Source organism: Leucoraja erinacea, unplaced genomic scaffold, assembly GCF_028641065.1.
Source record: "Leucoraja erinacea ecotype New England unplaced genomic scaffold, Leri_hhj_1 Leri_420S, whole genome shotgun sequence".
In the NCBI taxonomy this organism is placed as follows: domain Eukaryota; kingdom Metazoa; phylum Chordata; class Chondrichthyes; order Rajiformes; family Rajidae; genus Leucoraja; species Leucoraja erinaceus.
In genome coordinates, this window is record NW_026576321.1 from 1 (window position 1) to 71,460 (window position 71,460).

General features: G+C 48.2%; 2 protein-coding genes and 1 long non-coding RNA gene across 3 annotated transcripts; all 3 read right to left on the reverse strand.

The window, feature by feature from the left end:
- Window positions 1-1,019: 1,019 nt before the first annotated feature.
- Window positions 1,020-23,571, reverse strand: LOC129693771 (oocyte zinc finger protein XlCOF19-like). Its single transcript, XM_055630540.1, has 3 exons — window positions 23,467-23,571; window positions 11,037-11,129; window positions 1,020-1,804 (listed from the first exon to the last, which is right to left on the reverse strand). The coding sequence occupies exons 1-3, from the start codon at window positions 23,569-23,571 to the stop codon at window positions 1,193-1,195; spliced, it is 810 nt and encodes a 269-aa protein (XP_055486515.1). The 3' UTR covers window positions 1,020-1,192.
- Window positions 23,572-27,451: 3,880 nt separating this feature from the next.
- LOC129693769 (zinc finger protein 850-like) lies at window positions 27,452-32,808 on the reverse strand. Its single transcript, XM_055630539.1, has 3 exons — window positions 32,709-32,808; window positions 28,049-29,612; window positions 27,452-28,001 (listed from the first exon to the last, which is right to left on the reverse strand). Exons 2-3 carry the CDS (start codon window positions 29,504-29,506, stop codon window positions 27,639-27,641), a joined length of 1,821 nt encoding a protein of 606 aa, XP_055486514.1. The 5' UTR covers window positions 29,507-29,612; window positions 32,709-32,808; the 3' UTR covers window positions 27,452-27,638.
- Window positions 32,809-36,272: 3,464 nt separating this feature from the next.
- Window positions 36,273-39,089, reverse strand: LOC129693770 (uncharacterized). Its single transcript, XR_008722910.1, has 2 exons — window positions 38,880-39,089; window positions 36,273-37,835 (listed from the first exon to the last, which is right to left on the reverse strand). It is a non-coding gene; the product is annotated as an uncharacterized LOC129693770 (long non-coding RNA).
- Between the last annotated feature and the right edge of the window lie 32,371 nt (window positions 39,090-71,460).

Here is a 71,460-nt window from a genome sequence, read left to right on the forward strand (position 1 = left end):
TGAATCTCTCCATCTAAATCATTGATGTATATTATAAATAGCTGTGGTCCCAGCACCGAGCCTTGCGGTACCCCACTAGTCACTGCTGCCATTCTGAAAGGGACCCGATAATCCCTATAAGCAGACAAAAATGCTATAGAAACTCAGCGGGTGAGGCAGCATCTATGGAGCGAAGGAAATAGGCAGCGTTTCGTGCTGAACCCCTTCTTCAGACTGATAGGAGGTTGGGGGATGGGGGGTGGGCAGGAAGAAGAAAGGAAGTGGAGCCAGTAGGGCTGAGGTGGAGCTGAGAAGGGGAGGAGAAAGTAAGGACTACCTGAAGAAGGGGAGAAAGTAAGGACTACCTGAAAAGCTCTCCCTCAGCCCACTGGCTCTTCCTCTTCCTCTCAGCGGGACAAGCAGCATCTCTGGAGTGAAAGAATGGGTGACGTTTCGGGTTGAGATTGAAGAGGGTCTCGACCTGAAACATTACCCATTCCTTCCATCATTTTGTGTCAACCTAAACAGCGCCTATCTACGTGGCGGTGTGCCAGCAGGCTGGAGGAGCAGGTAAAGGCTTGGCCACAGACAGGCAGGTGGAGGGTACCGGTGTGGACTCGCCAGTGCTCCAGCAGGTGGTCAAGGCGGGTGAAGCCCTTACCACAGGACGGGCAGGGGAAGGGTACGCCGGTGCTGTCACAGACTGGACATGTGGGTGAAACCCTTGCCATACTCACTGCACACAAAGGGTCTCTCCCTGGTGTGTATCCGCTGGTGCTCCCACAGCCCCCGTGCTCTCTTGTAACGCTTCCCGCAGTGGAAGCAGCTGCTCGCCGGCGTGGGTCCGCTGGTGCTGCCGCAACCCCCGCGAGCTGTCAAACGACTCACCACAGTACGGGCAGTCATAGGGCTGGCCACTGGTGTGCACGTGCTGGTGAGACAGGGCGTGGGAGGCCATGTCAAAGCCCTCTCCACACACTGAGCTGGGGAAGGGACGGTCGCCGGTGTGCACCCGCTGGTGGTGGAGAGGGAAAGGGAGCGCAGCCCGGAGGAGCGAGTGAAGCCCTTGCTGCACTGGACACAGGTGTAGGAGCGCTCGCCGGTGTGGCTGCGCTGGTGGTTCAGCAGATGATGTGACTGGGTGAAGCCCTTGCCGCACAGGGCACAGTTGTAGAGGCGCTCGCCGGTGTGGGTGCACTGGTGCTCCAGCAGGCTATCGGAGCGGGCGAAGCCCTTGCCACAGTCGCCGCTCCCCGGTGTGGATGCGCTGGTGGGACAGCTGCCCGGTGACGTGGGTGAAGCTCTTCCCGCATTGGGCGCAGGCGTAAGGGCGCTCGCCGGTGTGGATGCGCTGGTGCTCCAGCAGATGATGTGACTGGGTGAAGCCCTTGCCGCACTGGACACAGGTGTAGGGACGCTCGCCGGTGTGGACGCGCTGGTGCTTCAGCAGGTTGCTGTAGTGGGAGAAGTCCTTGCCGCAGTCGCTGCAGGTGTGGGGCCGCTTCCCGGTGTGTACCCGCCTGTGCACCTTCAGGTCCTGCGACGACTTGAAGCCTTTTCCGCAGTCGGAGCAGGTGAAGGGCCGCTCGCTGCTGTGCACCCGCCTGTGCTCCCGCAGCCGCGCCATCCGGGCAAAGCTCTCGCCGCAGGTGGGGCATCCATAGGGCTTCTCGCCCGTGTGCACCTGCTGGTGCAGCTTCAGGTGTTGCGCCATCTTGAAGTCTTTGCCGCACTCCGGACAGTCGAAGGGGCGTTCTCCTGTGCGAACCCGCCGGTGGATCTCCAGAGAGCTCGGGTACTGCCAGGCCTTCCCACACACTTCACACTAATAACGCTTCTCCTTGTTGTGCCCCGCTATGTGGCCCTCCACTGAAGCTCAGCCCCTCAATGCTCAGTCCACACACCAAACAGACGGGGGGGGACTCGCCGGCACCTTGGTCGCCCTCAATGCCCGCTCACGTCTCCGTCTCTCCGCCCACAGCAACAGCTCCTAAACCCTGCAGAAGGGGAACACAGAGGGTCAACAAGCTGGCAAACAGGATATTACTGGCACATATTGGAAGCGTTTATGGAGGAAGAAACCATTATATAATTCAGCGCGGCACAGTGGCTGCTGCCTCACTGCCAGAGACCCGGGTTCAATCCTTACTATGTGGAGTTTGTACGTTCTCCCCTTGACCTGCGTGGGTTTTTACTCTGGGGTGCTGATATTGATATGCCATTTATTGTCACTATACATGTACAGTGAAACTGAAAGCTGCTCGTACTCAGTGCATACATACAATTTTACACAAAAAACAAGAAACAGAAAAACAAAACAGAAGGGAGATGGGGGGGGGGAATAGGTGCACAAATTCTACGGCGCTACATACATATATACATATATACAGATGGAAGTCCGTGTTGGGCGGTGTAGTCAGTGCATGTGTGGATTTGAATTTATGGTAGATATAATTCTCGGGAAGCAGCTATTCCTGAGTCTGTTTGTCCTGGATTTGATGCACCTATAACGCCTTCCAGAGGGCAGCAGGTCGAACAGTCCAAACGCAGGATGGGAGCTGTCTTTGGTGATCTTCTCCGGTTTCCTCCAACATTTCAAAGACGTACAGGGTTGTAGTGCTGGTGTACAGGGTGATTGCTGGTCGGCGCGGACTCCGTGGGCCGAAAGACCTGTTTCCGCGCTATATCTCTGAACTAAATTGAACCAAAGAAGGGTCTCGACCCAAAATGTCGCCCATTCATTCTCTCCAGATACTGCCTGTCTCACTGTATTATTCCAGCACTTTGTGTCTATCTTCTCCACAGATGCTGCCTGACCTGCTGAGTTAATCCAGCATTTTGTCATAGATTCATAGAGTGATACAGCGTTGGAAAGAGGCCCTTCGGCCCAAATTGTACACGCACTCCTAGATCCCTCGTCTTCACACATTCCCCCAGCGCCCCGCCATTCACAGTGAAGATCCTGCCCTGGTTTGACTTCCTAAACTGCAACACCCCCCCACCCCCAAACAATGTGACCTCCTCCCTGTGGCTCCCTGCCCCTTACCCCTGCCGCTTCCTGTTCCTTACCACCCTTTGCTCCCTCCCACTCCTCTCCACCCTCAACAATGTGAACCTCCACCAGGCTCACAACCCCCTTCCCTGACTCACTTGACCTCTCTCCCCCCAGTTCCCTGCCCCCCCCCCCATACACCCCCCTCGGCACCATACCCACTCCCCCTTGAATCCCTCCCCCTCCCCTCACCCTTTGCTCTGTTTCCCCCTGCTACTCACTTCACCCCTTTTCCAACCCCAGCCTCTCACCCCTCTCCTCCCTGCCCCCTCCCTCTACATTCTCTCTCTCTCCATCCCTCCTCACCCTCTCCCCTTATTCCTGCCCCTCTCAGCCTCCCACTCTGATATCTCTCCTCTCTCTACTCTCCTGACTCTCCCCACTCTATCTCTCTGTCTTTCACTGTCTCCCTGTCTCTTTCTCCCAGTCCACTGTGTGTTTCCCGGTGTGAGGCCGGAGACTGACCCGCCCCCGATCCACAGCGCCGCCCCGCCCACCCTGATCCACTGGAGCGTCTCACCGTGCCCAGCCCAGGTACTCACGGCTCATCCCCCCCTGGAGGACCGTTCCGGTGGACCACCACCTCGCGCGCGTGCGTGCCCGGCCGCCTGGAGACAGAGCACGGGTGGACAGAGATGGAAGCGAACGCGCAGCGCCAGGCCACAGCCTGGAAATGACGTCACGGCCGTACTGCCATCCACCAGCGGTGATGTGGGCGGTGACAGTGGCGCATGCGCAGCACCACAATGATGGATCCACCCACCCCGGTTCAATCCCCACTCCAGGGGCTGTTTTAACCATATAACCATATAACAATTACAGCACGGAAAAAGGCCATCTCGGCCCTACAAGTCCGGGCCGAACAACTTTTTCCCCTTAGTCCCACCTGCCTGCACTCATACCATAACCCTCCATTACCTTCTCATCCATATGCCTATCCAATTTATTTTTAAATGATACCAACGAACCTGCCTCCACCACTTCCACTGGAAGCTCATTCCACACCGCTACCACTCTCTGAGTAAAGAAGTTCCCCCTCATGTTACCCCTAAACTTCTGTCCCTTAATTCTGAAGTCATGTCCTCTTGTTTGAATCTTCCCTATTCTCAAAGGGAAAAAAAGCTGATCCACATCTGTTCTGTCTGTTCTCCCCGTCACTTTCAGCGTACTACATCCACATCCAGAATATTAGCATTTGATAGAGGGAGAGAGGGTTTCTTGGTCATCCAAAATATTCCAAATGGAATTTAAACTGGAGGTGGTGGAGGGAGGACTTAAGCCAGAAAGGGTTTTTGGAAAGTAAGAGCTACCTTAAATTTAGTTGCAACTGGTTGGGTAACTATGGTAGGGTGAATATTATTCCATGCTTTAATTGTGCGGGGAAAGAACGAATTGCTGTACACATCTGTCTTAGTAGCTGGAATCTCAAATTGGATCGAATGCCCTCGTCTGCTCGTAATTGCTTTGGGTTTGGTGTAGGTTTTGTAATCTATGTCGAGCTGACCATTTAACATTTTGTAAAAATAGGTCAAACGGTGAGTTTCACGTCTGTCTTGGAGAGGGTTCCACCCCAGTGAATTCAGTAGTTTGGCAACACTTGCTTCTCTCTCTCTCGGTGTTAGTAACAAATCGAGCTGCCTGTCTTTGGACACGTTCGATGGAAGAAATGTGTATATTTGTGTATGGATCCCATGTTGCAACTGCGTAGTCCAAATGAAGTCTAACGAGGGTGAAGTATAGCTGCTCTTTCACAGAAGTTGAACAATGATGAAAGTTGCACCTCAGAAAATTGTTGCTTTCACCTTGATGAGTCTGACCATTCCAACACAGATCATTCTGCAATTTGATGCCAAGATAGAAACATAGAAAATAGGTGCAGGAGTAGGCCATTCGGCCCTTCGAGCCTGCACCGCCATTCAATATGATCATGGCTGATCATCTAACTCAGTATCCTGTACCTGCCTTCCCTCCATACCCCCTGATCCCATTAGCCACAAGGGCCACATCTAACTCCCTCTTAAATATAGCCCATGAACTGGCCTCAACTACCCTCTGTGGCAGAGAGTTCCAGATTCACCGTAAAAAATGATTTTCTCATCTCTGTCCTAAAATACTTCCCTCTTATCCTTAAACTGTGACCCCTTGTTCTGGACTTCCCCAACATCGGGAATAATCTTGTTCAAGAAGGAACTGCAGATGCTGGAAGATCGAAGGTACACAAAATAGCTGGAGAAACTCAGCGGGTGCAGTTCTTCAGTCTGAAGAAGGGTTTCGGCCCGAAACGTCGCCTATTTCCTTCGCTCCATAGATGCTGCTGCATCCGCTGAGTTTCTCCAGCAATTTTGTGTACCTTCGGGAATAATCTTCCTGCATCTAGCCTGTCCAACCCCTTAAGAATTTTGTAAGTTTGTATAAGATCCCCCCTCAATCTTCTAAATTCAAGCGAGTACAAACATAGAAACATAGAAAATAGGTGCACGAGTAGGCCATTCGGCCCTTCGAGCCTGCACCGTCATTCAATATGATCATGGCTGATCATCCAACTCAGTATCCTGTACAAGCCGAGTGTATCCACTCTTTCTTCATATGAAAGTCCTGCTATCCCAGGAATCAGTCTGATGATCCTTCTCTGTACTCCATCTATGGCAAGAATGTCTTTCCTCAGACTAGGAGAATTAAAACTGTACTCAATACTCCAGGTGTGGTCTCACCAAGACCCTGTACAACTGCAGTTGAACCTCCCTGCTCCTATACTCAAATCCTTTTGCTATGAATGCTAACATACCATTCGCCTTCTTCACTGCCTGCTGCACCTGCATGCCTACTTTCAAAAACTGGTGTGCCATGACACCCAGGTCTCGTTGCATCTCCCCTTTTCCTAATCGGCCACCATTCAGATAATAGTCTACTTTCCTGTTCTGGCCACCAAAGTGGTAACCTCACATTTATCCACATTATACTGCATCTGCCATGCATTTGGCCACTCACCCAACCTATCGAATTCACCTTGCAGCCTCCTAGCATCCTCCTCACAGCTAACACTGCCCCCCAACTTTGTGTCATCCGCAAACTTGGAGATGTTGCATCCAGATCATTAATATATATTGTAACCATATAACCATATAACAATTACAGCACGGAAACAGGCCATCTCGACCCTTCTAGTCCGTGCCGAACACATAATCTCCCCTAGTCCCATATACCTGCGCTCAGACTATAACCCTCCATTCTCTTCCCATCCATATAACTATCCAATTTATTTTTAAATGATAAAAACGAACCTGCCTCCACCACCTTCACTGGAAGCTCATTCCACACAGCTACCACTCTCTGAGTAAAGAAGTTCCCCCTCATGTTACCCCTAAACTTCAGTCCCTTAATTCTCATGTCATGTCCCCTTGTTTGAATCTTCCCTACTCTCAGTGGGAAAAGCTTCTCCACGTCAACTCTGTCTATCCCTCTCATCATTTTAAAAACCTCTATCAAGTCCCCCCCTTAACCTTCTGCGCTCCAAAGAATAAAGCCCTAACTTGTTCAACCTTTCTCTGTAACTTAGTTGCTGAAACCCAGGCAACATTCTAGTAAATCTCCTCTGTACTCTCTCTATTTTGTTGACATCCTTCCTATAATTAGGCGACCAAAATTGTACACCATACTCCAGAATTGGCCTCACCAATGCCTTGTACAATTTTAACATTACATCCCAACTTCTATACTCAATGCTCTGATTTATAAAGGCCAGCACACCAAAAGCTTTCTTTGACACGCATGGTTTCACATTTGGAAGGGTTGAACTGCATGGCCCCGTTGTTGTGACCACTCAATCATAGTATCAAGATCCTTTTCGAGAGGGGGAGGGAGGTGGATGTGGAGGGGGGAGGAGTAAGGTGGAGGGAGGGTGGGTGAGAGAGGAGGGGGGAAAGAAGGGGGAAGGGGGATTTCCCTAGAAAGGGAGGGAGCAGACAGGAAGGGGGCAGAGAGGAAGGGGGGGGAGGGGGGGGGGCAGAGAGGGATGGAAGGGCAGAGAGGGAGGGAGAGAGGGGGGAGGGAGGGGCAGAGAGGAAGGAGGGGCAGAGAGAGGGATGGGGGGAGAGAGGGATGGGGGGGCAGAGAGAGATGGGGGACAGAGAGGATGGGCCCTCTTCCCCTCTTCATCCCTTCTCCTGCCCCTCTCCATCCCCTCCTTCACGCCCTTCTCCTCCTCCCCCCCTCCCTCCACTGCCCCTCTTCCTCCCCCTCTCTCTATGACTGAATACCAAACAACCAACCAAACAGTCTCTCTCTCTCTGCATCTCTGTCTGTCTGTCTCCCTCTCTCTGTCTGCATCACTTGTCTCTCTCTCTCTCTCTCATGCTCTTCCCCCCCCCGTGTGTGTCTCTCCCTCCCTCCCCCTCTCTCTGCATCTGTCTCTCTATGTGTCTCTCTCTCTCCCTCTGTGTGTGTCTCTCTCTCTGCATATCTCTCTCCGGGCCTCTCTCAATCTGTCTTTCTCCCTCTCACTCTCTCTGTCAGTCTCTCTGTCTCTCTCTCCTCTCTCTCTCCCTCTCTCTCTGTCCCTCTCTCTCTCTGCCTCTCTCACTGTCTTTCTTTCCCTCCCTCTCTCTTTTTTCTCTGCATCTCACTCTCTCTTTCCTTTCTCTCCGTCTCTCTCTCTCTTCTGTCTCTCCCTCTGCACCTCCCTCTCTGTATTTCTCTGTCTGTGTCTCTCCGTCTCTCGCTCTCTCCGTCTCTGTTGTGTGTCTCTCACTGCATCTCTCCCTCTCTGCCTCTCTCTCTTTTCCTCCATCTCTCTTTCTTTCTCTCCCTCTCTCTGCCTCTGTCTTTCACCCTCTGTCTGTATCTCCGTGTCTCTCTCCTGTGAATCTCGCTCTCTGCTCTGTCGCTCTCTGTTTATCTCTGTTTCTCTCTCGCTCTTGTACCTCTCTCTCGGTCTCTCTGTCGCTCTGTCTCTCTCTCTCTCTGTCTCTCACTCTTGTCCCCTTCTCTCTGTCTGTCCCTCAGTCTCTCTCTCTCTCTCCCTGTCTGTCTCTACTGTGTGTCACTCTCTCTGCATCTCTCCCGGTCTACCTGTCTGTCTCTCTCACTCTATGTTTCTCTCTCTGTATCTCTTTCAGTGTTTCACTCTCTCTGTTCCCCTCTCTGTCTCTCTCTCTCTCTCCCTCTTTCTCATTCCCTCTGTCTGTATGTCCCTCTCCCTGCCTCTCACTTTCTCTCTCTCCTTTTCGTGCTCTCTCTCTCTCATTTTCTCTCTCTGTCTCTGCATCTCTCAATCTCTCTCTCTCTGCATCTCTCAATCTCTCTCTCTCTGTCTCTATTTCTAACTCTCCCTCTCTGCATCACTCTCTCTCTTTTTCTGTCTCTCTTTGCATCTCTCCCTGTCTCTACATCTCTCTTCCTGCCTCTCAATCTCTCTCGTTGTCTCTCTGCCTGCCTCTCGCTTTCTCTCTCCGTGTCTCGCTCTCTCTGCATCTCTCTCTGTTTCTCTCTCTATCCCTTTCTGTCTCTCTCTGTTTCTCACTCTCCCTCAGTCTCTCTCTTTCCCTGTCTGTCTCTCTCCTGTGTCTCTCCCTCTCTGCATCTCCATCTCCACCAGTATGGTATGGCAACTGTTCAGTATGGTATGGCAACTGCTCTGTCTCCGACCGGAAGGCATTGCAGAGGGTGGTGAAAATTGCCCAACGCATCACCGGTTCCACGCTCCCCTCCATTGAGTCTGTCCAAAGCAAGCGCTGTCTGCGGAGGGCGCTCAGCATCGCCAAGGACTGCTCTCACCCCAACCATGGACTGTTTACCCTCCTACCATCCGGGAGGCGCTACAGGTCTCTCCGTTGCCGAACCAGCAGGTCGAGGAACAGCTTCTTTCCGGCGGCTGTCACTCTACTAAACAACGTACCTCGGTGACTGCCAATCATCCCCCCCCCCCCCCCCCCCGACACTTATTATTTTTTATTCAAATAGTTTGCTATGTCGCTCTTCAAGGGACATGCTAAATGCATTTCGTTGTCTCTGTACTGTACACTGACAATGACAATTAAAATTGAATCTGAATCTGAATCTCTCTCTCTCCCTGTCTCTCCCTCTCTGCATCTCCATCTCTCTCTCTCCCGTGTGTCTCTCTCTCTGCCTCTTTCTCTCTCCCCCCTCCCTCTCTCTCTCTCTACTGTTTCACCCCCTCTCTGCATCTCTGTCTGTCTGTCTGTTTCTCTATCTGCCTCTCTCACTGTCTCTCTCTCTCACTGTCGCTCTCCATCTTTCTCTGTCCTTCCCTCCCTCTCTCTGTCGCTCTGCCTCTTTCTCTCTCTATCCCCCGTCTGTCTCTCTCTGCATCTGTATCTCTCTCTCTCAGACTCTCTCTCTTTCTCTCATTGTCTCTATGTGTCTCTCACGCTCTCTCTCTCCCTCTGCCCACTGTCTGTCTGTCTGTCTCTCTCTCTCTGTCTCTCATCGCCTCCATGTCTCTCTCTCTCCATCTTTCTCTCACCAGGGTCCGGGGTCTCAGCGCCGGTTCGTCTCCATCTTGTTCCCGCTCCAACCGCCAACCCCGCGCGCGCACGCGCTCCAAACCGCCAACCCCGCGCGCGCACGCGCTCCAACCGCCAACCCCGCGCGCGCACGCGCTCCAACCGCCAACCCCGCGCGCGCACGCGCTCCAACCGCCAACCCTCGCGCGCTCGCGCTCACCGACCCCCCGCGCTCACCAACCCCCCCCCCCCCCGCGCCCGCCTGGAGGACCGGCCCGGAGGACCACCGGCGCTCGGCTCACCCCGCCTGGCCTGGAGGACCATCTGTGATCCGCTCGCCCACCTGGAGGACCGCTGGCTCCCATCTGGGACTGATATCCCTCTGTATCGTCCTTCACTCTCCCTCCCCTCCCCCTCCCCTCCTCTCTCCCAGCTCTGTCCCCTCCTCTCTCTATCTCAAACCCCCCTCACTCCTTCCCTCTCTCCATCCCAAACCTGTTTCCTCAGTCAATCCCCCTCATTTCCCCTCCCCCTCGCTCCCCTGATTAAAAGAGGGGGAAGAGGAAGACCTATCACTACTGATGGGTCTTCCCTGTAGGAGGGGAGCAGTTTCAGGGTCCAGGCCTGGGTTTGGCCGGGAAGGCGGTGAGGGTGGGAGAGGTCGTGGATGTTGTTGTTGCTATTCCTCGTGGTGGCTATTCCAAGTGGGACAGGGGGCACAAGGCTCACAAAAAACTTATTTAACCATATAATAACCATATAACAATACAGCACGGAAACAGGCCATCTCGACCCTTCTAGTCCGTGCCCGAAACACATAATCTCCCCTAGTCCCCCATATACCTGCGCTCAGACCATAACCCTCCATTCCCTTCCCATCCATATAACTATCCAATTTATTTTTAAATGATAAAAACGAACCTGCCTCCACCACCTTCACTGGAAGCTCATTCCACACAGCTACCACTCTCTGAGTAAAGAAGTTCCCCCTCATGTTACCCCTAAACTTCAGTCCCTTAATTCTCATGTCATGTCCCCTTGTTTGAATCTTCCCTACTCTCAGTGGGAAAAGCTTTTCCACGTCAACTCTGTCTATCCCTCTCATCATTTTAAAAACCTCTATCAAGTCCCCCCTTAACCTTCTGCGCTCCAAAGAATAAAGCCCTAACTTGTTCAACCTTTCTCTGTAACTTAGTTGCTGAAACCCAGGCAACATTCTAGTAAATCTCCTCTGTACTCTCTCTATTTTGTTGTGATTTTATTTGTTTCTTCCGCTGACAGCCACGCTGAGTCAGAGCAGTTATCCCCCTTTTAAAAACCTCCAATGATCACATGTTCGTTCCCCACTCCTAGGCAGTCTTTATACCCATCAAATGACCATAATACAGACTTACCTGCCCAATCATTCCTGTACTCCCTCTGGCTCTGGTTTCTCGCCCTTCCGTTGATCCCCTATTCCCTCTTCCCTTGTGTGCTGCAGGTCAGGCAATCTGATCCAGTCACATTGTTGGGACATTTATATCTGACGTAATTCTGCAACACACCGTCGTCTGCCCTCGTTGGCGAGGCCACTGGATCTCCTCCCTGGTTCGCCCCATCAGCCACGGTGGTGACTGCCGTTCATGCGTCCCTCTGTTCTGTAATACACAGATTAAAAGCTGGTATTAGACAACAATTCAAAGGAACAGGCCAACACCTTCGGCTGTGACATCACACGCTGTCAATCGTGTTGGAAAGAACTGCAGAAGTTGGTTTATATTGTAGGTAGACACAAAATGCTGGAGTAACTCAGCGAGATAGGCAGCATCTCTGGGGAGAAGGTTTTGTTTTTTAATGGGTGACGTTTCAGGTCAAGACCCTTCTTGAGACCGATTCAGTCCCTCAAATTCATGCTTGTCTTATCAATAGGGTGATTTCATGGTGGCCGATTGGGAAAGGGGGAGATGCAGCGAGACCTGGGTGTCATGGTACACCAATCATTGAAGGTAGGCATGCAGGTGCAGCAGGCAGTAAAGAAAGCGAATGGTATGTTAGCTTTCATTGCAAAAGGATTTGAGTATAGGAGCAGAGAGGTTCTACTGCAGTTGTACAGGGTCTTGGTGAGACCACACCTGGAGTATTGCGTACAGTTTTGGTCTCCAAATCTGAGGAAGGACATTATTGCCATAGAGGGAGTGCAGAGACAGTTCACCAGACTGATTCCTGGGATGTCAGGACTGTCTTATGAAGAAAGACTGGATAGACTTGGTTTATACTCTCTAGAATTTAGAAGATTGAGAGGGGATCTTATAGAAACTTACAAAATTCTTAAGGGGTTGGACAGGCTAGATGCAGGAAGATTGTTCCCGATGTTAGGGAAGTCCAGGACAAGGGGTCACAGCTTAAGGATAAAGGGGAAATCCTTTAAAACCGAGATGAGAAGAACTTTTTTCACACAGAGTGGTGAATCTCTGGAACTCTCTGCCACAGAGGGTAGTTGAGGCCAGTTCATTGGCTATATTTAAGAGGGAGTTAGATGTGGCCCTTGTGGCTAAGGGGATCAGGGGGTATGGAGAGAAGGCAGGTACGGGATACTGAGTTGGATGATCAGCCATGATCATATTGAATGGCGGTGCAGGCTCGAAGGGCCGAATGGCCTACTCCTGCACCTAATTTCTATGTTTCTATGTTTCACGAAAGGTCACTGGAGCATAGATCCTCACCCACGTGACAGCAAAATACAGCTGAGGTACAAGCGTCACTTCCGGTACATGTTATTGATGCTGAAAAAGCGCACTTTCACACCCGTTAGAAACCGCGAAAACGGCCCGTTTTTGAGCTGTAAATAACTGTGCCAGTCGGGGTGACCGTGAGGCACAATTATCTTACTTTACAGTCCAGAAGATAGATAAAAATGAAGGAAAATACAAGAGTGAACTGAAGGGGCAACAACAGCGGAAGTGGTCAGCGGACATTCGCCGTGGAGATATAAAGATAGAAAATATCGGGAATTATCGCGTTTGCTTGCTGCATTTCATCAAAAGTGAGGCATCATTGACGTTTTATCTTTATTCATTTGTTATATGAAAAGTTGTAAAAGTGAAAAATCCGTCAGTAAAATTGCAAAATCGCCCATGGTTCTCAGGTGGGTTTTAACATGCAAAATGAAAACACTTCTGAAGCTACATTTACCATTTAAATAATCGTAAACTATCAATGCGTTTTGAAATAAATTTTACTCAGATGCAAGCTAAGGAATGGGATAATTGTCAGCTGTTAGTTGGACAAAATCAGGACATTTAATTATTTGCCAAAATATATTTCTCAATGTTTCTTGTTTAAAGCCTGCAATCACCCAAACTACTTATTTATTTATCATCTAATAACAGACAAGCCTGTGCAGGCTTTAAACAAGAAACATTGAGAAATATATTTTGGCAAATAATTAATGTCAGGACTTTCATATGAAGAAAGACTGGATAGACTCGGCTTGTACTCGCTAGAATTTAGAAGATGGATAGAAACTTATAGAAACTTACAGAATTCTTAAGGGGTTGGACAGGCTAGATGCAGGAAGATTGTTCCTGATGTTGGGAAATTCCAGATCAAGGGGTCACAGTTTAAGGATAAGGGGGAAATCTTTTAGGACCAAGATGAGAAAAACATTTTTCACACGGAGAGTGGTGAATCTGTGAAATTCTCTGCCACAGAAGGTAGTTGAGGCCAGTTCATTGGCTATATCTAAGAGGGAGTTAGAAGTGGCCCTAATGGCTAATGGAGAGAATGCAGGTACTGGATACTGAGTTGGATGATCAGCCATGATCATATTGAATGGCGATGCAGGCTCGAAGGGCCAAATGGCCTACTCCTGCAGCTATTTTCTATGTGTCTATGTCTTTTAAATGGCACTTCTTCTGGTCCTGAACTATCCCAGCTGTGGATAGATGATCTCTCTCTACCTTTAATTAACCTCCAGCATCTAATTCAAACATATTTGGTTATCTTACTACTGTGTGGGATCGGGTCAAGCACAAACTTACCATTTTTCGTACAGTGTAATAAAGACAAAGTGCATTTACTTCATTGATAAAAATAGTAAATACTGAAAACTGTGCAAAGTGCAATGGTGGATGATCCATTATCACAACTGGGACTTAAATCAAATGCAGCTCAATCTGCTGAGTGTTTCCAGCATGGCAGCATTTTATCTTATTCCTCAGATCTTCTGGAATAGCAATGTTTCTTTAAATTTCCATGCCCCAAATAGTTACAAAAGCCATATGTTAGCCGGGTCAATAGATTTGTGTAAATGCCATACTTCCACTCACATACCCGACACTCCCAACTCGTTAGTTCGCATTTCATTATTCAAATATGTACAAAATGCCTTCCATGCTACAAATCCTCAAAGTATATTTTCCTCTTGCTACCATTCTGCTGCTTCGTCTCCTGGGATCACTCTCTCCGCTGTGACCAGAGGGTGATAAAAACGAGCAGCACTCCTTTACTCTGGCAACAGAGCAAGTTGCTCGCCAAAAATAAATGAAAACGGAGAAAACGAGTTCAATATCTGATGCCTGAATCTCATTATAAAAAATACCGTGAACATTGGGCCATTTTGTAACTGAAACAAAGTCCAACATTTACTTTACAACTGTATAGATCTGTGTCATTGTGCAACATGAATCTCCACAAACACATCCAATGACAAAACGCAGCAGCAGCAGCTGTTGCTGAACATTTCCACTTCAAACTATCACTGCGACACATTTAGTCACAACTAAAAATTCAATGTCCTCACAGACAAGAGCACAGGTAGATGGGACTGGGGGGGCGGGGGACAACATTGTTCGGCATGGACTTGAAGGGCCGAGATGGCTTTTTTCCATGCTGTAATTGGTTATATTATATGGTTAAGAGCAACTCAACTCCAATAGGGGCACATTAAAAATATTGGGAAAACACCCTACTGGGCTGTGTGAGGAATGCCATCAACCAGAAACAGTTCAGCATGCCCTAGTTGCATGTAGGAGATATGAGACAGAAAGAGGATTTATGATCATTGAAATGAGGAAAATTGGATTGACAGAACTATCAGTAAAGAACATTCTAGAGTGTGGAGGGAAAGGAAAAGGAATAAAGTTATTGTTTGATTTCTTGAGGGCCTCTGGGCTTATAAAAAGGATCTAATATTAAGACATGAGTACTGTGGAATGAAGCCAGAAGGTGGCAGCAATGCAACATTGCGGATGCCGGCTGCCGTAAAACTCCAAAGAAGAAGAAGTAGAAGAACTCCAATGGGGAAATTTAACACAAGTCTCTACCCAAGATTACACCCGTCCACTGCGGACCGGCGGATGAAATACTCACCGATGGCAAACTGGTGCCCCACTCCCCGGCCGGACAGAGGGGTCCCGGGTCCCGCAGCTCCGCTCCCCGGGCCTCGAGCCCCGGGCCCGCCGCCGCCGCCACAACCAAACAGCTCTGCTCTAAGATCTTTGGCCACAACTGGCCGGAGGAAGGAAGCGCCGCCCATCCGGTGACTTGCCAGGTACACAAAAATGCTGGAGAAACTCAGCGGGTGCAGCAGCATCTATAACCATATAACAATTACAGCACGGAAACAGGCCATATCGACCCTTCTAGTCCGTGCCGAACACATATTCTCCCCTAGTCCCATATACCTGCGCTCAGACCATAACCTTCCATTCCCTTCCCGTCCATATAACTATCCAATTTATTTTTAAATGATAAAAACGAACCTGCCTCCACCACCTTCACTGGAAGCTCATTCCACACAGCCACCACTCTCTGAGTAAAGAAGTTCCCCCTCATGTTACCCCTAAACTTCAGTCCCTTAATTCTCAAGTCATGTCCCCTTGTTTGAATCTTCCCTACTCTCAGTGGGAAAAGCTTTTCCACGTCAACTTTGCCTATCCCTCTCATCATTTAAAAAACCTCTATCAAGTCCCCCCTTAACCTTCTACGCTCCAAAGAATAAAGCCCTAACTTGTTCAACCTTTCTATGTAATTTAGTTGCTGAAACCCAGGCAACATTCTAGTAAATCTCCTCTGTACTCTCTCTATTTTGTTGACATCCTTCCTATAATTAGGCGACCAAAATTGTACACCATACTCCAGAATTGGCCTCACCAATGCCTTGTACAATTTTAACATTACATCCCAACTTCTATACTCAACGCTCAGATTTATAAAGGCCAGCACACCAAAAGCTTTCTTTACCACCCTATCTACATGAGATTCCACTTTCAGGGAACTGTGCATAGTTATTCCCAGATCCCTCTGTTCACCTACATTCTTCAATTCCCTACCATTTACCATGTACGTCCTATTTTGATTTGTCCTGCCAAGATGTAGCACCTCACACTTATCAGCATTAAACTCCATCTGCCATCTTTCAGCCCACTCTTCCAACTGGCATAAATCTCTCTGTAGACTTTGAAACTCTACTTCATTACCCGCAACCCCACCTATCTTAGTATCATCTGCATACTTACTAATCCAATTTACCACACCATCATCCAGATCATTGATGTACATGACAAACAACAGTGGACCCAACACAGATCCCTGTGGCACCCCACTCGTCACTGGCCTCCAACCTGACAAACAACCATCCACCATTACTCTCTGGCATCTCCCATTCAGCCACTGTTGAATCCATCTTGCTACTCCACCATTAATACCCAACCATTGAACCTTCTTAACCAACCTTCCATGAAGAACCTTGTCAAAGGCCTTACTGAAGTCCAAATACACAACATCCACTGCTTTACCCTCATCAATTTCCCGAGTAACATCTTCAAAAAATTCAAGAAGATTTTCCCTTGAAAACCATGGCTCTTTACAATTTTTACGATTTCCTTTCAACCGAACAGGGACATAAAGATTCTTAAAATTTCACCTTTAAATGTACTCCATTTCTCTTCCACATCTTTCCCATAAAACAAACTGTCCCAATTTACTCCTTTTAAATCCTTTCGCATCTCCTCAAAGTTAGCCTTTCTCCAATCAAAAATCTCAACCCTAGGTCCAGTTCTGTCCCTCTCCATAATTATATTGAAACTAATGGTATTGTGATCACTGGACACGAGTTGTTCCCCAACGCATACCTCTGCCACCTGACCCATCTCATTTCCTAACAGGAGGTCCAGCACCGCCCCTTCTCTAGTAGGTACTTCTATGTATTGCTACATAATCCTCAGGAGACTCCCGCCTGGACTAAGATAAACCAAACATAGCTGAGTCCACCAACAACATGACACATGGGACTCACCCAGACCTATTCCATACTGTCAAAGTTGTCCATGCCCAATGTAGAATTTTACCTTGAAGGCCAGAACTGTCCTTTTGCACACACTTTGAAAGCTTGTAGAACTGTGGATACTGGTCCCAAAGTCCTTACCCACTGACGCCTCAGCCAGAACTGTCTGAATACTATGTTGGATTCTGTCCACTAGCCAATCTATAAAGACCACATCTGGAGAACTGAGTGTAGAGATTCACATTGGACTCTGTGTAGTAACCAATTCCAGGGATGAAATGGCTGATGGAAGAAGAAGAGCCAAAACACAAATTTCCAAGAAAGAGACGATTTTATTGAAATACGATTCGGAGGAAGACCCAACTTGAATGCAATGAGGAACGTACTCCTTGTGCGGGTATAATGAATGAATCTGAATGAATCTCTTTATTGTCATTGCACATGGTACAACAAAATTTAAAAGTCAATCCCACGGTGCGATTCACAAGAGCAATTTTAAATATATAAGAAAAGGTAAAAATATATACATATAAAAAAAAATTACAGATAAATAACAATAGCAGCTGAGGTAGAATCATTCAGTTGAATGTGAGTGTTATTTCTTATTTTGCATTGTTAAGTTCACGTACGGCTATGGGGTAGAAGCTGTCTCTGAGTCTGTTTGTGCGAGTTTTGAAAGACCTGTACCGTCTGCCAGAGGGCAGCAGGTGGAACAGGTTGTGTCCAGGGTGGGAAGGGTCCTTCAGGATGTTGGCTGCCCTGCCAAGGCAGCGAGAGCTGAAGATGTCCTTCATTGAGGGCAGTGGGCAGCCAGTGATTTTTTGTGCGGTGTTGATGATCCTTTGAAGGCCTCTCCTGTCCGCTGCAGAGCAGCTGGCATACCATGTGGTTATACAGTATGCCAGCACACTCTCGATGGAGCAGCGGTAGAAGGACACCAGCAGCTTCTCCTCCAGGTTGTTTTTCCTGAGGATCCTCAGAAAGTAGAGTCGCTGCTGGGCCTTCTTGACTGCTGTGGTGGTGTTTGTAGTCCAGGAGAGATCCTCCGTAATTTGTGTGCCCAGGAATCTGAAGTCTGAGACCCTTTCCACACAGTCCCCATTTATGAATAGGGGTTTGGGGGCTGCACTGTTCTTACGGAAGTCTATGATAATTTCCTTTGTTTTTGTGGTGTTTAGGATGAGGTTGTTGTCTGAATACCACGCTGCCAGTCTTTGGACTTCCTCCCTGTAGGCTGTCTCATCTCCTCCTGAGATACGTCCAACCACAGTCGTGTCGTCCGCAAACTTGACGATGGTGTTGGTGGAGTGGGCGGGGGCACAATCGTGGGTGTAGAGGGTATAGAGGAGGGGGCTCAACACACAGCCCTGTGGGGAGCCGGTGCTGAGTGTGATGGGGGTGGAGAGGTGATGGCCCAGTCTGACGGTCTGCGGGCGGTTAGACAGAAAGTCCTTGATCCAGAGGCAGATTTGTTGGGAGAGTCCTAAATCCATGAGTTTGGTGACCAGTCTTGCTGGGGATGATGGTATTGAAGGCGGAGCTCAAGTCAATGAAAGCATCCTCACATAGCTCCCCTGGTGTTCGAGGTGGGTCAGTGCAGTGTGAAGAGCAGTGGCGATGGCATCCTCAGTGGACCTATTTGCTCTGTAGGCAAACTGGTGTGGATCGAAGGTGGGCGGGAGGCTGGCTTTGATGTGCTGCTGGACCAGCCTCTCGAAACACTTCATGATGACTGGTGTGAGAGCGACCGGTCGGTAGTCGTTAAGGCCGCTGATAACAGGCTTTTTTGGTAGTGGGATGATTGTGGCAGACTTCAGGCACGGTGGGATGATGGATTTGGACAGGGACAGGTTGAAGATTTTCGTGAAGACCTCGGAGAGCTGGTCTGCACATTCCTTCAGAACCCTTCCTGTCACGCCATCCGGGCTGGCAGCCTTCCTCGGGTTCACCGCCCTGAGCACACGCCTCACTTCATGCTCCTGCAAAGTGAGGGTGTAGTTGTTGTTGTTAGGGGCTGGTAGGAGAATGGTGACAAACTCTTCTGGTTCTGCCTCGAAGCGAGCAAAGAAGCAGTTCAGCTCCTCTGCCAGTGAGGCGTCGCCGTCGGTCGTCGTGCTGTTGCTGGGCTTGTAGTTGATGATGTGCTGGATGCCCTGCCACACCCGCCGTGGATCATTGTTGTTAAAGTGGTCCTCTATCTTCCACTTGTGGGCCACTTTGGCATCCCTGATGCCTTTCTTCAGGTTGGCTCTAGCAGCGCTGTACAGGGCTCTGTCGCCAGACCTGAAGGCTGTGTTGCGGTCCTTGAGGAGAGTTTGGACCTCTTTTGTCATCCACGGCTTCTGGTTGGGGTACACCCGGTTGAGTTTGTCGACGGTGACGTTGTCAACACAGTTCTGGATGTAAAAGAGTACCGTGGATGTGTACTCCTCCAAGTCCTGATTTGCAAAAATGTCCCAGTTTGTCCTTTCAAAGCAGTCATGTAGCTGTGAGGAAGCTCCTTCAGGCCAAGTTTTAACCGTCCTGGTGGTGGGTTGAGTTTTTCTCCTGAGGGGGGTGTATGCTGGTGCTAAGTGAATGGATAGGTGATCCGACTGGCCTAAGTGTGGTAGTGGTGTGGCTCTAAACCCCTTCTTGATGTTTGAGTAGGCCTTGTCTAATGTATTTTCTCCCCTGGTTGCACATTTGATGTGTTGTTCAAACTTGGGGAGAACTGATTTTAAGTCTGCGTGATTGAAATCACCAGCTATGATATGGGCTGCTTTGGGGTAGGTGTTCTCTTGTTTGCTGATAGCGCTATGGAGGTAGCCTAGGGCTATGCTAGCATTAGCATCTGGTAGGATATACACAACTGTAACTATGACCATGGTAAACTCACGTGGAAGGTAGAAAGGCCTGCATCTAACTATCAGGTACTCCAAATCAGCAGAACAGTGTCTGTCTATGATTGTGGTATTTGTGCACCAGTTGTTGTGAACGTAGATGCATAACCTCCCTCCTTTGCTCTTACCGGAGTCTTTGTTTCTATCCCAGCGAAATGCTGTGCGGCCTGCTAGCTCAATGGCTCCGTCCGGTACAAGCGCGTGTAGCCACGTCTCTGTTATTAGCAGAATGCAACTGTCCGCTATGAATTTGTTTGCGGCAACCTGTAGTCTTAGTTCGTCCATTTTGTTGGTGATGGATCTGGCGTTGGTGAGAATGATGCTGGGTAGCGGTGGTTTATGTGGTTGTTGCCTTAGCCTAGCGAGTAGTCCGGACCAGCGACCACGCTTTTGCTTCCTGTGCCTCCTCCGTCTCCGGCGTTTGCTGGGGCCGACAACAATCCACGGAGAGGCGGTGTCCTAGCTATCTCCTCCGGTATGTTGCGAGAATGCAGAAAAACACTCTTAACTGCCTGTTTACACTGTAATCCGATAATCAGAAGATCCTGTCGGCTGAAGGTGAGATTCGCACGACAAAACGTAACATTGTCAAACAGACATACAAACAAAAACACACAAAAAAAGCACCGAAAGGGAGAGCTTCGAGCCGCTGCGACTGTGCGCGCCGCCATTTTGTACATCTTGTGATGTCATGATCATCATTTCAGAATCGTGCAGAAATTCTCCTTTGCTTCTTGCTCTGCCAGAGAACTATGGGGCAAGGGACAATGAATATATTCAAGCCAGTGATGCCAAGCATTTCATCAACAAAAGAAGCAAGGGAGTGAGTTAGAAAGTGATGTTGGGATCAAATCTGCATCATTCTTGACCTTAATGAAGTTAGCCTCCTGCACCTGGGTTATACAGTGAAAAGCAAGACACCTAGCAGCAGTGGTGATCAAGGGGATTAGGATAACAAGTCCATCAGGAAAGAGATACTGTAACATCAAAGCCTGAACAACCAGACTGCTAAATAGCTTCCTTCCACAGGCTGTGAGGCTGCTAAACAGTCACTCCACCTGATTCTGGTGCTTTGCACTGACAATTTAATAACTGGTACTGAGTAATAACGCTGGCGCTGGCTCTGGCCACTTAAATCAGCTGCCCTGGACATTTTATGACTGTTTTTACTTGTATTTTAATGTTGCTTTTTTTACCTGCACTTTTTTAAACAATTCGTACTGTTTTATCAGGAACTGGATTGTTTTTTTATTGTTTTTATTTTTTGCGTGAAATATTTAAGTTTTATGTGCGATGCTCCGGTATTCCCTGGGAAACGTCTTCTCATTTTGCACTGTATTACTGTTGCAAGATAATAAAGGATGATGATGATGATGATAGCTCTCTGAAAGTGGCAACACAAGTACAGTGGGAAAGACGACGTGTGGTCTGCTTGTATCATTGGATGGAACAAGGGTTAGGGAGTCATCTGGCAACCCGGCCTGTATGATTTTGGTTAGCCGGTATTTGGAGCATTGTGTGCTGTTCTGGCTGCCTGTTACAGGAAGGATGTGGAGGATTTGGAGAGGTTGAAGAAGCAGTTTACCAGAATGTTGCTTGGATTAGGGTGTATCGTCACTCCTGGAAAACAGTGCCCAGCAGGCAGTGTGCTGAAAACAGTGGGGATGGAGAGTGAGGAGGGGGGGGTAGAGTGGGCGGAAAGGGGAGGGCAGAGAGTGGAAGGGAGGAGAGGGGGGGGGGGGGGGGGGGGGGGGGGGAGGGGAAAGGAGGTGGGGGGATGGGGGAGAAGATAAGGGGAGAGAAGAGGGGGAGGTGGAGGGGAGTTGGGGCAGGGGGGGGAAGCGTGGAGGGGGTGCAGAGGGGGGGAAGGGGGAAGAGAGGGGCCAGAGTGGGGGAGGGTGGAGACAGGGGGAGATGGAGGAACTGAGGTGGATGTGGAGATGGGGGAGGGGAGTGACAAGAGGTAGAGGGGGAAGGGAGAGGGCAGAGGTTGGAGGGGGGAGACAGCGCAGAGGGTGGAGGGGGAGTGTAGGGATACAGGGGGGGGGGGTGAATAGAGAGGAGGGGGGGGAAGAAGGGGGAATGAGGGAGAGGGGGGATTCTCTAGAGAGGGTGGAGGCAGAGAGGGAGGGAGGGGCAGAGAGGAAGTTTGGGACAGATAGGGGGCAAGGGGGCAGAGAGGCAAGGGCATGGAACATGGAAAACCAGAGCAGGGACAGCGAGTCCGGAGGCAAAAAAATAACTGTGAGTCGGGGGGGTTTGCGAGGAAAAACTCAGGAAATTATGAACTGTGTGGGGGGGGGGGGGGGGGTTACATGGAAAAAACTCAAGAAATAATAAATCAAATTTACAGATGATGGGATTTTTGAAATGATGATGTAAATCGTTACCGGAACATGTAAAAAATTCGCCGTCACCACGTTGGGTTTTCGAGGAGATGTGAATCAAAGAAAAAGTTCAAGTTTGAAAATGAGATTTCGCACAAGCAAACATCCAGACGTTTATAAGTTAATAGACCAGGGGGACCCATTGGGTCCCGTCTCATCAATGTGCGGTTTGCGGGGGGGCTCTGCGGCATCACACACACACTAACCACCCTACACACACACGGGAGGGGGGTAGAGGGGAGGGAGGGGGGGGGAGTGGGGAGTGGCTAGAGGTGAGTGGAGTGGGGGTGGAGGAGAAGGAGCAGAGAGGAGGAGAGGAGAAGGAGAGAGAGGAGGTGGGGGAGAGGAGAGGAGGGGGGGAGAGTGAGGAGGGGGGGGGGAGAGAGAGGAGGGGGGGAGAGAGGGGGGGAGAGAGGGGGAGGAGAGAGAGAGGGGGGGGAGAGGAGAGAGGGGAGAGAGGGGGGGGGGAGAGAGGGGGGGGGGGAGGAGGAGGGGGGGGGAGAGAGAGGGGGAGGGGGAGGGGGGGAGGGGGGGAGGGGGGGGGGAGGGGGGGGGGGGGAGGGAGGAGGCGGGGAGAGGGGCGGGGGGGGGAGAGAGGGAGGGGTGAGAGAGGGGGGGGGAGGGGGGGGGGGGGGGGGGGGGGGAGAGAGAGGGGGGGGGGAGAGAGAGAGAGAGAGAGAGAGAGAGAGGGGGGGGGAGAGAGAGAGAGGGGGGGAGAGAGAGAGAGGGGGGGGAGAGAGAGAGAGGAGAGAGAGAGGAGGGAGAGAGAGAGAGAGAGGGGGGAGAGAGAGAGAGGGGAGAGGAGAGAGAGAGAGAGAGAGAGAGAGAGGGGAGGGAGAGAGAGAGAGAGAGAGAGAGAGAGAGAGAGAGAGAGAGAGAGATAGAGAGAGAGAGAGGAGGAGGAGAGAGAGAGAGATGAGGGTGAGAGAGAGGAGGATGAGAGAGAGAGGAGGGTGAGAGAGAGGAGGGGAGAGGGTTAAGGAGGGGAGATGGTTAAGGAGGGGAGATGGTTAAGAAGGGGAGAGAGAGGGGGGAAGAGGGTTAAGGAGGGGAGAGAGAAGGGGGGGAAAGAACGCTGAAAACTTTAATATTTTGAAGCTGTTGTTTTAAGGTTAATAACTGGAGAAATATTGGTTGAAATGCGACGGGAAATATGTCTCCGGTCGGGGGAGAAAATGTCAGCAGCGTGTGTGGCCAACACAAGCCTGGCTCACACAGACATGTAGAATGTTGAGAACAAAGAATAATAGTGATAGATTAGAGGAAACCTTGTTAGAATTTATTGTCACACGTACCAATTAATGTGCAGTGATATTTGAGTTACCATACAGCCGTACTAAATAAAAAGCCACAAGACACACAGCCACATAAAATAACATTTAACAGAAACATCCACAGCGGAAACCACATTCAATTTCAAGCATCTTCCTCATTTGTTCACCTCTGGTCGCGGCTGTTGAACCCTCCGCAGTCGCCGCTGTCCGATGGCGTAGTGTCTCAATGACGGAAACTCCGGCGTCAGGTGGATTGGAACACTCGGTAGCATGGAGCTCCCGAGTCGGCCTCTTCTTACCGGAGACCGCGGGCTCCGCAATGTTAAAGTCCGCGCCGCACCCGCGGCTTGAAGCCCCGGGCTTGTCTTCAGGAAAGGCCGCAACACTCCAAGTTGTTGGGCAGCAGAGAGGAGCGGAGATACGACACGGAGAAAAATCGCTTCTCCGTCAAGTGACTGAAAATAAAATTCCCCCAATTCCCTCCCCCACCCACCCATCAAACAAACCAAAACACACTAAAAATTACCTTTAAAACATACTTAAAATAATAAAAACAGTAGATGGGACAGACAGACTGTTGGCGAGGCAGCCAGTGCTGGTGGAGCCACCCGGTTGACACTGATTATTTGGGGCCCACCTGCATTTGTTTTGCTTAAAAAAAGACATTTATTTAATTAACGAGTAAAAGTCCTTGTTTACCGCAGCTGGAGTCTTGCCAACGTCCAAAGGTGGGGAGCGAGATCTCACCATTCGGAGTTGAGGGGGAACGGCCGGAGACGGGAAGCGGTGACTCCGGATTAATCCTGACGCCTTTCACCAGCGAGAAGACAGAGGAATGATGAAGAGATGGCCCACGATGGGGGATGTCTCCTTAATTTGGAGAATTCAATGTTCATGTCGTTGGGCTGTAAGATATGAGGTGCTGTCCCTCCAGTTTGCCTCACACTGGCAATGGAGGAGGCGCAGGACAGAAAGATCAGTGTGGGAGTGGGAAGGGGAGTTAAAATGGTCGGCAACCGGGAGATCCAGCAGGCCTTGGCGGACTGAGCGCAAGTGTAGGGTGAAATGCACGCCTAGTCTAGATACAAGGAACAGCAGATGCTGGTTTACAAAAAGAGACACATTCTCCTGGAGTAACTTGCACCTCTGTAGAGCATGGACAGGCAACATTCTAGGTCAGGACCCTTCTTCAGACTGCTTGGTGTGGGGGTGTGGAAAGGAGAGGTGGGAGTGGTCGCCTTAGATTGCCTTCCCTCCACAGATGCAGCCTGACCCACTGAGTTCCTCCACTGCTGTACAGGGAATGGACAGACGATGTTTTGAGTCAGGACCTTTCTTCAGACTGATTGGAGAGGGTGGGGGGGAGGAAGAAGGAAAAAGGGATGGGGGCTGGACAGAACCTGGCAAATGATAGGTGGACACAAAACTCAGCGGGACAGGTAGCATCTCTAGATAGAAGGAATGGGTGATGTGTCAGGTTGAGACCCTTCCTCAGAAGTGATAGGTAGATATAGGTGAGGAAGACACAAGAAACTTCCTCACCTATAGAAACATAGAAATATAGAAATTGCAGGAGTAGGCCATTCGGCCCTTCGAGCCTGCACCGCCATTCAATATGATCATGGCTGATCATCCAACTCAGTATCCCGTACCTGCCTTCTCTCCATACCCCCTGATCCCCTTAGCCACAAGGGCCACATCTAACTCCCTCTTAAATATAGCCAATGAACTGGCCTCAACTACCCTCTGTGGCAGAGAGTTCCAGAGATTCACCACTCTCTGTGTGTGAAAAAGTTCTTCTCATCTCAGTTTTAAAGGATTTCCCCTTTATCCTTAAGCTGTGACCCCTTGTCCTGGACTTCCCCAACATCGGGAACAATCTTCCTGCATCTAGCCTGTCCAACCCCTTAAGAATTTTGTAAGTTTCTATAAGATCCCCTCTCAATCTTCTAAATTCTAGAGAATATAAACCAAGTCTATCCAGTCTTTCTTCATAAGACAGTCCTGACATCCCAGGAATCAGTCTGGTGAACCGTCTCTGCACTCCCTCTATGGCAATAATGTCCTTCCTCAGATTTGGAGACCAAAACTGTACGCAATACTCCAGGTGTGGTCTCACCAAGACCCTGTACAACTGCAGTAGAACCTCTCTGCTCCTATACTTAAATCCTTTTGCAATGAAAGCTAACATACCATTCGCTGCAATGACAAAAGCTAACTGTATTGTACATGTAATCCCCCATAGACTCTCAAGTTGTTTTCATCTCTAGCCCAGAGTGGGGTCTAGACATAGCTCACAATTCAATTCAAAAGGATTTCATAGTGAACCCAGTGTGATGGAAGGCAAAGTCTTTGGAACATTTAAGGATGACAAGAGTCCCACGGCCATTTTAGGCCGCGCGGGGCGATTTACGGCCCCGCTCCCGGTCTGAAAGTACAAGGTTGGAACCCCCACGGGCATTGGTGAGTCCCACGGCCATGAAGCCGCGCCAGGTGATGTACGGTCCCGGTCCGGGTTGTTCCAACCCCGCGACAAGGGCTGGAGAAGTCGCGTTGCGGGAGCTCCGGGAAGCGGTCTCTCCCCCCGGACCCGCGAGCTCCCGATGACCCAGTTCACCGGACCTGCGGCTGCGTTGCTGGAGCCTCCGAGCCCCAGGAGTCGCGTTGCAGCAGCGAGTCACCACCGCTCCCCACGCTCCGAGGCCGGCCAGCCCCACGATGGTGAGTAGTCCGCAGCTCCGCAGTCTCCCGAGCCCCCGGGTCGTTCAGGTTGGAGGCCGCTCCACGGTGCTAGGCCCCAACGACAACGGAGACCCGATAGGGAAAAGGTCGGGTCTCCCGGACAGGGAAGAGATTTAAACAGTTTCCCCCTCCCCCCCGCCCCCCCACATGTACACATTTAAAAACACTATTAAAAAACACCAAACACTACATTTAGCTAGACAAAAAATAAAAAAAAGACAGACAGGCTGTAGGGGCCGCTGCAACGGGTGAGTCGCGCCGCCAAAACCATTCGCTGCAATGAAAGCTAACTGTAGCTACCTGTAATCCTGCATAGAACACAATTTAGTTAGATGCACTGAATCTCTAGCCCAGAGTGGGGGAATCGAGGACCAGAGCTCATGGGTTCAAGGTGAAGGGGAAAGGATTTAATAGGAATCTGAGGGGTAACTTTTCAACAGGTGGGTGTATGGAACAAGCTGCCGGAGGAGGTAATTGAGGCAGGGACTAGCCCAACGTTTAAGAAACAGTTATAGACAGGTACATGGATAGGACAACTTTGGAGGGATTTGGACCAAATGCAGGCAGGTGGGACTTGTGTAGCCGGGATATTTTGGTCGGTGTGGGCAAGTGGGGCCGAAGTTCCTGTTTCCACACTGTATCACCGTGACTCGAACACAAAGTGCTGCAGTAACTCAGCGGGTCAGGCAGCATCTGTGGAGAACATGGATAGGGTGATGTTTCAGGTCAGGACCCTTCTTCAGACTGACACTATGTTAACAGATGAGGGCGTGATCAGCAGATGAGAAGAGTAAGTGACAGAGGCGAGAGAAAATGAAATAAAAGGATGTGAGATAAGGAGAGAGGAATGTATATGTGCAGCTTTAAGGGACATTGGTCAGGTAGCATTTGGAGTATTGCATACAGTTGTGGTGACTCCACTACAGGACTGATGTGGAGGCTTTGGGGAGGGTGCAGAGAATGGTTTAAAAACAAGGAACTGCAGATGCTGGTTTACAAAAAATGACACAAAATGCTGGAGAAACTCATCGGGACAGGCAGCATCTCTGGAGAGGACTGGGTGACAATTCGGGTCGAGACTGAGGAGGTTCCCGACAAGAAATGTTACCCATGCCTTCCAGCATTTTGTGTTTACCTAAACAGCGCCTATCCACATTGCGGTGTGCCAGCAAGCTGGAGGAGCGTGCAAAGGCCTTGCCACGGAGTGGGCAGGTGAAGGGGCGCTGGCCGGTGTGGACTCGCCGGTGCTCCAGCAGGTGGTCAAGGTGGGTTAAGCCCTTACCACAGGACGGGCAGGGGAAGGGACGCTCACCGCTGTGGGTACGCCGGTGCTGCCACAGACTGGACATGCGGGTGAAACACTTGCCACACTCAGCTCACACAAAGGGTCTCTCTCTGGTGTGTATCAGATTCAGATTCAGATTCAAGTTTAATTGTCATTGTCAGTGTACAGTACAGAGACAACGAAATGCATTTACAACGATGCAGCCCCCATGCTCTCTTGTCACAGTGGGAGCAGCTGCACGCCGGTGTGGGTCCGCCGGTGCTGCCGCAACCCCCGCGAGCTGTCAAACGCCTCACCACAGTACGGGCAGTCTTAGGGCTGGTCGCCGGCGTGCATCCGCTGGTGGGCCAGCAGCTTGGAGGAGCGGGTGAAGCCCTTGCCGCACTGGGCACAGGTGTAGGGGCGCTCGCCTGTGTGGATGAGCTGGTGCCTTAGCAGGCTGCTGGAGTGGGTGAAGCTCTTGCCACACTGGGTGCAGGTATATGGGCGCTCGCCGGTGTGGGTGCGCTCATGCACCACCAGGCTGCTGGAGTGGGTGAAGCTCTTGCCACACTGGGCGCAGGTGTAGGGACGCTCGCCGGTGTGGGTGCGCTCGTGCTCCAGCAGCTTGGTGGTGTTGGTGAAGCCCTTGCCGCACTGGGAACAGGTGTAGGGGCGCTCGCCGGTGTGGGTGCGCTGGTGTCCAGCAGGCTGCTGGGTGAAGCCCTTGCCGCACTGGGCACGCCGGTGTGGGTGCGCTGGTGCTCCAGCAGGCTGTCGGATCTGGTGAAGCCCTTGCCGCACTGGGCACAGGTGTAGGGGCGCTCGCCGGTGTGGGTGCGCTGGTGCTCCAGCAGGCTGTCGGATCTGGTGAAGCCCTTGCCGCACTGGAGACAGGTGTAGGGGCGCTCGCCGGTGTGGGTGTGCTGGTGCCTCAGCAGCTTGGTGGTGTTGGTGAAGCCCTTGCCGCACTGGGTGCAGGTGTAGAGATGCTCGCCGGTGTGGGTGCGCTGGTGCTCCAGGAGGTTGCTGGATCTGGTGAAGCCCTTGCCGCACTGGACACAGGTATAGGGGCGCTCGCCTGTGTGGGTGCGTTGGTGCCTCAGTAGGCTGCTGGAGAGGGTGAAGCTCTTGTGACACTGGGCACAGGTGTAGGGGCGCTCGCCGGTGTGGGTGCGCTGGTGCTCAAGCAGCTTGGTGTTGTTGTTGAAGCCCTTGCCACACTGTGCGCAGGTATAGGGGCGCTCGCCGGTGTGGGTGCGCTGGTGCTTCAGCAGGCTGCTGGAGAGGGTGAAGCCCTTGCCACACTGGGCGCAGGTATATGGGCGCTTATCAGTGTGGGTACCTTGATGCACCAGCAGGCTGCCAGAGTGGGTGAAGCTCTTGCCACACTGGGTGCAGGTATATGGGCGCTCGCCGGTGTGGGTGCGCTTATGCACCAGCAGGCTGCTGGAGTGGGTGAAGCTCTTGCCACACTGGGCGCAGGTGTAGGGACGCTCGCCGGTGTGGGTGCGCTGGTGCTCCAGCAGGTTGTGGGAGTAGGTGAAGCCCTTGCCGCACTGGGAACAGGTGTAGGGACGCTCGCCTGAGTGGGTGCGCTGGTGCTCCAGCAGCTTGGTGGTGTTGGTGAAGCCCTTTCCGCACTGGGTGCAGGTGTAGGGATGCTCACCGGTGTGGGTGCGCTGGTGCTCCAGCAGGCTGTCGGATCTGGTGAAGCCCTTGCCGCACTGGACACAGGTGTAGGGGCGCTCACCGGTGTGGGTGCGCTGGTGCTCCAGCAGGCTGTCGGATCTGGTGAAGCCCTTGCCGCACTGGACACAGGTGTAGGGGCGCTCGCCAGTGTGGGTGTGCTGGTGCCTCAGCAGCTTGGTGGTGTTGGTGAAACCCTTGCCGCACTGGGCGCAGGTGTAGGGGTGCTCGCCGGTGTGGGTGCACTGGTGCGCCAGCAGGATGCTGGATTGGGTGAAGCTCTTGTTACAATCAATGCAGGTGTACGGACTCTCGCCTGAGTGCACGCGGTTGTGCCGCAGCAGGCTGCTGTAGCGGGTGAAGTTCTTGCCGCACTCCGAGCAGTTGAAGGGGCGTTCTCCCGTGTGTACCCGCCGGTGGGCCTCCAGCATGCTCGGGCTCTGCCATGCCTTGCCACAGACGTCGCACTCATAACGCTTCTCCTTGTTGTGCCCCATCATGTGGTCCTCCATCGAAGCTCAGCCCGCCCACTGAGCAGGGGGGGCTCACCGGCACACTGGCCGCGCTCAATGGCCGCTCATGTCCCCGTCTCTCCCTCCACAGCAACGGCTCCTAAACCTTGCAGGAGGGGAACACAGAGGGTCAGCATGGTGACAAACAGGACATTACTAAAACATATTGGGTGCATTTATGGCGGAGGAAACCGTTATATATAGAAACATAGAAATTAGGTGCAGGAGTATGCCATTCAGCCCTTCGAGCCTGCACCGCCATTCAACATGATCATGGCTGATCATCCAACTCAGTATCCCGTACCTGCCTTCTCTCCATACCCCCTGATCCCCTTAGCCACAAGGGCCACATCTAACTCCCTCTTAAATATAGCCAATGAACTGGCCTCAACTACCCTCTGTGGCAGAGAGTTCCAGAGATTCACCACTCTCTGTGTGAAAAAAGTTCTTCTCATCAATATTTTAAAGGATTTCCCCCTTATCCTTAAGCTGTGACCCCTTGTCCTGGACTTCCCCAACATCGGGAACAATCTACCTGCATCTAGCCTGTCCAACCCCTTAAGAATTTTGTAAGTTTCTATAAGATCCCCCCTCAATCTCCTAAATTCTAGAGAGTATAAACCAAGGCTATCCAGTCTTTCTTCATAAGACAGTCCTGACATCCCAGGAACCAGTCTGGTGAACCGTCTCTGCACTCCCTCTATGGCAATAATGTCCTTCCTCAGATTTGGAGACCAAAACTGTACGCAATACTCCAGGTGTGGTCTCACCAAGACCCTGTACAACTGCAGTAGAACCTCCCTGCTCCTATACTCAAATCATTTTGCAATGAAAGCTAACATAGCATTCGCTTTCTTTACTGCCTGCTGCACCTGCATGCCTACCTTCAATGACTGGTGTACCATGACACCCAGGTCTCGCTGCATCTCCCCCTTTCCCAATCGGCCACCATTTAGATAATAGTCTGCTTTCCCGTTTTTGACACCAAAATGGATAACCTCACATTTATCCACATTATACTGCATCTGCCAAACATTTGCACACTCACCCAGCCTATCCAAGTCACCTTGCAGTCTCCTAGCATCCTCCTCACAGCTAACACTGCCCCCCAGCTTAGTGTCATCCGCAAACTTGGAGATATTGCCTTCAATTCCCTCATCCAGATCATTAATATATATTTTAAATAGCTGGGGTCCCAGCACTGAGCCTTGCAGTACCCCACTAGTCACTGCCTGCCATTTGTGAAAAGGACCCGTTTACTCCTAGTCTTTGCTTCCTGTTTGCCAGCCAGTTCTCTATCCACATCAATACTGAACCCCCAATGCCGTGTGCTTTAAGTTTGTATACTAATCTCTTATGTGGGACCTTGTCGAAAGCCTTCTGGAAGTCCAGATACACCACATCCACTGGTTCTCCCCTATCCACGCTACTAGTTACATCCTCGAAAAATTCTATAAGATTCGTCAGACATGATTTACCTTTCATAAATCCATGCTGACTTTGTCCAATGATTTCACCACTTTCCAAATGTGCTGCTATCCCATCTTTAATAACTGACTCTGGCAGTTTCCCCACTACCGATGTTAGACTAACTGGTCTGTAATTCCCCATTTTCTCTCTCCCTCCCTTCTTAAAAAGTGGGGTTACGTTTGCTACCCGCCAATCTTCAGGAACTACTCCAGAATCTAAAGAGTTTTGAAAGATTATTACTAATGCATCCACTATTTCTGGAGCTACTTCCTTAAGTACTCTGGGATGCAGCCTATCTGGCCCTGGGGATTTATCGGCCTTTAATCCATTCAATTTACCCAACACCACTTCCCGGCTAACCTGGATTTCATTCAATTCCTCCAACTCCTTTGACCCGCGGTCCCCTGCTATTTCCGGCAAATTATTTATGTCTTCCTTAGTGAAGACGGAACCAAAGTAGTTATTCAATTGCTCCGCCATATCCTTGTTCCCCATGATCAACTCACCTGTTTCTGACTGCAAGGGACCTACATTTGTTTTAACTAATCTCTTTCTTTTCACATATCTATAAAAACTTTTGCAGTCAGTTTTTATGTTCCCTGCCAAGTATAATTCTGCTCAGCACAATGGCGCAGTTGCTGCCTCACCGCCAGAGACCCAGGCTCGATCCTGACTACCGGTGCTGTCTGTGCGAAGTTTGTACGTTATCCCCTTGACCTGCGTGGGTTTTTACTCCTTGGGCTCCGGTTTCATCCAATATTTCAAAGACGTTCAGATTTGTAGATTAATCGGCCTCTGCAAAATTGCTAAATTGTCCCTAATGCGTGTAGGATAGTGCTAGTGTACGGGGTGATCGGTGGTCGGCACGGACTCCAAGCGCCGAAAGACCTGTTGTTTCCAAGCTGCATCTCTAAACTAAACCAAAGAAGGGTGTCGACCCAAACCGTCACCCATCCCTTCTCTCCACAGATGCTGCCTGACCCACTGAGTTACTCCAGCACTTTGTGTCTATCTTCTCCACAGATCTGCCTACAAGTCCATGCCGAACTGAGTTACTCCAGCACTCGTTAACCCTCCATAGATATGCCTACATTTGTAAATGGAAAGAGAGCCCTTCGCTACCAACTCGTAGTTCCCCGCACTCCTAGACTTCTGTCCCTCGGTCGTGTCCTCATCTTCCCATTCTCAAAGGGAAAAAGCTTGTCCACATCAACTCTGTCTATCCCTCTCATATACTCAGTTATTCCATTCACTTTGTGACAGATGCCTGACCCTGAGTTACTCCAGCACTTTGTCATAGAGTCATGGAATGATACAGTATTGGAAAGAGGCCCTTCGGCCCAACTCGTACCCGCACTCCTAGATCCCTCGGCTCCACACATTCCCCCAGCGTCCCGCCATTCAGTGAAGATCCTGCCCTGATTTGACTTCCTAAACTGCAACACCTGCTCCTTACCCCACTTTGCTCCCTCCCCACCAGGCTCCCTACCCCCTTCCTTGACTCACTTGAACCCTTCCCCCAGTTCCCTGCCCCCAATTCATCCCCCTCGGCACCAAACCCACTCCCCCTTGAATCCCTCCCCCCTCTCTTTGCTCCCTGCTTCCCCCCGCTACTCACTTCACCCCTTTTCCAACCTGCAGACTCTCATCCCTCTCAGATATCTCTCTCTCTCTCCACCCTCCTCTTTCTCCCCCTTTCATTCATTCTTTCTTTCTCTCCCCTTGTTCTCACCGTCCAGTGCGGGCCGGTTCCATCTTGGCCCAGATGTCATTTCCGCCCCGCCCCGCTGCTCCGTCTCTGTCTGCGGGGCAACGGCCGGAGCAGTGCGTCATTTCCGGATGGGGGCGGGGTCCAGTGACGGTGACTGGGCAAAGAGGAGCCTAGAGTTCGCTCAAGTATCTTTGGTGGCAACCGTTGCTAGGGCGAGATGGGCGGCTCCGATTGGCGGAGGGCGCTGCCGCTCAGGGGGGCGGGGCGAATGCGTGACCTATAGGACGCGGTCACCTGCGGCGGAGACGCGTCTCTGATTGGTCGGACGTAAGGAGGGGGTGGGACTTGGTCCTCTGTGACGTTGGGCCGGGAGAAGCGGAACCTGCTCCAATTGGCCGCTGGCGCTGCCCGTCCTGGCAGCGGGAGGCCGCGGTGCAGCGTCTCTGGCTGCAGCTCCCCCTGTCGGTTGAAGGTCGCGTTGCAAGGATACAAGGATGGAGATAAAGGGAAAGAGTTAAAGTTAAGAAAGACACTAGAATTAACCGGGCAGAAGGTGCAGGAACGGATAATTGAGCAAGGAAAAGTGAAATAGGAATTTGTGGAATGCCTCCGAGATGGAATCTTAGAGCAGCTTGTATTGGAAACTACCAGGGAGAAGGCAAGTCTGGATTTTTAGTGTCGTGCAATGAACCTGATTTGATAAGGAAACATAGAAACATAGAAATTAGGTGCAGGAGTAGGCCATTCGGCCCTTCGAGCCTGCACCGCCATTCAATATGATCATGGCTGATCATCCAACTCAGTATCCCGTACCTGCCTTCTCTCCATACCCCCTGATCCCCTTAGCCACAAGGGCCACATCTAACTCCCTCTTAAATATAGCCAATGAACTGGCCTCAACTGCCCTCTGTGGCAGAGAGTTCCAGAGATTCACCACTCTCTGTGTGAAACTCGAGGTAAAGGAGCCATTCGGAGGTAGTGACCATAATATGATCAGTTTTATTTGAGACGGAGAAGGTAAAATCAGAAGCGTCAGTATTAGCCATGAGGGAGGAGCTGGCCAGAGTTGACTGGAAAGATACCCCAGCAGGGATGACAGTGAACAACAATGGCAGGTATTTCTGGGAATAATACAGAAGGTGCAGGATCCGTTCATTCCAAAGAGGTAGAAAGATTCTAAGAAGAGTAAGAGGTGACCGTGGCTGACAAGGGAAGTCAAGGACAGTATAAAAATAAAAGAGAAGTATAACATAGCAAAGATGAGTGGGAAGCCAGAGGATTGGGGAACATTTAAAGAGCAACAGAAAATAACTAAAAAGGCAACACGGGAGAACAGATGAGGTACAAAGGTAAGCTAGACAAGAATATAAAGGAGGATAGTAAACGCTTCTTTAGGTATGTGAAGAGGAACAATTTAGTTAAGACAAATGTGGGTCCCTTGATGACAGAAACATGTGAATTTGTTATGGGGAACAAGGAAATGGCAGATGAGTTGAAAAAAGTACTTTGGATCTGTCTTTACCAAGGAAAACACAACCTCCCAGATGTACTAGCGGTCAGAGGATCTGGGGTGACAGAAGAACTAAAGGAAATTCACATGAACGCCCAGTGCAGCAAGGGCTTCACCCAGTCCTGCAACCTGCTGAAGCACCAGCGTACCCACACCGATGAACGCCCCCACACCTGCACCCAGTGTGGCAAGTGCTTCACCCTCTCCGCAGCCTGCTGGTGCACCAGCACACCCACACCGGCGAGCGGCCCTACATCTGCGCCCAGGGCTTCACACAGTCCTGCAACCTGCTGTCCCATCAAATGGGTGCATGCCAGCGACCAAAGATCGTAGAGGGACAAGATAGACCACTCCTTCGAAATTCAATGGGCTGACGTGTAGTACGCAACGGAACGTCACGGCCGCCATTTGTTACAGCGACACTCGACTTCCGGTATTCCACCCGCTGTGATTCAAAGCAAAGATTATAGAGCTCCGCTATAATCTTTGATCCAAAGCAAAGATCCTCAAGTATCTTGTAGCGGGAACAGACCCCTCCTTTGTGTAGTTTCCCTTGCATTGTATTGCTTTAACACACACTGCAAAAAATTAAATTTAACGTATATATATTTAATATATTTATATGAATGTGTGTCTGTGTGTGAGAGGCAAGTTAGAGATAATAGTTTATTCTCATGTATCAGAAGCAACTTTGATTTAAATCATCACTATTAATTTATTTGTCTTGTAAGATGATATACATAAACCATAAAGGCAATTATATATATAATTATATAGTAATAATAAATATATGCATATATATATTTATACACACATATATACACACACATACACAAATGCACATACATATTGATACATTTATATGCATACATATATACACATATATAAACATATATATATATACACATACGTATATACACACATATACATGCATATATACACATACATGCATATATACACATACATATATATTTATATATATTATCATTTTCCAACGATCAATAGATTTACGATCAGCTCCTGTGGATTGGAAGATAGCTAATGCTATCCCACTTTTCAAGAAAGGAGCGTGAGAGAAAACGGAAAATTACAGACCAGTTAGCCCGACTTTGGTGGTGTGAAAGATGCTGGAGTCAATTATTAAAGATGCAATAATGGGGCATTTGGATAGCAGTAAAAGGATCTGTCCAAGTCAACATGGATTTATGAAAGGAAAATCATGTTTGACTAATCTTCTGGATTTTTTTGCCACAAGGCTTGGTGTTGGGGCTGCAACTGTTTACCATATATATTAATGATTTTGAAAAGGGAATTAGGAGCAAAACTAATGCATACATACCTACATATGTACCCATGCGCTGCTGTGACCCGAGCCCCGGAGATTCGGAGGCTCCAACCGCAGGCCTGGCAGACAGTAATATTGGAGCCTGCGGGTCCCTGCTGGGAGACCGCTTTACGGGGCTTCCGCAACGGCAAATTATTCCGCCCGAGTAGCGGGGGTCGAGGATGACCTGGAGCGGGGCCTTACATCATCGCCCGGCGTGGCTTAAATGGCTGCGGCACTTTTCTAGCGCACGCCGGGGGCTCCAACAACCTCTATGAGGTTCAAGTGACAAATAAATTGTATTGTGTATTGTGTATATTTAAATTAATCTGGCAAGTTGGTCAAATAACATGGGCACCTTCTTGCTTTTTTTGCGACATGGATTTTTTAAATGTGAATGTCTCATATCAACACATTTGTGGGTCAACAGTATTTTGTATCAACCCCCACAATTTCAAATAATTCTCAATTGAACTTCTTAAACAGGAAAGCAATTTTTATTTACATCATTTTGTGTGGCTGTCAAGGTAGCTGTGTAGACTGTAATTATGAGACTGCCGGGCAGTATCACTGTGAATGGTGGTGGCTGTGTGTTTTAATGCAAGTGTGAAAAGGAGAGTAAATTTAAAGAGACAATGTGAGAACCATCAGGGTTTCATCCAGGAACCAATTTAAAGGCAAGTTTCCATCAATTACAGTATTTTAATTGAAAATCTTACTCTTAATATTCTTCCTAATTAGGCTTTTTGTGTTCCCTCTTGAACCTTGTGTCTCCCAGAGCCTCTGGGGAGGTTCTGGAGATACAATAACCCAATTTTGAGGCAAATAACCATCTTTAAAACTGCCTTTAATTCTACATTCTCCGAGGATGCTGGATGCCGCGACAATCTCTTGCAACAAGTACAGAAAGGCAGTCAGCTGCAAAAAGATCAAAGAGAGGAAAGAGTTTGGAAGGGAAAGGCTTTTCAGAATCATAATCAGATTTTATTTTCCAAGTATGTTTTGCAATATACGAGGAATTTCATTGGCCAGGTCAGTCATACAATTAAAAGCAACAGCACTCAAAAACACATTTTAATACGGACATTCACCAAAGTGACTCCTACACATTCCTCACTGTGATGGAAGGCGAAATAAAGTTCAAGTCCCTTCCTTTTGCTCTTCCTCGGTCGGGGGCCTCAAGCCCCCCGTTCAAACTCCGTTCAATGGTGAACTCCTCTTGGTCTCCAGGCCTATAGTGCTGCACAAATCACTGCACCACATGCATCTATTTATTCATTTTTCACATGGTTCATATGCAGCTGGATATTAACTTGCTGACATGGAAAGAGATGCAGTGAGCATTCAATAGTTCAGACTTCTGTGCGAATTAAGGGACTGCTTGATGGGCTGAGGGTAATCGAGATTGGCTGATTGTCATTCTTTTGCAAGAACTGATGGAAGTTCTTATGGAAAAGCTGATGAATTGACTACGGGATGAGCTGGTGGGCTCGAGGATTGCTGGATGAGTGTTTTAGAAATATAGAAAATAGGTGCAGGAGGAGGCCATTTGGCACTTCGACCCAACACCGCCATTCATTGTGATCATGGCTGATCAGCCCCAATCGATAACCCATGCCTGCCTTCTCCCCATACCCCTTGATTCCACTAGCCCCTAGAGATCTATCTAACTCTCTCTTAAATCCACCCAGTGATTTGGCCTCCACTGCCCTCTGTGGCAGGGAATTCCACAAATTCACAACTCTCTGGGTGAAAAAGTTTTTTCTCACCTCAGTCTTAAATGGCCTCCCCTTTGTTCTAAGACTGTGGCCCCTGGTTCTGGACTCGCCCAACATTGGGAACATTTTTCCTGTATCTAGCTTGTTCAGTCCTTTTATTCATTTAGATGTTTCTATAAGATCCCCTTGCATCTAACAAGAGTGTTTTATTGTCATGTAGAACAATTTTCCTGCATCTAGCTTGTCCCAGATAGAACAATTAAATTCTTACTTTCAGCAGCACAACAGAATCTGTAAACATAGTACACTGTAAACAATATGATAAGATCCCCCCTCATCCTTCTAAACTCCAGTGAATACAAGCCTAGTCTTTTAAATCTTTCCTCATGACAGTTCTGTTAGGTTATTTGATGGTTAGGACAGGTTTAGAGGGGTATGGGCCAAATGCAGGCATGTATCGCCATTTGCATTAGTTTTGTGCAGTTAACAAATCACAATTTCACACAATGTACATAAGACGGCAGTTATTTGACAAATACTCTGCAGTTCGGTGCAGGAGATCTTGTCGATGAGTATTCTGGACCCACTGTTGACATCTGAAATTACAGGAGATATCATTTAGAATTAACTAATAAGAAGAAAGATGATCATAACTACATGCCTGAACAATGGATGATATATCACTTAAATGCAATTGTTTTCAGTTGTGTGGAGATCTGTATGTTGAAGATGTATTTTGCCTCTAATATGTCAATTTACCTTAAATGTAGAAGAGCTTATTAAAATCTTCTTACAAAGACCATTAAGTATTTTCTTTCTATCCTCTTTTGGACCCAAGGCATAGCAGAGCTGCCAACTCTCACGAAGAGGTAAGGGAGGGAGAAAGGGAAGGGAGGGAGATCGAGAGAAGAGAGGGAGAGAGAGATCGAAAGAGAGGGGAGAGACAGAAGAGAGGGAGAAGGGGGGAGGGAGATGGGGGAGAGGGGGGGAGAGGGAGAAGAGGGAGAAGGGGAAAAGGGGGGGGAGAGGGAGAAGGGGGGAGAGAGGGAGAAGGGGGGAGAGGGAGAAGGGGGACAGGGAGATGGGGGGAGAGGGAGAAGGGGGAGAGGGAGTGGAACGATAGCACATTATAACGCGCAGCCGTCCCATTCCGACCAAAGATTATAGAGCAGAGCTGCTCTCGTATCTTTGATTGCGGCCGCCGCCGCCTAACCCCCCGACCCACCATTGCACCCAAAGATGATAGAGCAGAGTTGTATAATATTTGAATGGGCGGGCTTGTGATCACGGCGGGCTTGTGATCTTTGCTTGTGATGTCTCGACAATTCGAGGGATATAATAGGTAACAGCCGCCGCATTCTCGGACACGAATCTGAGCTCGAAAAATCCCGTGGCCACTGGGCCTAATGTGTCCGCGGGCCATATTTTGGAAATAAATCCCTTACAAGAACAAAACCTAAAATGTACAGAAGTGTTAAAACTGTCTTTATTATTATGGTAAGTAAAGATCTATTAAACATAAGTCTAATAACTTTCTAATGTACCGACAAACCCATTTCCCAATGGCTGTTGATGGGAGAACAGAAAATAACATTTTCACGACAGAATATCGACTGAAAATAATAAAAATATTTTCTCACCTTTCTTTTTTATTGGGGAACCTAAAGAATGACAGGTCGGGTCGTTTAGATTTACGATTAGAATACTTGATAGCAGAGCAGTGAGATGAGATTTAGCTGAGGACGCCATTACAGCCCAATAAATGCTTAACAATATGGCGTCGACGGTCACACACGTCATACTACGCGTTTTTCGAGGAGTGGTCTATCTTGTCCCTCTACGATCTTTGCCAGCGACCGTCCCATCCCCAGCCCGTTGTGTGGAGGGCGCTTTGCCATGGTCTCCCACCCTGTCTCACCAGTGCGGGCACACCAGCGACCAGCCCTACGATTGCCTGTACTGTGGTGAGGCGTTTGACAGCTCGCAGGGGTTGCGGCAGCACCGGCGGGCCCACGCCGGCGACTGGCTGCTCCCACTGCGGCAAACGGGGGCTGCGGGAGCACCAGCGTAGGAGAAGGTGAGGATGGACTCTACGATGGCAGAATAAAACTGGACTTTCATTGCCTGTGGCAGCTACACAAAAATGCTGGAGAAACTTAGCGGGTGCAGCAGCATCTATGGAGCGAAGGAAATAGGCAACGTTTTGGCCCGAAACCCTTCTTCAGAATGATGGGGGGGGGGGGGGGGGGGAGAAGAAAGGAAGAAGGAGGAGGAGTCCGAGGGCTGAGGGATGGGAGGAAACAGCAAGGGCTAACAAAATTGGGAGAATTGCCTGATGCAGATTGTGTTTTCACCGCTGCCGCAGTAAGTACATCCTCTGTTGGACCTTTTTGACTGTGGAGTCGATGGTGGCCTCCCATTGATCTATCCGACAATGATATATTCTACATTTCCTTGATCTCATTCCCTTTGTCCTATTTCACTCATACTTCTTTATCTCTGAACATCCCATCAGATTGAAGAAGGGTCTCGACCCGAAACATCACATATACCTTCCCTCCACCAACGCTGCCCGACCCGCGGAGTGACTCCAGCACTGTGTGGCCTTCTTCCCATGATGCATGCTGCCCCCCACGTGACTGATGGGGCGGGACCAGCTGTCCCCCTCGGATTGGCGATGTCGTCAGGGCGCCTGTCATATGCGACGTGCGTGCGTGGTTCTGACATCACAGCAGATGTGCGGGCGGGCAGCTCGATGCCGTTCCGGATGCTCGGCGTGCCCCGACCCGCCCCTCACCCCAACTCGCTTCCCCCCTCATCCCCAACCTCCCCCCGACCTCCTCATCCCAACCTCCCTCAACCCCCTCACTCTCCCGTCACACCCTCCTCCCCCCTGACCCCTATACCCCGTTCCCCCCCTTCAAGCACTAGTAATGATCACACATTAATAATGTACTGTTTGGCAGCTTGTTGACCCTCTGTGCTCCCCCTGCTGTTCCTGTGGGCGGATAGACGGACACGTGAGTGGCCATTGAGGCGGCAAGGGTGCCGGTGAACCCCCCCCCCCCCACAAACTGCTCGTTGTGCGGGCTAAGCTTGGAGGCGCTGAGCTTCGATGGAGGACCGCATGACGGGGCACAATAAGCAGAAGCGTTATGAGTGCGACGTGCCTGCACACGGGGAATGGCCTCACCCTCCAGCAGCGACTGCGGCAAGCGCTTTACCCACTCCACCAGCACACCCACAGCGGCGAGCGGCCCTACACCTGTGCCCAGTGCGGCAAGGGCTTCACATGCTCCACCAAGCTACTGTCCCACCAGCGGGTGCACGCCGGCGACCGACCCTTCCCCTGCCCGGTTTGTGGAGAGCGCTTTGCTAGGCCTCCCACGCCCTGTCTCACCAGCCTGTGCACACAAGTGGCCAGCCCTACGACTGCCCGTACTGTGGTGAGGCGTTTGACAGCTCGCGGGGGTTGCGACAGCACCGGCAGCCCAACGGCCCAGAGCCCCTTCACCTGCCCGCTCTGTGGCAAGACCTTTGCCCGCTCCTCCAGCCTGCTGGCACACCACCACGTGGATAGATAGGCGCTGTTTATAGCAATGTTACAAAATTTTGAGATTTAAAAAATCAAGTCTGCAATTTATCCCATCAGATAAAGCATAACAATAAGTTTAATTTGACACCAAATTCACTTTCATATCTCAAGTATTAAAAAAGATATGGCCATTTTCATACTCGGAAATTAGCATCTTGTTCCCTATTGATTTTCAATGGACATTACAAAAAAGCTGTGATCTTGGATAATCAAAGGCCCATTTCTTAAGGAAAGATTAACATTTTTAAATAGCCTAAGTGTCCAAAGATTATTCACAAATAATTCACAATATAACATGATTTTTATATCTAATTTACATTAATTTATAGGCCAAATGGAAGGAATTTAGTGTTCAATTGCTGTAAATAAATGCCCATTTAAATCGGCTTTCTAGTGGGTTCATGTGGAACGCGCTGGTTTAGAACGTTGACAGCGCGCTAGATTAGTGCCCTCAAATGCCGAGAAAAATACTGCGGGATATAAAAAGCCCAAAATGAACGACTCGCTATAGATAACTTGATATATAGGGTTATATATATGCCCCATTTAATGTAAAAATAAGGTACATACCTTTAATTGTTTGCTTTATAAAACCCTGGGGCTGCGAGATGTTGCGGAATCAGAGAGTAAATTTAAACTATTATAACTATATTATCGAGGCCTATAAAACTAATAATACCTTTTGCGACCGGGTCTTGCAGCGATTTTTCGTTAATGATTTACTAGGCTGAACATCTGCGATTAGTAGTAGCCTAGTAAAAATCGCGTTTTAAACCCGCCCCCTCCAAACAGCGCCAAAATCGCGGGCCTGGCTGTGGGCAGATTCCCAATGGCGATTCAGGTAGGTTTGTAACATACCTACATTGAGGCGGCAAGGGTGCCGGTGAACCCCCCCCCCCCCAAACTGCTCGTTGTGCGGGCTAAGCTTGGAGGCGCTGAGCTTCGATGGAGGACCGCATGACGGGGCACAATAAGCAGAAGCGTTATGAGCGCGACGTGCCTGCACACGGGGAATGGCCTCACCCACCAGCAGCGACTGCGGCAAGCGCTTTACCCACTCCACCAGCACACCCACAGCGGCGAGCGGCCTTACACCTGTGCCCAGTGCGGCAAGGGCTTCACATGCTCCACCAAGCTACTGTCCCACCAGCGGGTGCACGCCGGCGACCGACCCTTCCCCTGCCCGGTTTGTGGAGAGCGCTTTGCTAGGCCTCCCACGCCCTGTCTCACCAGCCTGTGCACACAAGTGGCCAGCCCTACGACTGCCCGTACTGTGGTGAGGCGTTTGACAGCTCGCGGGGGTTGCGACAGCACCGGCGGCCCAACGGCCCAGAGCCCCTTCACCTGCCCGCTCTGTGGCAAGACCTTTGCCCGCTCCTCCAGCCTGCTGGCACACCGCCACGTGGATAGATAGGCGCTGTTTAGGCAGACACAAAGTGCTGGAAGGAATGGGTAATGTTTCTTGTCGAGACCCTCCTCAGTCTCGACCCGAAATGTCACCTAGTCCTTCTCTCCATAGAAGCCTGTCCCACTGAGTTACTCCAGCATTTTGTGTCCTTTTTTGTAAACCAGCATCTGCAGTTCCTTGTTTTTAAACCATTCTAGTTAACTATCTCTGCACCTTACCCAAAGCCTCCACATCAGTCCTGTAATGGAGTGACCACAACTGTATGCAATACTCCAAATGCTACCTGACCAATGTCCCTTAAAGCTGCACATTTACATTCCTCTCTCCTTATCTCACATCCTTTTATCTCTTATTTTCCCTCGCCTCTGTCACTTACTCCACTCATCTGCCGATCACCCCCTCATCTGTTAACATAGTGTCAGTCTGAAGAAGGGTCCTGACCCGAAATGTCACCTATCGATGTTCTCCACAGATGCTGCCTGACCTGCTGAGTTACTCCAGCACTGTGTGAAATGTTACCTATCCATGTTCTCCACAGATGCTGCCTGACCCGCTATGTTACTGCAGCACTTTGTGCTGGAATCACAGAGCGATACAGTGTGTGAAATGTATTCATAAATATTCATGTACATGTTAATGAGTGCGTGTTCAATATAAGCAGGGAATGTTGGGTAATAAAACTCTCTCTCGTGTTCCAGGCAACCTGCGTGTAAGTTGTTATACATTCTGTCGTCCGGAATATAACAAAATTGGCGACGAGGATGGGATAGAGTTTGTGAACTCATCCTTTAAATACAGTTCAGGACTGTTTTGCAACATGCAATGTTAATTAACATTTAAAACAGTAAAAACGCAGTTGTGTCACAGTTGTTTGCGAGCTGGACACGATAGGCCGCAGATCCTTATATGCAGGGGACTGTAGTTTAAAACAGCAGCTGTACAAATCGTCGAGAATTTGTCAGGCTATCTCTACATTGTGTCTACGTGGCAAGATGCCGTACTTGGGGCTGTATAAGATTTTTTTTGTCGAGTTCCTCAAGCGGAATAGCTGAGTTTTAGGTGAATTTTTACACCAGAACAGACAGGAAATCGGGGTTTTTGAACAGACTTTAAAAAAAAAGAGAACGACACGATGGCACCGTCCACGGACTACATCGCAAACCTTTGGCACTTTTTTTAAAAATCAAAATCTTTTTATTTAGTTTTCAAGACATAACAAGGTGCAAAGTTGTCCATTTGTTACAGACAGAATGTGCAAAAAGAATAAATAAAAAACAACTTATGCCAACATATAACCAAAAAAACAATAAAAGAAAAATAAGATACCAAAAATAATCCCTCCCGTCACTGCCAGTGAGCATTTGCAAATATCAGCCTGTAACAGCAATAATCCCCGATAAATGAATGGGTAGACTGTTAATGTTAAACTGTACTTAATGATCAAGCATTTAAAAAGTCTGGAATGCATTTAAAAAAGGTCCCCACGTTTTCTGAAACCTTCCATTTGAATGTTGAAGTGAGTACCTAATTTTCTCGAGCTTTAGGCAGGACATAATATCTGTCAGCCATTGTGTATGAGTGGGTGGGGTAGGTTCCGTCTACCTGAGCAGGAATGTTCGCCGAGCCAGAAGAGAAGCAAAAGATATAGTGCGGCGTTTATCTGCAGTTTAATCTAACCTCCTCACCAGTGACCCCCCAAAAGAGCGATTAGAGGCTTTGGTTCCAATTTGATGTTTAACACCTGGGATAATGTATGAAACACCTCTAGCCAGAACTTATTAAGGCTGGGGCATGACCAATACATATGGATAAGAGACGCTTCAGAAATTTTACATTTAACACAGAATGGACTAACCTCAGGGTAAAAAGTAGATAATTTGGCTTTTGAGATATGAGCCCTATGTACCACTTTGAATTGAATCAGATAGTGACGAGCACATAGAGAGGTGGAATTAACCAGTTTAAGAATGGAACTCCATGTATGTTCTGAAAGAGAGGAGCCCAAGTCTTCCTCCAATGCTGCCTTGAGCTTGTCCATGCGCCTTAGGTCCAACATCCTGCCATATAAAGCTGAGACAAGTCTATTCTGAGATGGGTTTAAAGAATGAACTGTATCAACAAGGGTTGTGTCTGTTGGTATAAAAGAGCTGGGCAATTTATGGGACACATATGTCTTGTTTGCAAGTATCGGAAAAAATCTGACTTTGGAAGATTGAATTTGTTGCTTAATTGTTCAAATGATGCTATAGTGTTACCCATAAGCACGTCCTTGAAGCACACAATACCCTTCCTATGCCATTCTTTAAAGACAGGGTCCTGGGTTGATAGTTTAAAAAGGTGGTTTGATGCAATAGGGCTCAGTTGAGAAAAGTTATGCAACCCAAAACATTTCCTGAATTGAACCCATATCCTCAAAGAGAGTTTAACCACTGGGTTTTTTACAGATTTAATTGAGGGGAGTGGAAGTGATGAACCAAGTAGTGCAGCTATGGACATATTATCATCTGTGTGTAATTCCATGGCTACCCAGCCAGGGCAATCAGGCTGGCTGTGAAAGAAAGACCAACATGCAGGTTAGCAGCCCAATAATAAAAACAAAGGTTTGGGAGAGCCAGGCCACCAGCAGCCTTGGGTTTTTGAAGGTGGGTTTTATTAAGACGAGACCGCTTAGCTCTCCATATATAGGAGGAAAGAACTGAGTCAAGATGGTCAAAGAAGGGCCTGGGGATAAAAACTGGTAGAGCCTGAAAAAGGTACAAAAATTTTGGTCATTTTGATTGAATTTATCCGGCCGACAAGTGACATTGACAAGGGTGTTAGCGTCTGTTTAATCTGGTTTAACAGAATGATAAAATTCTCTTTGAAAAGATCCTTGTATTTCCTTGTAACTGAAATGCCCAAATATGAGAGCTTGTTTTTTTTCAATTTTGAATGGCAAGTTGGTAAGATCCGAGGGTTGTACTTCATAGTTAAGGGGGAACAGTTCGCTTTTTCCAAGATTTATCTTATAACCTGAAAATTGACCAAAATTATTGAGCAGTGACATAGCAGAATGCAAGAGAGGTGCCTGGGTTTGAGACAATAAGCAAAAGGTCGCCGGCATACAGTGAGACCTTATGCTGTGTACTGCCCCTCCAAATACCGGCTATGTCCTCACAGCTGCAAAAGGACATGGCAAGTGGTTCAATGGCCAAGTCAAAAAGCATGGGGCTCAGAGGACACCCCTGGCGGGTTCCACGATGCAAGTCGAATGACTTGGACAACTGGGAATTAGTTCAAACTGAGGCTGTGGGATGAGAGTATAGTAACCTGATCCATGAAATAAAGTTTGTTCCAAAACAAAATTTGTCGAGAACAGCCCATAAATAGACCCACTCAACGCGGTCGAATGCTTTTGCTGCATCAATAGATACAACACACTCAGGGACATCCTCAGAAGCAGAGTAGACAATATCTAATAATCGACGTATGTTAAAGAAGGAATGTCTGGTGTTGGGTCCTTTGTTGTTTGTCATGCACATCAATGATCTGGATGAACGTGTAGTAAATTGGATTAGCAAGTATGCAGATGATACAAAGATAGGGGGTGTTGTGGATAATGAAGAGGATTTCCAAAGTCTACAGAGTGATTTAGGCCATTTGGAAGAATGGGCTGAAAGATGGCAGATGGAGTTTAATGCTGATAAATGTGAGGTGCTACACCTTGGCAGGACAAATCAAAATAGGACGTACATGGTAAATGGTAGGGAATTGAAGAATACAGTTGAACAGAGGGATCTGGGAATAACCGTGCATAGTTCCTTGAAGGTGGAATCGCATATAGATAGGGTGGTAAAGAAAGCTTTTGGTATGCTAGCCTTTATAAATCAGAGCATTGAGTATAGAAGCTGGGATGTAATGTTAAAATTGTACAAGGCATTGGTGAGACCAAATCTGGAGTATGGTGTACAATTTTGGTCGCCCAATTATAGGAAGGATGTCAACAAAATAGAGAGAGTACAGAGGAGATTTACTAGAATGGTGCCTGGGTTTCAACAACTAAGTTACAGAGAAAGGTTGAATAAGTTAGGTCTTTATTCTCTGGAGCGCAGAAGGTTAAGGGGGAACTTGATAGAGGTCTTTAAAATGATGAGAGGGATAGACAGAGTTGATGTGGACAAGCTTTTCCCTTTGAGAATAGGGAAGATTCAAACAAGAGGACATGACTTCAGAATTAAGGGACAGAAGTTTAGGGGTAACATGAGGGGGAACTTCTTTACTCAGAGAGTGGTAGCGGTGTGGAATGAGCTTCCAGTGGAAGTGGTGGAGGCAGGGTCGTTGGTATCATTTAAAAATAAATTGGACAGGCATATGGATGAGAAGGGAATGGAGGGTTATGGTATGAGTGCAGGCAGGTGGGACTAAGGGAAAAAAGTTGTTCGGCACGGACTTGTAGGGCCGAGATGGCCTGTTTCCGTGCTGTAATTGTTATATGGTTATATGGTCTGTTCTTAACAAAGCCAGTTTGGTCCTCAGATATAACAGTAGGGAGGGCATTCTCTAGTCTACGTGCTAGAACCTTAGCTAAAATTTTAGCATCCGTGTTTAGAAGGGAGACGGGTCTGAAGGAGGCGCATTCAGTTGGGTCTTTACCTTTTTTGGCGATAAGAGTAATACAGGCTTCGGCAAAAGATGGAGGAAGAGAGCCTTGTCTGTAGGGTTCAGATAGAATGGAACACAACTGTGGGGAAAGGAGTAGGGAGAATGTTATTTAAAACTCTGCCGGAAAGCCGTCAGGGCCTGGACGTTTGCCTGATTACATTGAGGAAACAGCTGAAGCTATTTCTGCCTGTGATATGGTTTCATCCAATCTTTCCCTAAAATCTAATGAGAGTTTGGGAATATTTAGACTGCTCAGAAAGTCATGCATTACCTTATGATCCGGTTGAGATTCTGAGGTATAAAGCTGGGAATAAAAGTCTCTGAAAGCGTCATTAATTTGCAAGTGATCCAAAGTGAACTGGCTATTAATCGTGCGAATTTTAGAAATATTCTGTCTCGCTTTAGCACCTTTAAGTTGATTTGCAAGTAATTTGTCCGTTTTATCTCCATATGTATAAAACATGGCTTTATTTTTTTTAAAGTATGTGTTCAATTGAATGAGTAGTGAGTAGGTCAAATTTGGTTTTGAGTTCCAATCGTCTTTTACAAAGAGTTGGATTTTGAGTTTGCGCATATTGCTTGACAATTTCTCCAATTTGATGAGCAAGATTGGATCCATTATTGGATTTTCGCTTCATTTGAGCAGTGTATGATATGATCTGCCCCCTAAGGTAAGCCTTAAGGGCATCCCATACGATCAGGCTAGAGATTTCAGTAGGAAAAAAAAAGTTATCTCCCTTTCCATAAACTCTATAAACTTATCATCCGAGAGTATTGAATTGAATCGCCACTGCCTACTCTCACAAACCATCTCAACTCCACCTTGTCTACCTCCCTTAACACTATGGCCCCCCTCAAAACAAGAACCGTAACTTTCAACACATCTTCACCCTGGTATACACCTGCACTTCGTAAACTGAAACAGACTGGTCGCCGACTTGAACGACTCACAAAGAAATCATCTCTCACAGTCCATCTTGAAGCTTACAAACTCCACCTCGCTGATTACAAAGATGCCCCCATTGCTGCAAAATCTGCCTACCTCTCCTCCATATTCACTGATCCCTGCCTAAACTACAGAACACTGTTCTCCACAGTGGGCAACCTCCTCAAGCCTCGAGCCAACACCCTCCCTACCTCTGCAACTCCGGATCTCTGCAACTCATTCCTCCACTTTTTCGCTGATAAAATCAGCACCATCTATCAATCTTTATCCCCTGTACCCGACTCCCCAGCATCTACTCCACCACCTACCAAGGCCCCTCCTTTCAACATCTCCACTGACCTCCTTACCCCTCCTCCACACTGCTTCCTTTCCCAGTTTGACCTGGTCACCGCTACTGAAATCTCCAAATTCATCAGCTCTTCCAAACCCACTACCTGCTCCCTCGACCCTCTACCCACTCCCCTGCTGAAGTCTTCCCCACCACCTCACTAATCTCTTCAACTCCTCATTGTCCCAAGGAATTGTCCCCTCTGCTTTCAAAACTGCTGCTGTCACACCAATCTTAAAGAAACCTGGTGTTGATCCCTCCTCTCTCATTAACTACCGCCCAATCTCAAACCTCCCCTTTCTTTCAAAACCCCTGGAGCGTATCGTTGCGTCGCAACTTCATTCCCACCTCCTTGCGTATAACCTACTTGAACCCCTCCAATCTGGCTTTCGCCCCCTCCATAGCATAGAAACCGCTCTCCTCAAAATCCTCAACGATCTCCACACCTCTGCTGACACTGGTTCCCTCAACATCCTCATCCTCCTCGACCTGAGCGCAGCCTTCGATACAGTGAACCATAACATCCTGCTCACCAGACTCAAAGACCTCGGCATTGAAGGCTCTGCACTCAGCTGGCTCCGTTCCTACCTTTCCAACAGATCCCACTTCATCTCTCTCCACAACCACACCTCTGCTACAGCCACAGTCACTCAAGGCGTTCCCCAAGGCTCCGTACTCGGCCCCCTCCTCTTCATCATCTACATCCTCCCCCTTGGTCAGATACTCCGCCACTTCAACCTGGACTTCCACTGTTACGCTGATGACACCCAGATCTACCTCGGCACCAAATCCCCCCACAACCCCCCACTCCCATATCAACTCCTGTTTGTCAGCTATAAAAACCTGGATGCAACATAACTTCCTCAAACTCAACAGCGATAAGACAGAATTCCTCCTCATAGGCTCCAAATCCACATTCAGCAAAATCAATAACCCCACTCTCACCATCGACGGCACCACTGTCTCCCCATCTCCCCAGGCCCGCAACCTTGGCGTGATCTTTGATTCCACCCTCTCCCTTGAGCCTCACATCCGCCATGTCATTAAAACCTCCTTCTTTCATCCCTGCAACATCGCCAAACTCAGACCCTCTTTCACAACTCCCGCTGCTGAAAGACTCATCCATGCCTTCATCTCCTCCCGACTGGACTATTGCAACTCATTTCTCCTTGGCATCAGCCTACATCAACCGACTCCAACTGGTCCAGAACGCAGCCGCCCGACTCATCACCCACACCAAATCCTGGCATCACATCACTCCAGTCCTCAAACAACTTCACTGGCTTCCCATCTCCCACCGGATCACCTACAAAATCCTGATCCCCACCTACAAAGCCCTCCACCATCTGGCCCCCCCCATATCTCACTGACCTCCTCTCCCCCTACCAACCCTCACGGTCCCTCAGATCCACATCAGCCGGTCTCCTCTCCATCCACAAGTCCAACCTCCACAGTTTTGGGGACAGAGCTTTCTCCAGGGCAGCTCCCAGGCTCTGGAACTCCCTCCCCCAACTGATCCGCAATTCCGTGTCCCTCACCATCTTCCAGTCCCGCCTCAAGACCCATCTCTTCACCTCTGCCGATCCTTAGCCCCACGTCCCCCTCCCTTTTCATCTGTGCATTAATTGCCTCATATTGCGTTTTGAATTGTATTCTGTCTTTACTTTGTGTACTAGTCATGTCTCTACTATTTATTTCATTCCCCTTACATGTTTTTCCTCTACCTGCTAAATTTTTGTAAGGTGTCCTTGAGACTCTTGAAAGGCGCCCATAAATAAAATTTATTATTATTATTATTATTACTCTTTTGAGGGAGATCTGGAAGGGACAAGGCCAGAGCAATAGGGGCATGGTCAGAAATAACAATACTCTCATAGTCACAGGAATGAACCAGGGGTACAAGTTGGTTGTCAAGAAAGAAATAGTCAATTCTAGAATACGTATGATGGACATGTGAGAAAAATTAGTATTCCTTATCTTGTGGATGTAAAGAGCGCCACACTTCGCAGACACCGTACTGGGAAAGAAAGGCTTGGATGAAACGAGCTGATTTACTTATTGTACTGGGATTATTAGAGGATCGGTCTAAAAGAGGATCTAAACAACAATTGAAATCCCCACCGAGTATAAGAGAGTATGTGTTCAGGTGTGGAAGTAATGAAAATAGCCGCTCAAAAAAACTTACATCGTCTACATTGACAAATACTACCAGTGTATTATATAAATTTCCAGTTACAATTACATACCGACCAAACTTGTCAGAGATCACATTATGTAGCTGGAAAGAAATATTCTGGCTGATAAGGATTGAAACTCCTCTGGCTTTAGCCTGAAAGGAAGAGTGGAACCCCTGCCCCACCCTGACACGAGACAGCTATTGTCTGAGCAACGGATATGAGTTTCTTGCACGAAGGCTATTTCTGTTTTCAGTTATTTAAGATGCGAAAAAACCTTTCTTCTTTTGAGAGGATGGTTTAAACCTTTGACATTCCAGCTTTTCATTTGAGCCTCTATGAGGTTCAATTGACAAATAAATTGTATTGTGTAGTACAAGCTTTATGTGTCTATCCATGTATAATAAAGAAAAACATTAAGTTGTAATGTAAATACAATTAACCAAATGGCCGGCTGAATACGAAGCAACGGGTCAGTGCAGGTTGAAAATGACTAGTGTATAATGGTGTGTTTATATAAATTGCTAAAATGTTACTGGCAGTGACATAACCCCCCTCCCCCCCAAGAAAGCTGCTATAAAAAGAAGCAGCAAGCTCTTCAAAGCAAACATTTTACAAATCGAATCTTCCGGTCTAATGTCAAACTATTTCTCCAGTATAGTATATTAGAAAATTCATTTAAGCACCTCTCTGATAACATTCTGGCTTATCTAAATAGCCCCCCAAAAAAACTTTGGAATGACTGAACAGTGTAAACCCTGAACTGTGTCAACAGTAAACTAAATGGTTAAATGTAACCGAAAACTCACATGGGTTAACATGTCCTTGAAAATATGATTGTAGCTTGAAAGTTACTTACTGGCTCATAAAAGCTTTTAAAGAGCCGAAGTTAAAACACAACAACATACAGATATAGGGCCAGGCCACATGTGGTAACAGCACACAAAAATCCAGCTTGAAATCATTTCTAATTTACAGTGCACATATAGTGATATTTGGCTGTAGCCATTTTGTATAAGCATCTTAGTAAATAAGCAGCACACCCAGATGAATAAGCATGTTCAGCCATGTAAACAACCCACAGACGTTACCTGACATGCTGCATTTCGTGCCAGTAGGTAGAACAATAGAAACATAGAAAATAGGTGCAGGAGTAGGCCATTCGGCCCTTCGAAACTGCACCGCTATTCGATATGATCATGGCTGATTATCCAACTCAGTATCCCATCCCTGCCTTTTCTCCATACCCCCTGATCCCTTTAGCCACAAGGGCCACATCTAACTCCCTCTTAAATATAGCCAATGTACTGGCCTCAACTACCTTCTGTGGCAGAGAATTCCACAGATTCACCACTCTCTGTGTAAAAAATGATTTTCTCATCTCGGTCCTCTTCTCCTTAAACTGTGACCCCTAGTTCTGGACTTCCCCTATGCAGTGTTACCTCTCATCCAGTGGGTTCAAAGTCCCTAAACAGAGTCTTTATGGGGGTTTAGATGACCTAGGATGGCTGTCGATGTATTTCTGCGCCTCCTCGGCTGAGTTTATCCAATTTCTGGCTCCACCGAACAACGTGAGATGGAGTCGAGCTGGATATAGCAGAGCAGGCTTTAGTCCCAGTTTGTAAAGTTCTGCCATGGCGTCTCTGTACTCTGCCCGCTGGCTCTGAACTTCAGGGCTGTAATCCTCCACAATCCGAATTGGTTTGCCGCGAAATTCGAGATTCCCTCTCCGCCTTGCCTCTCTGATGAGGAGATCCTTCGTCTGGTACCGATGCAGGCAGAGAATGACTGGTCGCGGTCTCTGGCCGGGGGCAGGTTTAGCTTTTAGAAAGCGATGGGCTCTGTCGACCTCTGGAGGGGATGTCAACGTCTCGCTCCCGAATACCTCTCGCAGCAAACTTGAAAACAAACTCAGTGGGCCGTCCGCTTTCAGTGGATTCCGGTAGACCGAGGATGCGTATGTTTTGTCGCCGACATCGGCCCTCCAAGTCGGCCACTTTAGCCTTTAGCTTAGTATTGTCACCACTCAGAGTGGAACAAATGTTCTCAAGGTCAACGACTCGCTGATTAAGATCCTCTGCAGAAAGTTCCAGGGATGAGACGTTGATCATGATCCTCCACTGTAAGCTTTATTTGGTCTAGCTTTGAGTCGGGCCGACCGAACGAAGTTCTAAACTCGGTGGCGAGTGCCTCACGGTGTTGCTCAAGCAGTGTGGTAATAGCCCCCAAGCTAACGTCAACATCCTTCTTTTTGTTCGACCTTGTACCCTTCGAAGCCCATTAGAGAGACGGCAACACTTACTCTAAAGAAATGTCAGACAAGTGAAGAAAAGCTGACTTTGTTCTGGTGTAAAAGTTAGAGGGCGGAATGTTTTGAAAATGATAAGATTACCGGAGCACTCGCTTAGTACCTCTACTCCATCTGCCTCTCAAACTGCTTGGCACTTTTGACAAGAACAGAGAGCCGTTCAGCTCCTATATGGAGAAAGCAAACATGTTTTTCACGGCAAACAACATAATGGAGATTAGTGATGAAGGAGAGATAGTGACTGAAACAAATAAAGATGTTTGCGAACGCATGAAAGCGATTCTGCACATGGAGATTGGTCTTGAAGTGTACGGCACACTCGTGAATCTCCTTGCATTCCCATAAAGGCAAAAGATGCGCCATTCAATGACATTATGAAGAAGTTGAAGGAGCACTATGCAACAGATTTGTTTGTGGTCTAGTGGATGAACAAATTCAGTCCAAACTCATGAACACCCCAGATCTTACATTGGAGAAAGCATGCAAGATTGCTACCACAATGGAGAAGGCGTCAAAGAATGTTTGTGTTTCGTTCACCACGGACTGCAGTGGCCGTTTACAGTCACAAGCCAGTGCCTATGGCCACACCACGAGGCTCTAAACCAAAAAGTATGGCAGGGAGCCGAGTTCAGCCAGTTGTTATTGTTGCAACAGTAATCACTGATTCCAATTTTGTCAGTAAAAAACGGCCAAGTGCTATAACTGCCAGAAGAAAGGGCATATCGCCTCAGCATGTCGGGCCAAGCTTAAAACAGGAAACCAACAACCTGCGGGAAACAAGCGACAACACCAGAAAGAAGATCACAACTTAGAGATGAACCCAGATGGAAATGAACTTAGGTTGTACACCATTTATGCAACCAACATCGAGCCTACAATCAGCCAACGCAAGGACTTTCGAAATAAACTATTGATTAATGAACAGTTAATCGATATGTGCATTGACATGGTAGCAGATTGTTCGGTCATGAGCAGACACCTGTACAAAACAAAGTTCCCACAACTACCATTGTTTGAGAGTAAGGTCAAGCTGAGAACCTACTCGGGCGAAGTTTGGGAGACATATAGACAAATGAACTGGAAAGTTCAGCAGAATGGTCTGTAACACTGTCCATCATAGTGGCCAGCTGCAGAAATAAACCAACCCTCCTTGGAAAGGATTGGCTGAGTAGAATAGAATTAGACTGGAAGAACATTTTCAGCGTCGATTAATCCAAATCACTCCTAGAAAACGTCATAAGCAAACATTTTTAGACAATAGACAATAGGTGCAGGAGTAGGCCATTTGGCCCTTCGAGGCAGCACCGCCATTCAATGTGATCATAGTTGATCATCCCCAATCAGTGCCCCGTTCCTGCCTTCTCCCCATAGCCCCTGACTCCGCTATTTTTAAGAGCCCTATCTAGCTCTCTCTTGAAAGCATCCATAGAACCTGCCTCCACCGCCCTCTGAGGCAGAGAATTCCACAGACTCACCACTCTGTGAGAATAAATGTTTCCTCGTCTCCGTTCTAAATGGCTTACTCGGGAATTAACCTTATAAACCTACGCTGCACTCCCTCAATAGCAAGAACAATAGCAAGGCCCTTCCTCATATTAGGGGACCAAAACTACACACAATACTCCAGGTGTGGTCTCACTAGGGCTCTGTACAACTGCAGAAGGACCTCTTTGCTCCTATATTCGATTCCTCTTGTTATAAAGATCAACATGCCATTCGCTTTCTTCACTGCCTGCTGTACCTGTATGCTTACTTTCATAGATGGATGTACAAGGACCACCCAGATCCCGTTGTACTTCCCCTTTTCCCAATTTGACGCCATTTAGATAGTAATCTGCCTTCCTGTTTTTGCTACCAAAGTGGACATTCTCACATTCATCCACATTAAACTTCATCTGCCATGCATCTGCCCACTCCCCCAACCTGTCCAAGTCACCCTGCATTCTCAAAGCATCCTCCTCACACTTCACACTGCCACCCAGCTTTGTGTCATCTGCAAATTTGCTAATGTTATTTCAATAATAACAATAATAATAAATTTTATTTATGAGCGCCTTTCAAGAGTCTCAAGGACACCGTACAAAAATTTAGCAGGTAGAGGAAAAACATGTAAGGGGAATTAAATAAATAGTAGAGACATGACTAGTACACAAAGTAAAGACAGAATTCAATACAAAACACAATAATAAGGCAATTAATGCACAGATGAAAAGGGAGGGGGACGTGGGGCTAAGGATAGGCAGAGGTGAAGAGATGGGTCTTGAGGCGGGACTGGAAGATGGTGAGAGACACGGAATTGCGGATCAGTTGGGGGAGGGAGTTCCAGGGCCTGGGAGCTGCCCTGGAGAAGGCTCTGTCCCCAAAACTGCGGAGGTTGGACTTGTGGATGGAGGGGAGACCGGCTGATGTGGATCTGAGGGACCGTGAGGGTTGGTAGGGGGAGAGGAGGTCAGTGAGATATGGGGGGGCCAGATGGTGGAGGGCTTTGTAGGTGAGGATCAGGATTTTGTAGGTGATCCGGTGGGAGATGGGAAGCCAGTGAAGTTGTTTGAGGACTAGGCTGATGTGATGCCAGGATTTGGTGTGGGTGATGAGTCGGGCGGCTGCGTTCTGGACCAGTTGGAGTCGGTTGTTGTAGGTGGAGCTGATGCCAAGGAGAAGTGAGTTGCAATAGTCCAGTCGAGAGGAGATGAAGGCATGGATGAGTCTTTCAGCAGCGGGCGGTGTGAGAGAGGGTCTGAGTTTGGCGATGTTGCGGAGATGAAAGAAGGAGGTTTTAATGACATGGCGGATGTGAGGCTCAAGGGAGAGGGTGGAATCAAAGAACACGCCAAGGTTGTGGGCCTGGGGAGATGGGGAGACAGTGGTGCCGTCGATGGTGAGAGTGGGGTTATTGATTTTGCTGTGTGTGGCTTTGGAGCCTATGAGGAGGAATTCTGACTTATCGCTGTTGAGTTTGAGGAAATGATGTTGCATCCAGGTTTTTATAGGTGACAAACAGGAGTTGATATGGGAGAGGGGGGTGGGGGTTTGTGGGGGGATTTGGTGCCAAGGTAGATCTGGGTGTCATCAGCGTAACAGTGGAAGTCCAGGTTGAAGTGGCGGAGTATCTGACCAAGGGGGAGGATGTAGATGATGAAGAGGAGGGGGCCGAGTACGGAGCCTTGGGGAACGCCTTGAGTGACTGTGGCTGTAGCAGAGGTGTGGTTGTGGAGAGAGATGAAGTGGGATCTGTTGGAAAGGTAGGAACGGAGCCAGCTGAGTGCAGAGCCTTCAATGCCGAGGTCTTTGAGTCTGGTGAGCAGGATGTTATGGTTCACTGTATCGAAGGCTGCGCTCAGGTCGAGGAGGATGAGGATGTTGAGGGAACCAGTGTCAGCAGAGGTGAGGAGGTCGTTGAGGACTTTGAGGAGAGCAGTTTCTGTGCTATGGAGGGGGCGAAAGCCAGATTGGAGGGGTTCAAGTAGGTTATACGCAAGGAGGTGGGAATGAAGTTGCGACGCAATGATACGCTCCAGGATTTTTGAAAGAAAGGGGAGGTTTGAGATTGGGCGATAGTTAATGAGAGAGGAGGGATCAAGACCAGGTTTCATTAAGATTGGTGTAACAGCAGCAGTTTTGAAAGCGGAGGGGACAATTCCTTGGGACAATGAGGAGTTGAAGAGATTAGTGAGGTAGGGGTAGGGAACGGGAAGGCAGGACTTCAGCAGGGGAGTGGGGAGCGGGTCGAGGGAGCAGGTAGTGGGTTTGGAAGAGCAGATGAGTTTGGAGATTTCAATAGAGGTGACCAGGTCAAACTGGGAGAGGAAGCAATGTGGAGGAGGGGTAAGGAGGTCAGTGGAGATGTTGAAAGGAGAGGCCTTGGTAGGTGGTGGAGTAGATGCTGGGGAGTCGGATACAGGGGATAAAGATTGATAGATGGTGCTGATTTTATCAGCGAAATAGTGGAGGAATGAGTTGCAGAGATCCGGAGTAGAGGTAGGGAGAGTGTTAGCTCAAGGCTTGAGGAGGTTGCCCACTGTGGAGAAGATGGTTCTGTGGTTTAGGTAGGGATCGGTGAATATGGAGGAGGGGTAGGCAGATTTTGCAGCAATGAGGGCATCTTTGTAGTCAGTGAGGTGGAGTTTGTAAGCTTCAAGGTGGACTGTGAGAGATGATTTCTTTGTGAGTCGTTCAAGTCGACGACCAGTCTGTTTCAGTTTACGAAGTGCAGGTGTGTACCAGGGTGAAGATGAGTTGAACGTTACGGTTCTTGTTTTGAGGGGGGCCATAGTGTTAAGGGAGGTAGACAAGGTGGAGTTGAGATGGTTTGTGAGATCATCAGGTGAGATGGGGGTTGAGTCCAGGGAGAGAGTGGTGGAGAGGAGGTCAGAGAGATGGTGGGGATCAATGGATTTTAGACTACGGAAGGTGATTTCTCGGAGGAAGTGGGGGCGAGGTGTCGGAGAAGGGATGGTGAACCGTATAAACTTATGATCAGAGAGGGGGAAGAGGCAAGGATGGAGATCGAGTACCAGTTGATTTGTGGAGCAGACCAGGTCAAGGATGTGACCTTTGTCATGGGTCGGCACGGACTTGTAGGGCCGAGATGGCCTGTTTCCGTGCTGTAATTGTTATATGGTTATATGGGTGGGAAAACTTTGAATCCCTTCATCCAAATCATTGATGTAGATAGAAACATAGAAACATAGAAATTAGGTGCAGGAGTAGGCCATTCGGCCCTTCGAGCCTGCACCGCCATTCAATATGATCATGGCTGATCATCTAACTCAGTATCCCGTACCTGCCTTCTCTCCATACTCCCTGATCCCCTTAGCCACAAGGGCCACATCTAACTCCCTCTTAAATATAGCCAATGAACTGGCCTCAACTACCCTCTGTGGCAAGAGAGTTCCAGAGATTCACCACTCTCTGTGTGAAAAAAGTTCTTCTCATCTCGGTTTTAAAGGATTTCCCCCTTATCCTTAAGCTGTGACCCCTTGTCCTGGACTTCCCTAACATCGGGAACAATCTTCCTGCATCTAGCCTGTCCAACCCCTTAAGAATTTTGTAAGTTTCTATAAGATCCCCTCTCAATCTCCTAAATTCTAGAGAGTATAAACCAAGTCTATCCAGTCTTTCTTCATAAAACAGTCCTGACATCCCAGGAATCAGTCTGGTGAACCGTCTCTGCACTCCCTCTATGGCAATAATGTCCTTCCTCAGATTTGGAGACCAAAACTGTACGCAATACTCCAGGTGTGGTCTCACCAAGACCCTGTACAACTGCAGTAGAACCTCCCTGCTACTATACTCAAATCCTTTTGCAATGAAAGCTAACATACCATTCGCTTTCTTTACTGCCTGCTGCACCTGCATGCCTACCTTCAATGACTGGTGTACCATGACACCCAGTCTCGCTGCATCTCCCCCTTTTCCCAATCGGCCACCATTTAGATAATAGTCTGCTTTCCCGTTTTTGCCACCAAAATGGATAACCTCACATTTATCCACAATATACTGCATCTGCCAAACATTTGCACACTCACCCAGCCTATCCAAGTCACCTTGCAGTCTCCTAGCATCCTCCTCACAGCTAACACTGCCCCCCAGCTTAGTGTCATCCGCAAACTTGGAGATATTGCCTTCAATTCCCTCATCCAGATCATTAATATATATTGTAAATAGCTGGGGTCCCAGCACTGAGCCTTGCGGTACCCCACTAGTCACTGCCTGCCATTGTGAAAAGGACCCGTTTACTCCTACTCTTTGCTTCCTGTTTGCAGCCAGTTCTCTATCCACATCAATACTGAACCCCCAATGCCTTGTGCTTTAAGTTTGTATACTAATCTCTTATGTGGGACCTTGTCGAAAGCCTTCTGGAAGTCCAGATACACCACATCCACTGGTTCTCCCCTATCCACGCTACTAGTTACATCCTCGAAAAATTCAATAAGATTCGTCAGACATGATTTACCTTTCGTAAATCCATGCTGACTTTGTCCAATGATTTCACCACTTTCCAAATGTGCTGCTATCCCATCTTTAATAACTGACTCTAGCAGTTTCCCCACTACCGATGTTAGACCAACTGGTCTGTAATTCCCCATTTTCTCTCTCCCTCCCTTCTTAAAAAGTGGGGTTACGTTTGCTACCCGCCAATCTTCAGGAACTACTCCAGAATCTAAAGAGTTTTGAAAGATTATTACTAATGCATCCACTATTTCTGGAGCTACTTCCTTAAGTACTCTGGGATGCAGCCTATCTGGCCCTGGGGATTTATCGGCCTTTAATCCATTCAATTTACCCAACACCACTTCCCGGCTAACCTGGATTTCATTCAATTCCTCCAACTCCTTTGACCCGCGGTCCCCTGCTATTTCCGGCAAATTATTTATGTCTTCCTTAGTGAAGACGGAACCAAAGTAGTTATTCAATTGGTCTGCCATATCCTTGTTCCCCATGATCAACTCACCTGTTTCTGATTGCAAGGGACCTACATTTATTTTAACTAATCTCTTTCTTTTCACATATCTATAAAAACTTTTGCAGTCAGTTTTTATGTTCCCTGCCAGTTTTCTTTCATAATCTATTTTCCCTTTCCTAATTAAGCCCTTTGTTCTCCTCTGCTGGTCTTTGAATTTCTCCCAGTATGCTGCTTTTTTCTGGCTAATTTGTACGCATCATCCTTCGCTTTGATACTATCCCTGATTTCCCTTGTTATCCATGGATGTACTACCTTCCCTGATTTATTCTTTGTAAATTGTATATTGTAAATAGCTGTGGTCCCAGCACGGAGCCTTGCGGTACTCCACTAGTCACTGCCTGCCATTCTGAAAGGAACCCATTAATCCCTACTCTTTGTTTCCTGTCTGCCAACCACTTCTCTATCCTTGTCAGCACTCCACCCCCAATACCAGGTGCCCTAATTTTGCCCACTAATCTCCTATGTGGGACATTATCAAATGCTTTCTGAAAGTCCAGGTACACACTACATACATTGGCTCTCCCTTGTCCAGTTTCCTAGTTACATCTTCAAAAAATTCCAGAAGATTAGTCAAGCATGGTTTCCCCTACATAAATCCATGCTGACTCGGACCGATCCTGTTACTGCTATCCAAATGTGCGGCTATCTCATCTTTTATAATTGACTTCCCCACCACCGATGTCAGACTAACTGGTCTCTAATGCCCCGTTTTCTCTCTCCCGCCTTTCTAAAAAAGTGCTACCCACCAATCCATAAGAACTGATCCTGAGTCTATAGAACATTGGAAAATTATCACCAATGCATCCACGATTTCTAGAGCCACTTCCTTAAGTACCCTGGGATGCAGACCATCAGGACCTGGGGAATTAGCAGCCTTCAGTCCCATCGGTCTATCCAACACCATTTCCTGCCTAATGTGGATTTCCTTCAGTTCCTCTGTCACCCCAGATCCTCTGGTCACTACTATATCAGGAAGATCGTTTGTGTCCTCCTTAGTGAAGACAGATCCAAAGTGCCTGTTCAACTCATCTGCCATTTCCTGTTCCCCATGTTCACCCTTTTCGGTCTTCAAGGGTCCAACTTTGGTCTTGACTAATTTTCTCCTCCTCACATACCTAAAAAAGCTTTTACTATCCTGCTTTATATTCGTGCCTCATCTTTTCTCCCCATATTGTCCTTTTGGTTATCTTCTGTTGTTCTTTAAACATTACCCAATCCTCTTTCTTCCCGCTCATCTTTGCTACGTTGTACTTCTTCGCTTTAATTTTTATACTGTCCCTGACGTCCCTTGTCAGCCATGGTCGTCCCTTTCTTCCATAGAAATCTTTCTTCCTTCGAGGAATGAACTGATCCTGCACCTTCTGTAATATTCCTAGAAACACCTGCCATGTTTGTTCCACTGTCATCCCTGCTAGTGTATCTTTCCAGTCAACTTTGGCCAGCTTCTCCCTCCTGGCCCCATAGTCCCCTTTATTCAACTATAACTCTTGACACCTCTGATCTACTCTTCTCCCTCACCAATAGTAGATTAAACCTGACCATGTTATGGTCACTGCCTCCTCATGTCTCATTAACCTCGAGGTCCTTTATCAAATCCGGTTCATTACATAACATTAAATCCAGAATTGCCTTCTCCCTGGTAGGCTCCAATACAAGCTGTTCAAAGAATCCATCACAAAGGCACTCTACAAACTCCTTTTCTTGGGGTCCAGTACCAACCTGATTTTTCAAGTCTACCTGCACGTTGAAGTCTCCCATAACAACCACAGCATTACTTTTGCTACATGCAAATTTTAACTCCTGATTCAACTTGCACCCTATGTCCATTCTACTGTTTGGGGCCCTGTAGATTAGTCCCATTAGGGTCTTTTTACCCTTACAATTCCTTAGTTCTATCCATACTGACTCCTGTTTCAATGTCACCCCTTGCAAGGGACTGAATTTCATTGCTCACCAACAGGGTAACCCACCCTCTGCCCACTTGTCTGTCTTTTCGATAGGAGGGTTATTATGAAAGGGAAATCATGCTTGACTAATCTTCTGGAATTTTTTTGAGGATGTGACAAGTAAAATGGATGAAGGGGTGCCAGTGGATGTAGTGTATCTAGAGCTTCAGAAAGCCTTTGATAAGGTCCCGCACGGGAGACTGATGACTAATATTAGACGACATGGTATTGGGGGTAGGGTGTTGACATGGATAGAAAATTGGTTGGCAGACCGGAAGCGAAGAGTAGGAGTGAACGGGTCCTTTTCAGAATGGCAGGCAGTGACGAGTGGAGTGCCGCAAGGCTCGGTGTTGGGGCCGCAACTGTTTACCATATATATTAATGATTTGCAAGAGGGAATTAGGAGCAACACTAGCAAGTTTGCAGATGATACAAAGCTGGGTGGCAGTGTGAACTGTGAAGAGGATGTTAGGAGGTTGCAGGATGACCTGGACAGGTTGAGTGAGTGGGCAGATGCAGTATAATATAGATAAATGTGAGGTTATCCACTTTGGCGGCAAAATCAAGGGGGCAGATTATTATCTCAATGGGGTTAGGTTAGATAAGGGGGAGGTACATCGAGACCTGGGTGTCCTTGTACACCGGTCACTGAAGGTTGGCGTGCAGGTACAGCAGGCAGTGAAGAAAGCTAATGGAATGTTGGCCTTCATAACAAGAGGATTTCAGTATAGGAGTAAAGAGGTTCTTCTGCAGTTGGATAGGGCTCTGGTGAGATCACATCTGGAGTATTATGTACAGTTTTGGTCTCCTAATTTGAGGAACACAATTTGTGATTGAAGCAGTGCAGCGTAGGTTCACGAGATTGATCCCTGGGATGGTGTGACTGTTATACAAGGAAAGATTGAAAAGACTTGGCTTGTATTCACTGGAGTTTAGAAGGATGAGGGGGTTTCTTATAGCACCGTGGTTTTAAGCCTACTACGCTAGAGATAATTGATGCTATACTTTACTGCATTAGTATTGCAGTCTAGTTTACTACTAAGCCAGAAATGAGTAATAACATGCAGAGGGGAGTGGGGGGAGAGCGATTGTTTAGTAACAGTAGAGCTAATATGACAATGTTTCAATCCCTGTAGTAAGTCGGCACTCTTGCTATTTGCAGTGGGATTGGAGTGGTGAAAGGTAGGGTAGGTACGTAATCGGGGTCATCAGGTGGGCACCCTCCTTCTTTGACATTTCATTGATAAACCCACAACATCTCCAGAGGGCTCAAGGGTGATACCTGGCGTCCCAGTTATACCTCCCGCAATTCCATACCCTCCTGTCTTCATTTTGTAACCCAATTGTTATCTCTCCTTTTGATCCAAATCCAATTGCTGCTCGTTTTTGCAGAATATGATAATGACTTGAGCAACCCCTCACCTCCATTTACTTCAATAGCCTGGTCAGAGATGTAGCAACAAATCCCCTGCATCCCACTTCGACTGGGAAAATCTTGGTCTTTCAGCCATTCTGGGCAGCTTCAGCTGCCTGTTAAGAGTACTTGGTCTTTTTCATCTCATAAGGTTTCAGAGTACCTTCACAAACACATTCATTTGAAAACACAATCATCAAAAAAAAACATTCAAAAACCAGAAAAGCAAAAAAAATTTCAAAATACCTGCAATCCCCTTCAACACCATCTTCGACTGGGAAAATCTTGGTCTTTCAGCCATCTGGGCAGCTTCAGCTGCCTGTTCAGAGTACTTGGTCTTTTTCATCTCATAAGCTTCTTCAACACCATCTTCCCATGGAACTGTTTATTCCACAATGTATGCCAACTTGGCTGTTGTGGACCACAGGGCCATGTCTGGCCGGAGTGTAATAATGTGAATCGCAACCAGCACAAGAATCAACCGAGACCGAGAGACTCCTTCGCAGTCGCTGTTAGAGTTATTTATAAAATGGCCCAGACGCTGCACTATCTATCTGAGGGTTCTGCAAGAGCGGAAGCCACTTAGGGTATCACGAGGTAGGCATAGATATTAACACACTTTGTAAATCCGGCAAATCCCACCCAGGAAACATTACAAAAATTGGCCTCTAATGCTGAAACCTGGGCAAAGTAAACATGACAAAGTTTGATTGAACATTACCTGAACAATCTAGATGAGGAGTAGCTGGAGCGTGACCCAACTGATCGTGTACAGGAGGCGATCGCCAAAGCATTAATCTGGAAGAAGAAAAATTTGGGTGATAAATTTAAAATCAGAACAGATGATCTTTGAGAAGGAGTTTTGAACCTGACTTCAGAGATTGGCTGGAACAGCGAGGAAGCCCCAGCCCCACAGATGGGCCCCGCCTCAACATAGAAACATAGAAATTAGGTGCAGGAGTAGGCCATTCGGCCCTTCGAGCCTGCACCGCCATTCAATATGATCATGGCTGATCATCCAACTCAGTATCCCGTACCTGCCTTCTCTCCATACCCCCTGATCCCCTTAGCCACAAGGGCCACATCTAACTCCCTCTTAAATATAGCCAATGAACTGGCCTCAACTACCCTCTGTGGCAGAGAGTTCCAGAGATTCACCACTCTCTGTGTGAAAAAAGTTTGTCCCATCTCGGTTTTAAAGGATTTCCCCTTTATCCTTAAGCTGTGACCCCTTGTTATGGACTTCCCCAACATCGGGAACAATCTTCCTGCATCTAGCCTGTCCAACCCCTTAAGAATTTTGTAAGTTTCTATAAGATCCCCCCCTCAATCGTCCAATGTAGCTGTGTACATCCCACAGAGAGAGAGAGATAGACAGAGAGAGAGAGAGAGAGAGAGGGACAGAGAGAGAGATAGAGGCGGAGAGAGAGGGACAGAGAGACGGAGAGAAGAGAAGAGATAGAGACAGAGACGGATAGAGAGAGACTGTGTCCCGACTCCCCGCTCCCCACAGCCGCGACATGACTCCTCCACCCGAGATTGATGATCGTGTTGCGGCGGCGGGACCCGGCGCAGGCCCGACCCCAGGCCCGGCTCCCCGAGCTCCGCCAACCCCAGGCGGATTCCTCCCCCCCGGCACCGAATCCCCAGCCAGCGCGCCCGCCCTGAGATCCACCGCGCCGGTCCCGGCCCGGGTCACTCACTCACGGCTCATCCCACCCGCTGCCCGTTGCCCCGGAGACAGAGAGAGAGACCGCGCAAACGCGGGGGGAGAGGGGCATCAGCCCGGAAATGACGTCACTGCCCCGGCCCGTTGCCCTGCAGGCTGCGGGGCGGCCTCAGCCCGGAAATGACTTCACGGCCCCGGCCGCCCGTTGCCCCGGAGACAGAGAGAGACCGCGCAATAAACCGCGGGGTGGGGGGAGAGGGGCATCAGCCCGGAAATGACTTCGCAGCACCGCTATCTGCCACAAGCGGTGACGACAGGAGCGGGGCGGAAGGCGCAGGAATGGACAGGAGAGCAAGGCCAAGTGGAATAGGTGGAGTGTCTGTCTGTCTTCCTGATGGATTCTTGGAGCATCTTGTCCGGGAACATTACCATCTGGTTCGGGAATTGCTCTGCCCAGGACAAGAAGGCTCTGCAGAGAGTAGTGCGTTCGGCCGAACGCACTATGGGAACTTCACTCACCCCCCTGCAGGAACTATACAACAGGAGGTGCAACTCCAGAGCAAACAAAATCATGAGAGACCTCTTCCACCCCTGCAATGGACTGTTCCAGCCGCTACGGTCAGGCAAATACCTCCGTTGCCATGCAGTGAGAACGGAGAGGTTGAGAAGGAGTTTCTTCCCAGAGGCAATTCGGACTGTAAACGCCTTTCTCACCAGGGACTAACTCTACAGAAAATTTTTCCTTCTATTATTTATTATGTAAAATAATATGTGTGTTATGATTGTGTTTATAATTTGTTTGGTTGTTTTGTTGTTCCGCGAGCATTGCCACTTTCATTTCACTGCACATCTCGTATGTGTATGTGACAAATAAACTTGACTTGACTTGACTTGACTTGTATTGGAGCCGACCAGGGAGAAGGCAAGTCTGGTTGTTCAGTGTCGTGCAATGAACCTGATTTGATAAAGGAGCTTTTAGGAGGCAGTGACCATAATACCATCCGTTTTATTTGAGGCGGAGAAGGGAAGATGAGAAGCGTCTGTATTATCCGTGAGGGAGGAGCTGGCCAGAGTTGACTGGAAAGATACCCCAGACAAGGGCAGTCAAGGACAGTATAAAAATAAAAGAGAAGACGTATAACATAGCAAAGATGAGAGGGAAACCAGGGGATTGGGGAACTTTTAAAGAGCAATAGAAATTAATGAAAAAGGCAATACGGGGAGAAAAGGTGAGGTACAAAGGTAAGCTTGCCAAGAATATAAAGGCCGATAGTGAACGCTTCTTTAGAGTAAGAGGAAAAAATTAGTAAAGCCAAATGTGGGTCCCTTGATGACAGAAAAAGGTGAATTTATTATGTGGAACAAGGAAATGGCAGATGAGTTGAATAAGTACTTTGGATCCATCTTCACTAAGGATGACACAAACAGTCTTCCTGATATAATAGTGGCCAGAGGATCTGGGGTGATGGAGGAACTGTCTGCAACCCACAGTGCTTAAGAAAGCTGCTCTAGAAATCGTGGATGCATTGGTGATCATTTTCCAATGTTCTATAAATTCAGGGTCAGTTCCTGTGGAGTGGAGGGTAGCTAATGTCATCCCACTTTTTAAGAAATGCGGGAGAGGCAAAACATGGAATTATAGACCAGTTAGCCTGACTTTGGTGGTGGGAAAGGAAGGAAGGAAGGAATGAATCAATGAATAGGTTTATTGGCCACGTATTAACTTAAGTATTCACATACAAGGATTTGCCTTGGTGCTCCGCCCACAAGTGACAACATGACACACAGTGAGAGTTAGGAATGACACATTAAGATGCTGGAGTCAATTATAAAAGATGAAATAGCAGCACATTTGGATAGCAGTAACAGGATGGATTTACAAAGGGGAAATCATGCTTGACTAATCTTTTGAAATTTTTTGAAGATGTAACTGGGGAAATGGAGTGGATGAAGTATACCTGGACTTTCAGAAAGCCTTTGATAAGGTCCCACAAAGGAGATTAGTGGTCAAAATTAGAGCAGCAACCTGTATTATCTGAATGGTGTCGGGTTAGGAAAATGGGAAGTACAACGAGACCTGGGTGTTCTTGTACATCAGTTACAGAAAGTAAGCATGCAAGTACAGCAGGCAGTGAAGAAAGCAAATGGCATATTGGCCTTCATAGCGAGAGTAGTTGAGTTTAGGAGCAAGGAAGTCCTACTGCCGTTGTACAGGGCCGCGTGAGACCACACCTGGAGTATTGTGTGCAGTTTTGGTCTCCTAATTTGAGGAAGGACATTCTTGCTATTGAGTCAAGAATGTTTTATTGTCATATGTCCCGAACGGGACAATGAAATTCTTATGCTGCAGCACAACAGAATATGTGAATATGTGAACATTGTATATAACAAGAAAAACAAGTTCAATAAATAACAAATATGGTGCAAATAACAAATAATAATATTGTCTTTTGCACTTTTGCAGTTCGGAGCTCATAGCTTATTTGTTGTGTTTAATAGCCTGATGGCTGTGGGGAAGCAGCTGTTCCTAAACCGCAGTGTGAGCAGCCGCTCGCCGGTGTGGGCCAGCATGTTGGAGGAGCAACCCCCCCCCCCCCCCCCCCCCCCCCCACCGGCAAGTGCACATAGGCGAGAAGCCCCATGGCTGCTCCACATGCGGCAAGAGCTTTACCCAGTTGTCAGGGCTGCGGGTGCACTGCTATGAGCAGCCCTTCACCTGTTCCGACTGCGGCAAAGGCTTCAAGTCGTCCAAGGACCTGAAGGTGCACAGGTGCCTGCACACCGGGGAGCGGCCCCCTGCAGCCTGCAGCATGGGCTTCACCCGCGCAGCCTGCTGGATCATGGGCACCCACACCGGCTCCCCCACACCTGTGGTGCGGCACCATCTGCTCCAGCAGCCTGCTTAAGCACCAGCGCACCCACACCGGCGAGCGTCCCTACACCTGCGCCCAGTGTGGCAACGAGCTTCACCAGGTCCATCAGCCTGCTGGAGCACCAGCGCACCCACACCGGGGAGCGCCCCTAAACCTGCGCCCAGTGCGGCAAGGGCTTCACCTGCTCCAGCAACCTGCACAAGCATCAGCGCACCCACACTGGCGAGCGCCCCTACACCTGAGCCCAGTGGGGCAAGGGCTTCACCCGCTCTGGCAGCCTAGTGGAGCACCAGCGCACCCACACCGGGGAGCGTCCATACACCTGTACCCAGTGCGGCAAGGGTTTCACCCGCTCCAGCAAGCTGCTGTCCCACCAGTGGGTGCACGCCGGCGACGGTCCCATCCCCAGCCCAGTGTGGGGAGAGCGCTTTGCCATGGCCCCCCACACTCTGTCTCACCAGCACGTGCACACCAGTGGCCAGCCCTACGACTGCCCGCACTGTGGTGAGTCATTTGACAGCTCGCGGGGGTTGCGGCAGCACCGGCGGGCCCACGCCGGCGAGCAGCTGCTCCCACTGTGACAAGAGAGCATGGGGGCTGCGGGAGCACCAGCGGATACACACCAGTGAGAGACCCTTTGTGTGCACTGAGTGTGGCAAGGGTTTCATCCGCATGTCCAGCCTGTGGCAGCACCGGCGTACCCACAGTGGTGAGCGTCCCTTCCCCTGCCCGTCCTGTGGTAAGGGCTTCACTCGCCTTGACCACCTGCTTGAGCACTGACGAGTCAACATCGGCCAGTGCCCCTAAACCTGCCCGCTCTGTGGCAAGGCCTTTACCCGCTCCTCCAGCCTGCTGGCACACCACCACGTGGATAGATAGGCGGTTTAGGTAAACACAAAATGCTGGAAGGAATGGGTAACTTTTCTGGTCGAGACCCTCCTCAGTCTCGACCCTAAATGTCACCCAGTCCTTCTGTCCAAAGATGCTGCCTGTCCCACTTGTTCCATACACCCACCACCCTCTGTTACCAAGTTACCCCTCAGATTCCAATTAAATCTTTTCCCCTTACTTTGAACCCATGTCCTCTAGTCCTCGATTCCCCCACTGGGCAAGAGATTCTGTGCATCTAACTAAATTGTCTTCTATTCAAGATTCCAGCATCTGCAGTTTCTTGTGTCTCCCTCACCTATATCCATCTAGCACTTTTGAAGAAGGGTCTCAACCTGAAACATCACCCATTCTTTCTCTCTCGAGATGCTGCCGCTGAGTTACTCCAAAATGTTATATCTGCCTATCACTTGCCAGGCTTTGTCCAGCCCCCATCTCTCTTTTCCAGCTTCCTCCCCCCACCCTCTCCACTCAGTCTGAAGAAGGGTCCTGACTGAAACGTTGTCTGTCTATTCCCTCTAGAGCAGTGGAGGAAATCAGTGGGTCAGGCCGCAACTGTAGAGGGAAGGGAATCTAAGGCAACCACTCCCACCTCTCCTTTCCAACTTTCTCCACCCCCTACACCAAGCAGTGTGAAGAAGGGTCCTGACCTAGAATGTTGCCTGTCCATGCTCTACAGAGGTGCAAGTTACTCCAGGAGATTGTGTTTCTTTTTGTAAACCAGCATGTGCTGTTCCATGTATCTACACTAGTCGTGCATTTCACCCTACACTTGCGCTCGGCCCGCAAGACCTGCTGGATCTCCCGGTTGCCAACCATTTAATAACATTTATGTAATCAATTAATGGTTTATTTAATGATAAACATTTTATGTCCCCTTTTAATCACTGGGAACATTTAATACTGAATCCAAAACAGTACCACCGAATACACCAGGGTCTGCAATCTCTTTGTGGTAGTACTTGTAAAACATCTTTTCATTTGCCCATCCTGCGGCCGCGAGGATATGGTCTATAGGAACGTCCAAATCCTTGGCCGCTGATGTTGCCGCCGCCCTGGTGGAATGAGATTTAAATTTGTCAGTATCATTTCCTGCATCTGATAGCACCTGCTTCAGCCATCTGGAAATTGTGTGGATACTTTTTTGTGTGTTTTTTTATGGCTGATAAATAATGTGGATTCCACACCTCTAAGGTGCTGAGTGGTCTCAATGTAGTGCTTCAAATATGTCACTACACAAGGTCTTTGATCTGTAGGATATGCTGAAAAGACCAATTTACACTGTTTTAGCAAGTCATAGACATAGAATGTAATTTCCTCTGTTGTCATTCCCATTCCCATTCTGTCTATACGTAATTTGTGTAATGTTTGTACTCTCTGTGCTGAGACTAGTGACATTAACATGACTACTTTCATGGTGATTTTGTCTAAAGACAAATTTGAGATGGGACTCCAATCCCTAAGTAACATGAGTACATCCTTCACATTCCAGATTTCCGTATATCTCGGTCTGGGACGTTTAGCATTAAAGATGCCCTTCATGTATCTACAGACCAAGGGGTGTGATCCTAGAAACTGTTGTTCAGATGCTCTTGAAAAATATGCAGATAGTGCACTCTTTGCAGTGTTGATCGCACTATAACTTAAATTTGCATCAAAATGTAATGTAGACAAGAATTCTACATCTGAAGTGGCTGCAGTGTGGTATAAAATGTTTTGTCTTGCACAAAACTCCTCCCATTTCTTAATGTAAGAAAGGTACAGCTTCTGGGTACTATCCCTCCAGGATCCTGTAATTACATCCATAGTGTGATCTGATAGTCTTCTTCCGACCTTTTTAGAATCTGCAAATCAACAAATCAATACAATCATGTAAAGGTTGAAAATCACCAGTTACAGGGTGCACGAGTAAATGTTCTTGTCTTGAGATATGCATTATGGGTTCTGTCACTTTTTAACACTAGTCATGGTTGTGTGGGCCAATCTGGGACAACCAGTAATCCTGAAGCCTTATCATGTTTGATCTTTTGTAAACCTACTGATAAGACATATAAAAACATTCCACCCCAATTTAACGAGAATGCATCTATCCCTGTTGCACGTGGATCTGGTTCCCATGAAACATATTGAGGTAACTGATCGTTCAATGTGGATACAAACAAGTCAATTTCTGATTTCCCAAATTTTTGCACAATGTAATGAAAAAATGTCACGATTTAACATCCATTCTGTATTATCATTAAATTTTCATGACTTAGTGTCTGCAATTACATTGAATTTCCGTGGGAAGTATATTGCAGAATGCCAAATGTCCCTTGTAATGTGCCAGAGCTTGTTGCCAATCTGTCACATGCTTCTGACTAGATTCCACCCATATGATTGACAGATGCTACTGCCGTAGTGTTGTCAATTTGAACCTGTACATGCAAATTTTGCACGTTAGCACAAAGAGCTTTAAGCCCATGAAATGTACTTAGTAATTCAGGGTAGTTAATGCCATGTGCCTCGAGCATTCCATCTACCTCCACAGCTCGAGGTGGTATCAGCAGCTCCCCAACCTAGTGCACTCGCATCGGTTTGTAGAATGACAGCTGGTGATTCAACCAGAATTCTGTAAGAATAATGAACATTCTTAATCCACCATTGTATATCATCAATTGCTGTTTCTGGAAGTTGCATGGGTCTATCAAAATGCCCGGAATGTCTTTTCAATGCTTGGACCTTTGCTTGCTGCAGTTGGTGGTAATGTAGTGGACCAAACTGAACAGCTGGACCAGAAGCAATTAGTTTGCCAAATAGGCCTGCCACTTGCCTGATTGATGGTTGTTGATCTGAAATTAGTTTGTTACAACCTTCAATCAATTGCTGCTTTTTGTCCTTGGGTAAGGTCACAATCATGTGCTCTGAGTTAATAGTGAACCCCAAGTAATCAATTATTTTATTAGGTGATAGTCTGGATTTCTCTGGATGGATCAGAAAGCCCAAATTTTGAACTGTTAGTTTGACTTTCAAAGCTGAAGCTGTTGTTGTGGCTTCAGTGTCTCCTACAATTAAAATATCATCCAAATAAGCCATTATAAAATGGCCCTGGGCTCTTAATAATGCTAAAATTGGTTTTAGCAGTTTTGTAAACAATCTAGGGGCTGAGGTTAAGCCATTAGGCAATGCTTTGAATTGTCACAATTGATTCATCCAGACAAATTTTAAATATCTGCGATTGTTAACATGCATGGCCACAGAGTAATATGCATCTTGGAGATCTATGCTTGCCATATAGCAATCTTGTGAAATTAGATGCAAAGCATTAGTAAATGTGTCCATTTTGAAATGTTCATATAGTACAAAAGGGTTGAGACTTGTCAAATCTAAAATAATCCTACAACCACCATCCTTTTTTGGTCTAGAAAAAATACTAGATATAAATTGTTGGTGTTCATACGCCTTCCTCAATCACCCCTTTTTTTACTCAAATTGTCAAGTTCTACTTGAATGATTCTTTTCTCTTCTCTAGAGAACGAATATACCCGTTTTGGAATATGGTGAGTAGGGGGATTATCCTGTTGGT

Coding starts and splice junctions, on each gene's coding strand:
- LOC129693771 (XM_055630540.1), bottom strand. CDS start 23,571: ATGCTACCGAGTGTTCCAATCCACCTGACGCCGGAGTTTCCGTCATTG. Junction 11,130..23,466: donor TTCAACAGCCGCGACCAGAG/GTGAACAAATGA, acceptor TGTGTATTACAG/AACAGAGGGACGCATGAACG. Junction 1,805..11,036: donor GCCAACGAGGGCAGACGACG/GTGTGTTGCAGA, acceptor AAGCGTTATTAG/TGTGAAGTGTGTGGGAAGGC.
- LOC129693769 (XM_055630539.1), bottom strand. CDS start 29,506: ATGGAGGACCACATGATGGGGCACAACAAGGAGAAGCGTTATGAGTGC. Junction 28,002..28,048: donor ACCAGCGCACCCACACCGGC/GTGCCCAGTGCG, acceptor GCTGGACACCAG/CGCACCCACACCGGCGAGCG.